The sequence below is a fragment of the Microtus oregoni genome, unplaced genomic scaffold (genome assembly GCF_018167655.1).
Source record: "Microtus oregoni isolate MIOR12 unplaced genomic scaffold, Mior012 000132F_ref0000261, whole genome shotgun sequence".
Classification (NCBI taxonomy): Eukaryota; Metazoa; Chordata; class Mammalia; order Rodentia; family Cricetidae; genus Microtus; species Microtus oregoni.
In genome coordinates, this window is record NW_024544775.1 from 1,777,045 (window position 1) to 1,849,133 (window position 72,089).

Below are 72,089 nucleotides of genomic sequence, written 5' to 3' on the forward strand. Positions count from 1 at the left end.
AGGATTTTAAAAACCTACTTGTGAAGTGTAATTAGCAAACTTAGAGAGGCTACAAAGACGTCTATAAATTCAGTTCAGAATCTGGAGAGAAAGATCAGATGAAAAAGCCAGCCAAATGAATAAAAATTCTAACCCATTATAAATTTTGTAAGTTACAGTGACTGGCCTGGCCGTATGTGCCAGATGGCACAGTACTGGCACTAATGTCTTAGAAGTAACCATCACTCGTCTGACTGGACTTAAGCACTGTTCAGTATGAAGGAACGTAAGCCTGGTACTGCACACCCAGTCAATAATGTGTGGCTGAAGAGGAAGCCTGCTCTACAGGATAAATATGACAATATATACACAAACATAAAGATGAAAACCAAACTCACTCATCTTCCCTTAGTTCTGAGGCACCCATGATGCGAGCCATTCCATGTGCTGCTGCTAAGAACTTGGAATGTAGTTAACGTGAACTAGGGACGATTCCGTGTATCACTCACCAAACAACACAGACTTAGTTTGAAAAAAAAAATAACAGAATGTAAACTAGTCTACAAATATTTTACAAATTGATGCCAGAGTGAAATAATGTTTTAATATGTTGGGTTAAAGATATTGACCTTATCCATTAAAGCAAATTTTACTTGTCTGTCAGTTTTTAATTGGAGACATTAGATAATTAAAAATTAGACATTGGAAAATTAGAAATTATATATGTAGCTTGTATCAGTTTTCTCCTGGACTGGATAGTGTTGATTTATAATGGCTCTGCACTATATACAATACATTATATATAATTCATCTTTCTTATGTATAGGAAGAGAACCTGCACATACAACTTTACGAAACCAGCAATCCCTAACTGTACCCTAAATGCTTACCCTTCTACCTGCAGCTGTGCATCGCTCACTCTGCAACAAAGACGCAGAAAAACACATCACCTCACCGCATCACAGAAAACCACAACCGGTCAAAATGAAGAGAACAGCTGATCACGGGGCACCCAGCCCCAAAGGATATGCCAACAACACATTGCAATTCCTGCACCCAAAGCTCCTTTCTTCCTTTTTTTTTTTTTTTTTTTTTTTTTCCCTTTAAGACAGAGTAGCCCTACCTCTCCTGGAATGCTCTCTGTAGACTGGATCAGACTGGCCTCGAACTCACAGAGACCCAGCCTGCCCTCTGCCTTCCCAGTGCTGGGATTAAAGGCTTGTGCCACCACCATCCAGCTGGTAGACTCGATTTTAAACAACTACCTTCCTCACTTCTTCTGTCATGACCATTCTTTAAAGTTTTTCCCCTCTGTACTCTCAAGCAAAAAACATCTTTAAAAGCCTCTTCCTTGTGCTAACCTGTAAAACGAACAGCGCTCCGCTGGAGCTCAGTTGCTGCTGGAGTTGTATTTACACCAGTGGGTTCACTGAAAAGCAGAACAAGCTGTTTCTGTCACAACAGACGCAGGCCGATCTGATAAACACACCTAACTGCTCTGCTGTTTCAGTGAATCTGAGTTATTCGGATGGACGTTTCTCACAGCTGCGAGTAGAAACAGCGACTCGGTTGGGTCTGGCTGTCTTGGCTGCTTCTCTGTTCTCTTTACTGGTTTGTTTAGGGTCAGGTTTACTCCTGGAGCATCGAGCACCGTGTGCCCCAGCTGGCACGTAGCAGGTGTTGGCCATGGTCCCGGCTGAACTCTGTCATTGGAGCACACGAAATGCAAGCACATATCATGGACTTGTACTCGCTGGTTTTGAATTCGCTTTGTCTGCCTTCATGAAGGTTCCTGCTTATTTGGAGAACCTGAAGTTGAAAATTGCCATTTTGAGATAGGGATGTGGGAAGAGGAACAGTTATTCCAAAAAACAATAGTGACCAGAGCAATTTCCAAAAGTAGCATCATGGTTTGTTTGTGCATATATAATCTTAATTGGTTTGTAATAAACACAATTTGGTTATGGGGATTTCTAATGATTTTGTTGTAACTACATGAGATGAGCAGGTATCTTAAAAATGCATTTAGGTATAATAAAGTTTGCAATAGTGAATTTTAGCAGGGAATTGAAAGGTTGACGTGAAGGATACACTCATCTGTTCAAACTACACACCCTGGCAAAATATCTAGCACACACAACAAAGTTGTCATGCGAGTTCCTTATTGTTGTATGTTTCTTTGCTGTTTTGTGACATCCTTCTTTTAAGTATGAATTATATACATGCAGCTATGGTTTTTTTTAAATTATGTATTTCCATCTCAAATACAAGCAGATAACAAAAATCAGAGAGAAAAAAATGTGTCTTGTTTTCTCTGATATCACCACAGGAAAAATAAGAAAATTAAATTTAATTTAAAATTTTTTGTAGTAAAAAGCAGAAAAATGGTAAAATCTAATTATCAAGGAGGGAAACCTTCTGTGTGTCAGTAAGAGTGTGATCACGTTGCTGGCTAAGTGTTGCGCAACTTTTAAAAATGTCAGAGTTGCTGATTTTTGTCTATTGCCCTTACTTGTTACTATTTTTTCAGTCAGCTGAACATTTCCCCCCCTGGAATTATAGACACTGAATACGGCTGGCTACAGGACTCAGTAATTTTAGTAAAAATCAGTGAATTCATCAATTGCTACATTCAATGTCATTGAGAATTTTCTGTAGTATATATCTGATAGGAACTGAGTAAAAACAGTGGAAAACTCTTTTTAAAAAAGATTTATTTATTTTTTTGCATATGGGTATTTTGCTGGCACACATCTCCCTATTACATATACTCCATAAACTTCACACATACACACACCAAACACACACACAAACATATATACACACAACCAAACACACACACACTGACACACACAGCCAAATGAAACACACACAAAACACACACACACACACACACACACACACACACACACACTCACTCATGTGTGTGCCTGGGAGGACAAAGGAAGATGTCAGATGCCTTAGAACTGGAAAGCTGGAATTACAGATGATTGCAAACCACCATGTGGGTGTTGGGACTAGAACCCAGCCAGATCCTGCAGAAGAAGAGGCAGGGCTCTTAACTATTGAGCTATCTCTTCGGCCCCAATAAAAATCAAAAGTGTTGTGTTAGCTGCGATGAATTTGCAGTCTGATCAGAAAAAGTATGGTCATTGAGATCATTGCAAATGATGTTACATTTGCTAGTTAAACACATCCATTAATGACAGTGAAAGCATCAAAGAAACATTTGTAATTACACAAAAAAGGCTGGAAAGATGAAGGCCCTCTTACAGTTGTTATGAAAATAGCTAATCTGGCAATGAATACTAGTTGTATCTATTTAATCGCTTATCTCATTAGTGCCTCTTGAGAGCTTGTTTGGAGATTCTAGCTGAGGAGGGTAGCTATCTGCATATCTTTGGACAAAGATCAGTGCTCCTGTCAGGCAGGGACACACATGGGATGGCTAGGAAGAAGGCACCTTCCAAGTCATCCAGGTCACTGAGTCAACCCCGGTAATCCATGTCATGGAAGCTATTTTAGCGAGATTGTCCTCATATGCTCTATACCGTCTCTTTACAGTTTTCTGGGGAGATATTTAACCTTAGTGATTTTGTTATTGTGGGAATTTTGAACTAGGATGTGACTACTGTGAATATTTGTGAAGATACACTGTGACCACATTAACTCATAACAGAAAAGTAGTTGGTGATCAGCATGGTGGGGAACATGGCGATACGTAGACATGGCACCGGAAATTAGCTAATAACTTATATCTGATCCATAAACAGGAGATGTGGGGGGAGAGGGAGAGGGAGAAGGCGAGGGAGGGGGAGAGAGGGGGGGAGAGGAAGGGAGGGAGGGAGGGAGGGAGAGAGAGAGAGAGAGAGGGAGAGAGAGAGAGAGAACATGAGATGGGGACTAGTCAAAAGGAAGAAGTTGAGAAAGAAAGCATGGAATTCCTAAGTAGGTTTTTACTACTTAAGTAAAATCTTCAGTTCCAGACCCTTCCCTACTCTAATATTTACATTTTACTAACGAGGAAACTGAGGAACGAAAACAATAAGAAACTTTGTGAGGTCATCAGTTGTGGCTGACATGCGAATTGAACCCAGCTCCCAGACCACAGACTTACAGTGACTTTCACAGAACAGCTTCAGGGATGGGCTGGTGGGTTGGTGTTGGTCTTCATTGCTGGCCTGTCTTTGTTGCAAGTCTTCCTCTTTGCTTTTCAATATTTTAAGTTTGTAGTTGTAATTCACTGCCTAGAGCTGCTTTGCTGTTTACTGAGAGAAGGCATAGATAGTTATGTGGCATTTTTCTGTAGGGTGAAATGTTTTTCAGAGGAGACAAGAAGATTTTGTAACTTATGCATATGTAGAAGGCAACATACTGTGGCTTGCACCCTCTCTCCAACGCTATCCCTGACACCCTCAGCTCTCTCCTGTCCTTCCATGGTTCCTGGTGTTCTTTACTTTGTTGTTGTTGTTTTTTCCTCCTCAAATAATTCTTTTAGCAGTTCTCCTACTTGCCTGTGTTTTCTTGACCAACACTGCTAGGAAAGCAACGTTTGAAAACTTCACTATGGTCTCCAACCTTCTGCCTTAGCTTTGATATTTTGCACACTGAGTTAAAATATTGCTACATTTGTGGCCTGGGATCTCTCTGCTAATTCCATATGAAGTCCCATTGCCAAAGAACTCTTCGAACTCCCCTAGTGAATTTTCTTGGTGAGCGGTTCTGGACTTGGCGTTTTAATCTCTCCATCAGGATCAATGTGATCCCATGCTAACGCCAAGGTCAAACGGGATAAACAGTTGAACTTTCTCCCTGGTTTTGCGTGGCGTTGAAACATGTAACCTTTCTAGGCTTGGTTTCTGCTTTGGAGAGGACTCTGAAGTCCAAGCAGATGTTTCTTTCTTTCTTTCTTTCTTTCTTTCTTTCTTTCTTTCTTCTTCTTCTTTTTTTAAAAAAACCTCTTTTTCATTTCACAAGGCAGAGTGTCAAAGAAGAACCTGGGGTAGATGAGGCAGGGGGCGGGGCAAAGATCACTGTCTTCTTCACTAACATTGCAAAACGAGAGCTTTTGTGTTTGTTTTATTCTTATTTTCTGCCAATTGGGCTGCTGAGAAGGAATCTAGAGATTTCCTTCAAGTATGTGCGTGTGTGTGTATATATGTATCTATCAGTGGCTATAGAATGAAGGTATTTAAAGAGCAGCCAGCACAGCAGCTGCCTAGATCCCTTTAGACTGGGGACAAATAAAACCTTTAAGCAGCCAGCTGCCACATTTTAGGGCTTTTCTATCTGATACTGTCGATGTGAATGGGCCCCTTCTTCCAAAAACTACTCAGTTTGGTTTTTGTTACTATAACTTATGAGTAAAACGGTAGCCAAGAGGCTGCTCTTCTAATGCTCTCCTGCTTCTTCTTAGATGAAAGATCATGCTCACATTATCTTTAACTATAGGTGACATTTATAGAAAACTTTATGGTTCTGTCATTTCACATGGCCCACTAACGAGCCCCCTAAAACACTTGATCTTTAGTAACCGCAACTGTTTTGGCCTTCAGCTTTCAAATGGCGTGTGGACAACCTGTCAGACAGCGAAGTTTGAGGGGAGAGTTCTCTGGGTTTTTCTGAATATGCTTGTCTCTGCCTGAAGATATACCTTAAAAAACAGCCACTTGTTCATGTTCTCTATAAACCTATGGGTAATAGTAAATAATTCTTTCTCAAATTGCTTGGGCATAAGCATAACCCTGAAAGCAAAGGGCACATTCACACACATTTCGTGTTTGGAAGGGGATCCTTGCTGTGACATTGCCAAGAGTTGTTGGCTATTATAGCCAAGATGCACCTGAAATGTCTACCGTGTGGTGCTAATGTGGAAAGAAAGACAAAACCCCAGGGACCTTCCATGCCTGTCAGAGTATCTGATAAGTCCCTCACTTATTATTATTACTTATTAATAAGTGATTATTTCCCCCACACCACCAAATTTGAGGGAAAACGTAAGTTTAAATTCTACCAATCACCTTTGTTTTGTCCTCCTCTGGCATCCAACATTAATTTTCCATTCTTTGGGCAGTAGGCGGGGAACATTTATGAATCCTTGACTTATCAGATGCTATGACAGGGACTGGCTGTCAGTGGGGTTTCACCTTTGTTTGCACAGTAGTATCACACTGTAGGCATTGAAAGTGTCCTGTTAGCAAGGCTCACAACTCCCAGGCTTCTTGCAGAATTTCTCTGAAAGACAAGCTGAGGGAATGACACTGGTTCCTTTTTAAAAAGAGCTCCAGGTGATTCTGAGGGAACAAGGTTGAGAACCACAGGAGCAGGATGCTTTAGGGGTTGCTGCCTCTGTTAGACATTTGGATGAGAATAGATAGAGCTCTCAGTTGCCCAAAGAATAGCAAAACAAAAGCTTAGTCATTCTCTTTTCAGTATGCTTTAAACTGTGTAGTTAGTAAGATGGGAGTTTTAAATGAAACTAAGATAGAAAGAAACCTATGCTTTATTCTTCATAAAAAATGAATAACCTTGCTCAACCTGGATGTAGGGGGGAGGGCCTTGGACTTCCCTCAGGGCAGGGTGCCTTGCCCCCTCTTAAGATTAGAGGGGGTAGGGTGAGGATGTGAGGAGGGAGTGGGAAGGAAGTGGGAGGAGATGAGGAAGTGGGAATTTTGATTGCTATTTTTTAAAAGTAATAAAATAATAATAATATAAAAAAGAAAAGGAAAAAGAGCAAACTATTAATAAAAGTCATATAGATGAAAAAATAGATATAGGTCATCATTTCTATTAAGTTTGGTGTTTGGCCAAGAGTGCAGTCTACAATGAATATAAGAATTGTTTTTGTAAATATAATCTGATGATTTCCTCCCTTAACCTGGGCTAGTTTTAGCTTCTATCATTTGCGTTGAACAGATTTCTGCTTAAATGCTAAATACCATAGTTTTTTTTAGACAAGAGGAATTGAGGTCAGTGATCAGAAATGCCTAAAGATTTAGTTCAGAGGTTGATCCCAGTGGAAGAATTTAGATTGAAGAGAGATAGAAGAGAATTTTGGTATAAGAAGTAATTCACTGATTTTTCTAGATATTTTCATAGAAAGTGAAGCAAAATTCTTATTATGAAAATCCACAAATTCCTTATCTAAGCTCTGTGTTAGGTAAAGCTATGATAACTAGTAACTATCCAATGTTACTATTTCTTAACAAGGATCTTAATCTGTTGATATGGAATCTACTTCTATTTTGATTATTTTTATACTTTTGACTGTTTATTTTTACATTGACAATATTAGTATTTTTTGGTGATAGCTTGAAATTGTGCTTTATTAACTTGAATTATAAACTTCTTGAAGGTGGTTTCATGTTTTGCAATTGTTCTTATTTTGCAATGTACTGGAACCATGGTAAAGTCTTCTCAAGTGACTTTTCAATGGAAGAAAGGAATGGAATAGTGGCTTTTTGCTCTTTGGAAAACTAGCTAAGCAGATATTAGTTGAACACAATTTTCTTTTTTTATTATTATTTATTTATTAAAGATTTCTGTCTCCTCCCCATCACCGCCTCCCATTTCCCCCATCCTCCCCTAATCAACTCCCCCTCTCTCATCAGCCTGAAGAGCAGTCAGGGTTCCCTGCCCTGTGGGGAGTCCAAGGACCTCCCACCTCCTTCCAGGTCTAGTAAGGTGAACATCCAAACAGCCTAGGCTCCCACAGAGTTAGTACATGCAGTAGGATCAAAACCCAGTGCCGCTGAACACAATTTTCACAAGGCCGAAGGTGAAATGCTGATTTGGTACCCTGTTGCTCTAAGTTCAGAAAGTCAAGATACAGAACGAGACCATGAGCAGAACAAGTAAGAGGTTTTGGTAGTCCCTGGGCTCGCTTTAAGTTCAAACTTCACAGTCTTTGTCTGAATATGCATTACAGTTATAGTCTGGTACCAAAACTTAAGGTCTAGACTCAAACATTCTCGGTTTAAATCCCACCTCAGCTATTGACGAGCATCATGGTCTTGAATGCGATCCCTGGTTTTCTTCCAGAACCCATTTTTTATGTGTACATGATGAGTTTCACTAAACAGATCTAGGCTTATGGAGAGATTTTTGAGAAGATACTACACAGTACATCTGTTAGGAAACTAATATTTTTTTACCTAGCCATTAGCATAGATTTCTGCAAAGTGTTTAATAGAGCTGTTGTTTATTCACGCTTTAGGGTACACTCAGTCTACATCTTCTTGGTCCACAACAAGTTATCAGAAGACTAAAAGACAAGATGCAAAGTGGGGACTATCTAAAGCTTCTTGGTTTGGTGAGAGATAACATGACATGGTCCAACGAGCGAGGGATTAGCATCCCGAGTTGGGGGTTTAAATTCTAGCCCAGACATGGATGGCCTCCTGTTTTTTAATCTGGCAAATGTGAATCCTAATTCTCTATTGGCTCACCTCTCCCAAACTTGCTGAAAAGTAACAGTGGTAGAAACCGTGAAAAAAGCAATTCCTAAATTGTAAAAGGCCGTCCCACATGACTATGAAAAATAGAGAGAATTGTTTTATTCATTTGCTAGGAATTTTTGGATCAGAGTGGTAGGGTTCTAATCATTCAGAAGCAGGCCAAGAGCAGCGAGTGTTCAGGTACTACCATGACAAGAAGGTCCCTTAGCAATAAACAGTCAGTTTTGAGAAAAAGATGACGCTCAGGAGCATTTTTGGATGGACAAAATGACGAAGGCCAAAAAGAATATCGTGAATTCATAAGTGACATCAGAGTTCTCATTTGAGAATCAGGAATTGAGCAAATTATTGCTGCTTTCTCTGAAGGTAGTTGCCTACCTTGGGGCTGGTGTGTTTATAAAGCAAACCCAGAGCATTTCGATTCTGTTTGCTTTTGTTTAGGTTTGTTTTTTCCGTTGTCTCGCCCTGGGTCTAAAGAGAGTCTGCACATAATAGGAATGGCATGGAGCTATTTAAAAAAAAAAAATGTGACCAGAGGAGGAGCTAGCATCGAAGAGCAGTCAGCACAGAAATAAACAGTATCTACTTTCATACTTGAGTTTAGTAACAGACAGATGCGTAGAAAGCTTCCCACCCATTGCTGCCCCCGGTCACCCCCAGACACTATGCATGCACACCTATCGACACATGTGTGTCCAGTGCCAGCAACGTTCGCTTTTCTCCCAGCGTGCAGGTTTGGATCCGCTTTCTTTCTGGAAATGCATCAAAGTCAGGCTCCAGCCTGTGGTCTACAGAGCAGGAGAGTTTAGTCATAGCTTGATCCAACTTCTGAACAACGGTATTAAGCTTATGATTTCTGAAATGTTTATGTTAGCTCTGGCCCCGCTGTTTACTGCGATTGTTGACACTAACACTGTGCCGTCCAGATGAGAGAACACGATCAGCAACCAAGATTGTTTTGTGTTGTAAGTTCTCCTTTGCAGATGTCCTTAAGCTAATGAAAGCCAGAGAGTGTATTTCTTTCTCTAATCACATGATCAGGGAGCCAAGGTTGTTAGGGACTTGCAGCAAAGCTTTATTTCCCAAGGTTAGCAAGTTAAGCGGAGAAAACAGTGTGCGGCATCCTTAGGCATTGCCTTAGTGAACGAATTATGCAGTAGCTTGCTTTCTTGAGTGTATTCCTAAGAGGCTCCTCAATGCGTGTATATAGGAAAACACTGCATTTTAGCAGCGTCTGCTTTGCTATTTCTTTTTAAACTCCGAGGATGATAATCGCTTTTGGTATGTGAAGCAAGTGCTGAATTCAAGTAGTTTTCAATCAGAGGGAGAACTGTTGCTTTATTTTCATACTTTGGGCTCTGGTAGACACGGTTTGGAGCATACATACTTTGGGCTCTGGTAGACATGGTTTGGAGCATACATACTTTGGGCTCTGGTAGACATGGTTTGGAGCATACATACTTTGGGCTCTGGTAGACATGGTTTGGAGCATACATACTTTTGGCTCTGGTAGACATGGTTTGGAGCATACATACTTTTGGCTCTGGTAGACATGGTTTGGAGCATACACTGCTGGTCTTAGAAACATGCATAGAAAGAACCTTGCTTCATTTCCCCTTTTGGCTTTCATTTGTTTAATATTCTACTAATGGACAAGTTGGGCCAACTAAAGAGACAAAAAAAGAGGCAAGTTAAGACAAGGGTGATTTTAATTAACTAACTCTTTTGAAAGCTGCTGAAATCGGCCCCTTGCATTGGCTCCACTTGCCATTAGAACCAGACAGGGCCTTACAAACCATGAACTTTCTTTTGACACAAGATTTCTGAAAGTGAGTTCTTAAGAGAAGAAACAATGTGTTTACAAGGCTATTGTTACTGCCCTTGAGAGATAGGTAGAGTGTTTCATCTTTCCTTGAAACCTTAAACCAGAGTGTCAGAGTACCACATGGGCCCTAGTCCCTGATGGAAGACAAGATTACAATGGGATCTTGCTACAGAAAACAAAAACAATTTTTCAATCTTCATTCCATGGAATTATTGCTTCATGCCAGGACGATAAGAACACACAGCAAGTTGAACTGCAGATTGAGCCCCACTATAAGGGGACTTGGAGCATGCAAAGTATGGGTTTTGCTTTAACCTTTGCTTGAATCCAAGACTACGGTGGATGTAGCCACACTGTTTGATTCTTCTTTGCATATTATTGTAAAAACATAGATAAGTCTTTTGTGTTGAACATACTTAATACATCTAGTTAAGTATTTTTTCCCTAAAACTTTTTGTGTTTTAATTTTTAAGATAAATAATTTTCTCCCTGGCATATAATATGATAAATTCTTTGAGAAATTGTATTTACTTGTCCTGTCAGTGGGGTCAGTGTCCTCCAGTGTAAGTGTCTTTATTGGTGAGATTCTTTTAAGGTGCTTACTTGTTACACGTGTGCTTCTTACATGACTGGAAGAGTGTAAGACTTTTTCACATCTGTGGCAAAGGACGAGTGATTTGCTCTTGTTCTCTTTCCTGTTCTTTTTAGCATCCCAAGTCCCTCCCTCCCTCCCTCCCTCCCTCCCTCCCTCTCTCCCTCCCTCCCTTCCTCCGTCTCTCCCTTCCTTTCTTCCTCCCTCCTTTTAGTATTTGAGATTAAATCTAGGGGTTTTCTACATGTTAAGTAAGCGCTCTGCCACTGGGCTATACCCCCAATGTTTCTTTGTGGTAGGTAAAATGTTTTTACGATGTCTATAGATGCAGAAACTGGCTCATAGGTTTGTGGTTTTTTTTTTTTTTCATTTAAAGTGGAACTTACTTGCTAAATAATGGAGCTGGGTCTTAATCCAAGTTCTATTTGTGGATGTCTCTTTCCCTTGTTCTAATTAGAAAGCAGTGATAAGACAGCTCTCATGTAAACTCCAAATGCTGTAGCTTGAACTGTGCAGATCAACTTTTTGGACTGAAAAAAGTGTTTCCATTCTAGATGCTCTGTCTCTAAATCCCCATATTTGCAAACTTTTGCTTTCAATTTGATGTTTTCAGTCAGCACACACACACACACACATATACATGTATATGTATACATATATATTTAATGAAATTTATCACTTGATATACATATTTAATATGAATATGTGAAATGTATAAGTATTCACAATAAATGTTATCATATATGCTGTTTTTTAACTTTAATTAATTAAACTCATTAAGAGTGACCACTTTTGTTACTGTTTAATTTTTATATAAGTTATTTTCCCTGAAATATTTTATGGTTTTAATCATGGGAAATCTTTACAGTCGTCTTGAATCTGATGAGTTCTGTATTTTTAGACCCCTGTGTCTCATTGTCATTCAGGAGGCTGTGGCTTCTTGCATCTATCAAGGGATAGCACTGTAACTGCATCATGATGTTTGCATCCTTGGAGGAGGTTTGAACTGTTGCCATAATATATGCACAATCAAGTTAATAGCCACAGAAAATGCATCACAGGACAATATGGTTTCAAAAGCAAAGTCTTGCACCCTTTTATTCTTTTTTTTTTTTTAAAAAGCAAAAATCAGAATCACTACCTGAATTCTTGGAAGTTAAGCAAGCACATACCCAAAGAGGAAAAATATACCAGAGAAACTCGAGCATCAGTTAGATAAAAACATAACGTTCTCAACATTCAAAACAAGTAGCACATTGCAGCAAGGCATCAAGGAAATGCCAACTCCATATAACAAAATGCTTCAGATTCCAGAGGAAATCCACTTTGGTTATTGTAATATAAAATCACATATTTATCTGCTGTTAATAACCAAGTCTTACATTCCATGCTAAGGAACAAAGCCCTTCATTTTCTTGTTGAAATGTTGAAATGATTTTTTTGGGGGGGCTACTTAAAATGAAAACAAAAAGTGCCTCTCAATAACACAATGATGAGCTGCTTTCACTCCCTGCAGGCTCCCTGTTAATGCTCAGTATTACCTGTTCCTCTGGACCTCATCGTTCTGGGAGGAGAGTCTGGCTCACAGGCCAAACTTCCTAGAGGAACACTAGGTCCTACTCTTTGCAAGTAGAGTTCCATTTAGTCCTGGCAGCACAAAGCTTTCTGGTTCAAAGAAAAGACTCTTCTAAGACTTCTTGGACACCGAGTAACTCTTACAAAACAACATTTTGATGAATTAAGTGTAAATGAATCAGAAACATATGGATTAAATTTCCTTTGAAATATGCATGTCTTTTCTGAATTAGGGGTAAAATGTTTGGCAAAATGTATTTTGCTAAACCCAAAATACTGTAAGAATGCTCGATATTTTCCTGGACCCTCAAATTATACTGGAGTCTATTTTCTTTAATAATTAATTCATGTTTAGACTTAATGCCATTAAAATAACAATAAAAGAAAATAACTTTAGTGTGATTTCTAGTTACTTCCCTGGATATGTGCTTTCTTGAGTAATTGATAAAACCCCTCAGAAGTCTGGGTCCAACTTTCTATTCATATTTCCTTCCGGTAGAAGAAACCCATTCTGTGTCTCTGTCACTAATTGTGCAATCTCAGTTTCACATCTTATTCAAACTTAAAAGTAAACTGTCTAGAAATTTCCCCCATACTGTGCTCATTTGGAAGTGCATAGATCAGACAGGCTTTGGAACACACGGAAGAGGGAGCCATCAGCTCCCAAGTTTGTCAAGATGACTTAGTGAGGCCCAGGGAGCAAGGGAGCTGTGTCGCTTGCACCCACTCTGGTTCAGTCAAGATGTCCGCTCCCATCTGCCCCCCACTGCCACACAGTAGAAGAGGAAGCCAACATAGCTGATCTGTAAGTTTCAAGATTCCCTTTCCACCTTTGACTTAATCTGTCTCTTTGCAGCAGTTTGTGCTGGGCGGGGACAGAAACACGGGGACTTAGTGCACTCGCTCTGTTGTGTGCACTACTAGGCCTCGTCCTAGATTGAAAGCACAGAATTCTAGATTAAGGTCACAAGACTCTCTGGCTTGCTTTGGTTATGCTTTTATCTTTTCTTTTGTAAGCCATAAGCAAACAGGTCTTCTTCATTTTCTCTTTTGAACCAATCCTCCCTCTCCAGGGCCTCTGTGCACACTGTTCTCTTAGCTTGGAATATTTGGTACCTACCACCTCCCAGACATCCCTGGCTAATCAAACTTTGCTTGCATGTCCCAGTGCAAATGTTACCACTCCAAAGAGGTCTTTCTTAAGTAGATGGGTTCCTCTTTTTTATGGTTGTTCATCTTAGTACTCAACAAGGGACCTGGAACACACAAGGCAATGAGTAAATATTTACTGAATAAATCAGCAAAACTGAGGCGTTGGGGGGTTTTATCCTCCTTTAGGGTTGTAGAAGAAGTAAATTCCATAAAAATAGGAAAAAAATATATATTTAGCTCCTTTGTTTTTAAATTTTTGATTTACTTTAAGAAATAAAGATTTGATCTTAGTATTTTCCCCAAATATTTAAAGATGCAAAAACTTGGAATTTAGTTATTTATGTATGTTTCTAATCCAGTTTCACAAGATGTTTTTATTTTATGTATCTGAATTTACAAGTCTGGGACCATATTATCTTGAATGCATGTGCTCTCACCTGAGAATGCTGAGCAGAATCAGGCTTGGTGAACACTTAGGAAGAAAATTTGAATTTGCTCAACAAGTTCTGGAGGTTGACCATTTTTATGAATGACTAACTTTAAGTTGGTAAACTGGCACTTGGTTGTATTTTCCATAGGAACTTACTCCCATGGGATGCTGTGAGTGCCGGGACAGCAAGAGATTCTCAATTAAATTATCTCAGAAAGCTCTGGAATAAACAATAATGAACATATTATTTTTCCTCCACAAATTTCTCAGCAGATAACTACACATTGATTTCCTTTGCAATTTAAAAATAGCATAGAGGATGCAACTTCTCGCATTTTTTGCTGGCATATCGAAGCATATTTGACTCTGTGTGTGTGTGTGTGTGTGTGTGTGTGTGTGTGTGTGAATGTGTGCATGCACACATATTCATCTCTGGATGTACTGTTGTGCATATCTTATTTAAGTTTATGTGTCTGTGGCCTACATGTGTTTACTTTTGTGTGTGTGTGTGTGTGTGTGTGTGTGTGTGTGTGCGTGTGTGTGTGTGTTTGTGTGTACCTGCATGTGGAAGCCAGAGGTTAACATTGGGTATCGTTTTCAAACTCTCACTACTCTATTTTTCAGGACAAGTTTCTTCACAAAACCTGGATCCCACCAATTCAGCTAGACTGGTTGGCCTGCAGGGTCAAGGGCTCCTCCTATCTTTACCTCACCAGTGCTGGGATTACAAATTCAGGTTGCCACATCTGGCTTCTATTCTGGTAATCTTTGCTCAGATTCTCCTGCTTGCACACTAAGCACTTTATTGACTGAGATATATCCACAGCCCCTTAGCACTTTCTTTTAATAGATTAAAATATAGAACATCAAGGTGGAGTCAGGACTGCAAGGACTAAGTGATCAATAGCACATAGGGAAGAAACAGAGAAAGTGGTCACTGGAATGCTCTAGAATGTGAAGCCTATCTAATGAAATCTCTGCCAGCTGTGATGAGAAGTCTAGGACAAAGCCTGCCCATTGGAGATGTCTTCAAGTATGCTGATGTGCTGGACCTTTGTCACCAATTAGCACAAGGTAGTTGGCTGGTATTACACTGAGAAGACTGTGACTTCAATTCAAAAATGAGTCAGATCAGAAGGCATTATCAGGTATCACGTTCTGGCTAGCCACATCCTTAGAGCCAGTGTGCATGTTCTTTCTTGCACTGCGGTCTTAGGGTCCACTTCATACTCATTTTGGCAATAGCTAATACAGGGTGGCATTTGACCTCTCTTCCCATTGATGAACTTGGAAGAGGAGACAAAGAAAGACAAACTGATACTACCATTGTTCATTATCTCTAACTGTGTTCTACCCTTTTCTTCTACCACTGTCTGTTCTGTATTTTCTTTGCCTGTATCCCTCATCCCTGATGATGCAGCTTGGTTGATGGTTCACTCCATCTCTTTCCACCCAGGATTGCTGCACTTGTCCTCAAAAGGCCACGACTGACCAAGGAATACTAAGTGCTCACCTAGATCATGAGAATTCCACAGGCCCTCTTCTCTGCACCTAGTGTGTAAGAGCAGTTTCCCTCTCTTGTTGATCAAAATTGACAAACGTGATTATTCTTGCATTAGATCTGTAGGCACAGTTGTGGCTTTTACTTCTCTGACAGTCATCTCTGTTGTGGCTAGAAGAAAACCCATTTTGAGCACCAAGAATTCTAAGGCTGCATAGTCCAGAGGTATAGGGCACAGAAAATGGCTCATTGAATGATGGTAAAGGGTCATTTCTACTTCTAACCCTTGGCATCCATACTCATGAATTCTTTCCAATGAGACACACTGTCTCTGATTTAACATATTTACTTTTCAGTGAGTGGTCTCATATGCTTACAGAAGATATCCAGCTACAATTTCAGCAGGTCTCTGTAGTGTTCTACAAGGTGCACTGCCACAGGATGGTTTGGGATATAAACAGAAGAAGTCATCAAGACGGTCCCATTTCTGCAATTCTTTTACTGTGAAGTGAGTTTCTTGCTCAGGTGTCATGTTTTACACTTGTACACCTATTAAACACATAATCCAAAATTCTCAGATAATAGCACTAGCTGAAGAAATGTGTTTAGGAGAGGCCCACAACCAAGATAGTCCCCTAGCTCAAAAGCCATAACCCTGGGTGGCTTTGAACTGGTGATTTCCTCCTGCCTCATCTCCAGCATTTGCCTCCTGGCACGTACTACCCCAACCATCCTCATATTTCTTCAGTACATTCAATAATAAATAATAGTAGCATTGATAGTTTTTGGACAAAATCAAGATATTCTTGATTTTATTTATTTTATTTGTTTTGATATTCTTATTACATATGAATATAATTTGCTCTGATATTCCTTCTTGGTTGGTCTACAACAAGATGTATTTACAAAGTCATCAGGTACATAAACTGCACCAGGGTTTGTGCTCTAGTGATAGAACACATAGTAACATATCACTACTATCCAGGGGTCAACAAGTTTCGGCAGGAACTGGAATAGAAGTCAAACACAAAAATGTTATGGACTTCTAATCTTTCTTTTTGGCCCTTAGTCTCCTTTCCATTTCCAGGATATTATTTTTTTTTTGCTTTTTTTTTTGCTTTTTTTTTTTTTTTTAGAAAATTGGACAAGTAGAATTTTTGCTTGGCTTTCTCAGTGAAGACAGAGTTTACCCAAATGCCAAAATCTTGTGTGAGAATTATTCCAACTAGTAAATAAATGACTTTCAATAGTTTATTCAGGAGCAAGGGAAAAGTCCAACAATTGTTTCAATTCAGTTCAATTCAGTGGATTCATTATTAGGACTACCTATTTATTATCTGTCTTGAATAAGTCCCATACTCTCACAGTGGGCCGGCAATGGTGCGCTGGTCTTAAGGATACAATGTTAACTCAAATCTTTTTTTATATTCAGTGCTTAAGTATTGTATCTGTCCTTATTGTACAGTCATCTTAGCCATAGGCCGTAGGTCCCTTTGGAAAAGAACCGGGACAATCACAATAGCACATTCTTTCTGTGGTGGTACTTTGTCTTATCTCTGAGAGACTCAACCACATATTCACGGGCAACTTTCATTTGTAGAAACTGACTCAGGTTTGGGAATTTATCAAGGAACCATGGCATTTGAATGGGCAACCATCCTTAGACTTATATTTGTTTATTCTTATGAACTTCCTTCGAATGACTATTCTTTTATGACAAAATTTACATGAACTACACTCCTATTTCAAATCTAAAATTGCCTACATTTTGATAGTATAATCACCACAATTGTAAGGAAAAATAATACACCCCAATCAAAAGGGAGGACACAAGACTTCCATGATACAAAGAACAAGTAAGCATAATTATCTCCTTATGTCTCAAAACACCTGGTAACCACATCTGTTACCATACTGTTGTCCGGCTTTTGAGAAGCAAAGCATCCAGTAGCCACACCTTTGGTCATATATCCTATTGTTGGTTCTTGAGAAACAAGAATAGGTTTGAACTCTCTGACCTTTATTCAGATGGAACAGATCCAAAACTGTGGGCGCTCACATATCTTCTGGCTGATGATAGGATCTCATCTCATTGAGTTTACAATGGAGATTAAATTTCACACACAATAATTTTGGAAAAGCACAAGATATTACTCCTTGTGATGACCAGTTTATTAATTCATTCTTTAATAATTCCTAGTTGCAACATAGGAGCCATTTGCTAAGGAGAAGGTCATAACATTTCTCCTTTACACTCTCTTATAGTATTATAGCTTCATCATTTGCCCTTATTATGGCCCATTCTGGAGTTAACTTTTATTTACAGTATGAGTAAAAGGTGGAGACTTCTTATTTTTATTTTGCAATTATATACTGAAAATGCCAACCCAATCTGTTGTGGAATGTCCCTTTGCACTGTGTAAGGATATGCCACCGTGAATGGTTTAGTAAAAAGCTAAGTATCCAATAGCTGGGCAGGATTTGGGGGGCAAAGAGAATTCTGGGAAGAAGAAGGCAGCGTTGCCAGACAGATGCAGAGGAAGCATAGCATGTTGTACATGAAATAACAAGCTGTGAGCCGCACGACAACACATAACTTAATAGAAAAGGGTTAATTTAAGTTGTAAGAGCTAGTTAGAAACAAGCCTAAGCTATCTGCTGAGCTTTCATAATTAATAAGAAGTCTCCATGTGGTTATTTGGGAGCTAGTAGGTGGGACAGGAAAATATGCCTTCAACAAACTGTAGAAATTTTATATTGATAGTTTTACGTCTATCTTATACATTTAGAGTCTATCCCTTGATGCGATGCATACAGTCTTGTTTTGTGAAAGTTAAGTACCTTCAACCGGCATTTCTTGCTTATAAAGGGTTCAATCATCTTTATTAGTACCACCCCCCCCCCCAAATTCTGTAATGTTATCTCTTCATCAAATCTGATCTACAAAGGAGAGCCAGTATGAAAATCTCAATGATTATGACCTTTCTATCAATTTATGTAAATGGATTTTGTTAGTAGTATATACCCTAGGCCTTCTTACAGTGCAGAACCCTTTGACTGATTCTTAGGTCTTACAGAATAAGGTATTCCAATATACCTTTTTCATGTAAGCTTTTAAATCCTTTTCTGTTCCACCAGCTATGGAAATCTAGACAATTCAGCTTTGATTAACATTATCATCCCTATTTCTGATCTTCTAGGAAAAACCATAGCTACGAATTGACTCTAACTCCTAGAACTTTTCCATAGCACTAAGTCCATATCCAGAGGCAGTGTTCCAAAGCCAATTAACACTCAATAAATTTAGTTTTATGATGCAGACTCTTTGATTCAGCATCCTTAGAATCCACACAATAGGTTCTTGGTTTATTTATTATCTATTTTTATCAACCCCCTCTACCTTTATTAGGCTAAGTTTGCCACACTGATGCTACCTGATACTACATGTTCATGACCTAGCTAGCATAAAGAAGATGAGAGATGTAGTTATTTCTTCAGACAGTGCCTTCTGCAAGTTGGTCTTTTATTGCTGAAGTCCTGAGTCTCAATAGGAAAAGAGAGGGAATGCTTACATGTTCTGAATTTAAGAGTCATATGGAGGAAACATATCTTCAGAAGCATCTACATAGATGTTCCCATTTCATACATCCAAATCTCAAGTATCCCCAAATCAGGAGTAGTTATTTTAGCATAGCAAACCTGTTTCTGCTAGACATTAAGTTTTCTTCAAAGTAAGAGATTTCATCACTGAATTCTGAGCCAGAGTATTAGCTTTTCTTGCTTTCTCATCACAGGAGAAAAGAAATAAGTACCATTTTACAAGATGCTAATGAGACCCTATAGATTCCATATTTAAATTCCATATTTAATTTTGTTAACTACTTTTCAATTTATTAAATCCTAATAGAGTCGATGGAATTTAACAACTGATAGTCAGTTCCACTAATTTTGCACATAATTTAGCACTCTAGAACACTACCCTCCACAGGTACAATTTTTGAAGATTTGGACATAGACACCTCAGCTAGGGGACATCTATATCATGTATATGACCAGGAATGGACCAGGACATCAGTGATCTAGTTCCCAAATTCCATTTTGCTGTTTGCTTTTTTGGACTACTGATTTTTTCCTCTTAGTTGAATTTTCTAGGAGCAGATGGTAATCCAAAATTAAGTAGAAAAAAATGAATTGGAGATTGCCACCTGTAAAAAAGTAGTAAGAAATAAAATTGGAGCCAGGAGGTGGCACACACCTTTAATCTCAGCACTTTGGAGGCAGGGGCAGGTGTATCTCAGTGAGTTCGAGGCCAGCCTGGTCTACAGAGTGAGTTCCAGGATAACTAGGGCTGATACACAAAGAAATCTATAGAGTCATTTTATTTGTATTTCAATAAATAAAACTTGTCTGAAGATCAAAGAGTAAAATAGCCCCACTGGCCAACCTTACAGACCAGGCAATGGTATCATATACTTTTAATCCCAGTAGCCATACTAGAAGCCATAGAAACCAGGCAGTGCTTGTATTCAATCCCAGTGGTGCACACCTTTAATCTCAGCTCTAAAGAGGATGATAAAACAGGAGGACAGAGATCTCAGGCTCAGTCTCATTCTGAGCTTCCTGGAGGCAAGACTGCCATTTTTAGACTGAGGTTGAGGCAAGAACCACTGGCTGGCTGTTTTGTTTTTGGTCTTTCAGGTTGAACCTCAATTTCTCTGTCAGAGTTTTTATTGATTGTGCTTCAAAACCCTGCCTCAAAAAACCAGCAAATAAATAAATTTGTGAAATTGGACAGCAGCATAAACCTGGAAAACTCTCTTAGTTCAATAAGGATTCTGACACTAAGGTTGTTCTATCAGAGGAGCATCCATATTAAATAAACCAGTCCTTTGTAACAGTTTTATTCATATGAGATGAGAACAGCCTTGGAGCAAATGCTCAGGTAAACACGCAGAAGTTGACAATGGTAGGTGTCTTAGTTAGGGTTTCTATTGCTGTGAGGAGACACCATGACCACAGCAACTCTTATAAAGGAAAACATTTAATTGTTGTGGTCCCTTACAGTTTAGAGGTTTAGTCCATTACCATCATGGCAGGAAGCATGGCACGCAGGCAGTCATGGTACTAGAAAAGGAGCTGAGAACTTTTTTTAAACAAAATATTTATTTATTTATTCATTTATTAAGTATACAGTATTCTGTCTGCTTGCATGCCTGCAGGCCAGAAGAGGGCACCAGATGGTTGTGAGCCACCATGTGGTTGCTGGGAGTTGAACTCAGGACCTTTGGAAGAGCAGGCAGTGCTCTTAACCTCTGAGCCATTTCTCCAGCCCTGAGCTGAGAACTCTTACATCTTGAATATCATGCGACAGGAAGTGATCTGAAACACTAGGCATGACTTGAGCATATATGAGACCTTAAAGCCTGCCTCCACAGTGATAACACTTCCTACAGTAAGACCACATTTACTGGAACAAGGCCACACCACCTAATAGCGTCATTCCCTTTGGAGGCCATTTTCTTTCAAACAGCCACAGTAGGCTTGTAACTAACTGTATTCCTTGGGTCCCAGCAAAGCATATTTTTCTTGAAATGGAATGTGAAGTCACATCTTGTGGTCTTCCATCCCTTGTGGTTTAATATCTATGGAATACACATATATCTTGCACTTAAGAAATTCCAGTTTCATTAGTTCTACTCTTTGGTGCAACAGAAAGACTGTTTAGCAGGTCCAACAATAACTATGATTATTATTAGCACAACCTAGAACAATTTATATAGTGGTACAGTTTTTAGGAATAATTAGATGCTTTATGCTTACAGCAAAGTTTTTTTTTCTATTCAAAATATAAATAAAGCTATTTCTTTTCCCTAGTTGAGAACATAATGTTGAGGGGCCTCTAGGTTTATTTATCACATTGTCTTTTAAGTCAGTTGTTCCCAGTAGGTTTCTTTTGCTCAGTTTTATTGCCTTGTCCCCTCAGTGCTGGATCAACTGTTCTTTTTTCTTCAATATTCTCTTCTTTTTTCTGACTTTGCAGAGAGAAATAACTATTGCCAGGTTGTGATTTGGGGGAGGGCTTAGAATATTCCACTTGGAAAACTGTTGAGACAAGGATAGAAAGCCCAACTCAATCAACTTTTTCTGGGAATCATCATAGAACTTCCTCCTGGCTAACTGAGCAGACATTCCTGAACATTTTGCTTCTCCTTCCTATTCTTGTGCTAATTAAGAACTTATTTAATTTGTTATATATATATATATATATATATATATTATTGGAATTTTGAGCTTCAAAAATACATTCTTATATCACTACTTTTGAGCCAGCTGTGATCCATTTCTGGAAAAAAATGAAAAGAACTTAATTAGCAATTTAATTCATGAATATCTTTTACCAAAACCTCTGATTTTTGAACCTTTACATCAGTGGAATTTTTTTTTGCATGTGAATAGAAAAGAGGTGCATAGGGAAATGGGGCACGATTTTGAATTTGGATAGTGGGGTAAGTGAGTATTATAATATTTTGTTTTTCTCTTTGTATATGGCTGTTTTCCAAGGCAATAAAAATAATGATTCCATAGCCAGGGGCAGAGTTTGACACCAAAACAAGCATCATAAATGCAGGCAGGAATTTTGAAATGGGAACTGAAAAAAATTAATTGCACTGAATTAGAAGATGCAGCGTGCAAGTGTGCATGGGTGTCATCAACTTCCAATCCCTGGTCTGCCTTTCAGAACGTCTCGTTAGAGAACAGGCATTCTAACAGCTTTAGGACATTGGGACCTCTGCATCCTTTTGTTTATTTTCAGTTAAAATTCATGTCAAAATAATTATTGTCTTGCCTTCAAATTGCTTCTAAAATAATTAGGAACATGAGTCATTATTTTTCATTCAATCCTGTAAGAAAAGACTGATATATTTTAGTCTTAAGCTCAATAACACAATGAAAACTTCAGGTCCATGCCAGAGGACTTGTAGGTGAATTTGATCAATAATATTAACTGCTATCTTTTCCTCCTTTCAAATCATCACAATAGTTTTTAGAACTCTGATTTTATTTTCATGACTTTTTTTCTAATTTTTGTTTAGCAGATGTGCTTTTAAGTTATTCAGTATAATTTTAGGCACAGGATGGGAGTTATTAACTAAGTAGCTTTGGTTAGCAAGAGAAATGTGGATTTAACTCATGTTTAAAAAGTCTTTATTTAGATCTTGTGCAAAAATATCACACACACACATACACACACTTCTTTAAACTCTAACATCACCATAAATATGATGTTTTTGAATATTTTCTTTTTTATCTTTCTTTCTTATTTTCTTTTTTTTGTTTGTTGTTTGTTTTTTAAGACAGGGTTTCTCTGTGCAACAATCTCTGCAGCAGATTTATGTCTGCAAGGCAAAGTAGACCTTTCGCTGTATAGAATTTTTTTCTATCTTTCTCATAAATAAAGAGAACAGCTTAAAACATAGGATTTTCATCTGTAGATTAGAGTTTCAAGACTTAAGAAACTTTCAGAGCTTTTGTTGCTGCTACAGTCTTGTAATTGTCTGGCAAATCTACCGTATTTATCTTAGTATCTGTACACTCTGTATAGCAGCTGTGGGAACTGCTGCTCTTCCCTCCAGCTCTTTAGATCCTGGGAAGCCTCCTCTTCTGTGAAGGAGGGGTGGATCTGGGGAGAGGAGGGAGGAGTGGTGGGGGTGACAGTGGGACTTGGAAGAGCAGAAGAAGGGAAACTGCTGTCTGGATGTAATATACGAGAGACGAGTAAACAAAAAACAAAAACAAAAACAAAAAAGTAAAGACAAACCAACCGGGCACCTCCATCACAAACGAAACGAAACAAAACAGAAACAAAAAACCCAAAGCCATCACCTCTGAGGATATGAAGTTATCTGAGTAAACATTTTTATCATCCAACCATGTTTTTACAAAGATAACATATGCTTTGCTAAATTCTGAGTTTTCTACAGAAAACCTTCAAATAGTATTTGATGAATTAATAATTTATTGATTACTAGCCTGTCTCTCCATATTTTTATATATTTGAAGAATAAAAAAGACTTTCCTAAAGGTAAAAGATGTGCTATTTCTTTTTTCATTTTTGTAAAATGTAAATTTGGGGAAAGGTACTATAACTTCCCCTTTTCGTACTTTCTCGTTCATTCTTTTCTTATAATAAAAATACTTGATTCTGTATAGCACTAGAGAGACAAAGGTTGGGCAGTGGGTAGAATACTGCCAGCGTATTTTGAAAAGTCTTTATTTTGTTTGTCCAGGATCTATGAGGTATTTTATGAGTTATTTTATCATTGAACAGAAGAGCAGAGGCACTTCACACATATTGCCTTGTTGAGTTACACAGTGCATAGCTTTTACCACTGGTGTTTGGGGGCTTATTGATTTCATATAAAGTAGTTGTAAATAAGAAGTATTGTTTTTAAGAAAATAAAATGAATATAGTAAAAAGAACGGAACTGCTCATTTAATTTCTATTTCTTTAAATATTTTTTTTAATTTAGAGATACAACCCACGTATGTACAAGTAAGCTATTTCCAATACACATTTCTTAACCTTTTTAAGGAATTATTGGTTAAGAATGCAAAATACTAACAGAAACATCACGTTTTTAATGCCTCCGCAATGACGTTAGTACAAAGAGGGGTTAAATGCCTGTCGCAAACATATGTTTTAGAAACCGTGGTATTGCAATGAAACATGAATATGTCTCCATGTTTTAGAGAAGCCCCACCTTATAGAACACAAATACATCTCGATAGAAATAGTAATACAGTGGACTGCACTCTCAGACATAAGAAAAAATTTAAAAACAGTGTTTCGGTTTCTCAGGAAATTCGGGATCAACTTACCCCTGGACCCAGCAATACCACTCTTGGGAATATACCCAAGAGATGCTCTATCAAATGACAAAAGCATTTGTTCAACTATGTTCATAGCAGTATTATTTGTAATAGCCAGAACCTGGAAACAACCTAGATGCCCTTCAATGGAAGAATGGATGAAGAAAGTATGGAATATATACACGCTAGAGTTCTACGCTGCGGTAAAAAACAATGACTTCTCGAATTTTGCATGCAAATGGATGGAAATAGAAAACACTATCCTGAGTGAGGTGTCCCAGACCCAAAAAGATGAATATGGGATGTACTCACTCATAATTGGTTTCTAGCCATAAATAAGGACCACGGAGTCTACAATAGGTGAACCTAAAGAAGCTAAGGAAGAAGGTGAACCCAAGGAAAAACATATAGTTGTCCTCTTGGCTAAGGGAAGTAGACCAAATTTCCGGGGAGAAAATGGGATCTTGGGGGGGGGTGGGATGGGGGTAAGGGGAGATGGGGAGAGAAAAGGTAGAAGGGAAGGAGGGGGGACCTGGGAAACAGGAGAATTGGGATAAAGGAAAGGTGGATAGGGGAGCACGGAACCACAATTCTTAGTTAAGGGAGCCACTTTAGGGTGGGCAAGCGACTTGACGCTAGAGGGGCTCCCTAGTGCCCAAGATGAGGTTCCCAGTTAGTTCCTTGGGCAGCTGAGGATTGGGAACCTGAAATGACCCTATCCTAGAGCAATACTGACGAATATCTTGCATATCATCATAGAATCTTCATCTGGTGATGGATAGAGACAGAGACCCACACAGGAGCACTGGACTGAGCTCCCAAGGTCCCAAGGAGGAGCAGAAGGAGGGAGAACATGAGCAAAGAAGTCGGGACCACGAGGCGTGCATCCACCCACTGAGACAGTGGAGCTGATCTACGGGGAGCTCACCAAGGCCAGCTGGACTGTGACCGAAAAAGCATGGGATAAAACCGGACTCTCTGAACATGGCGAACAATGAGGGCTGATGAGACACCAAGGACAATGGCAGGGGGTTTTGATCCTACTTAATGTGCTGGCTTTGTGGGAGCCTAGCCAGTTTGGATGTTCACCTTCCTAGATATGGACGGAAGGGGGAGGACCTAGGACTTACCACAGGGCAGGGAACCCGGACTGCTCTGTGGACTGGAGAGGGAGGGGGAGAGGAGTGGGGGGAGGGGGAGAAGGGTGGGAGGAGGGGGAGAAGGGTGGGAGGAGGGGGAGAAGGGTGGGAGGAGGGGAAGGGAAATGGGAGGCTGGGAGGAGGTGGAAACTTGTTTTTTTGTTTATGTTTTTTTTTCTTCTTTTCGCAATAAAAAAAAAATAAAAATAAAAATTAAGACCTTATGACTTTAACAGATAGAAATTAATGTTTAACAGTGGCTGACATGTTTAAATAAAAAATTCTAGATAAAAATTTATTCTTACTGGTTTCCTTGGTAACAACATCCAATACTACCACTTAATGGTGCTTACTCTTAGGTGCTGATACGCTCATTAAACTTAACTTGAATCATCCTAAGAAACCATATTAGATTTGTCCTCACTTTCCTTATCATTTCAAATGCCGACCCGTGAACTCGATTATGTTTTGTGACTTGTACGTTGTTTCTTCTTAGTATAAAATTGATTGTACAATCTAATTTATATGAAACCTTGCATTCATTTGAAAATATTTTCTAATCTCCTTTTCTGCTTAGTAAGATGTCTCTGTAAATATTTATGAGTTTGCCCTTTAAAACCAAACAAAGAAGAACTTTTAAAATTCAAAGCAAAACACAACAAAAGAAACAAATTAGGGAAGTATTTTTTTTTCTTGGCAAAAGGTTCCTTTGTGAATTTTTGGCTTAGAGTGCTATTGAAAATTGCAACATATTGTTCTGTTGGAGCAGTGCTTCCCTCTTCCTCTCTGCAATGTACTTCTGGGTGCTGGTTCTGATCTCTCTGATTATTTTTGTGCAATGATGACAGGATGTCTTTATGTTGATCAACTAATTAGTTCAAACAGCAACAATCAAAAACTGTTCCTACACAAGCCGTGGCAGTTTTGGGAACAGTTCTTTTTCAAGGCTATCAATCTAATTGACTTGTTTGATATTGCATCCAAATTTCTCATAGTTTTACTTTGTCTCATTTCCATTACTCCTGACAGTATTGGTTATTAACCTGTTCCAGGAAATGAAAGTTCATCAATGTTGGAAGCAGACAGAGTCTACTTCACGTATCATGCATTCACGTTCCTAGTGCTCTCTGAACTTGATATCCACAAATGCTCTTATACATGATGCTACAATATCCTACTAGCTTTTTGCAAAAGACACGTCTAATGACTGATTTTACTGAAGCAGTATGTTGTTTTTATATATCCATCACATTTAGAAACGGCTTGGACTTTTGCTGATATGTCATGCTTAGCTGTTCTGGTTGGAATGTATTCTGTAAAAGGCTACATGTTGCCAGTGTGGCTTTTGATGGGTAGAGTCTGATGGTGGGTGATTATGGCATGAGGGTAAATCTTGCTTTCACCAGGGTGTGAGTTCTCAGTGGAGGGGGTTAATAATCAGAAGAGCAATCTGACCCCCTTTGTCCCGTTCTTTCGTTCATGTTTTTACTTCTACTTTTCTGGTTCCCCTAGTAGCTAAATAGGCACTGTCCTGTTGAACTCCCTAGTTTTCAGAACCATGAGTCCAAATAAACTTCTTTTCTTTATAGATTATCACGGTATAGGTATTTTATTATGTAGCAGTTGTTTGGCCTGCTGAAGGTGTAGGTTGAAAGGGCATGCATGAGCTGGATGAGGGGAGTTATTACACAGGAAGGGTATGGAAGTCATCTTTAATGGGTTGTGTTTATATAGTTCAGCATGAATGATCAGGGGCCACAGTGATGCTGTTACTACAATACCCAAACTTTCATCATGGGAAACATGTTTTTATGTCTAAGGATCGATATACAGGCCTCTAATATTTTTGAGATTTTCTTACTCCATAAAGAAAATTCTGTGCAAATAAAATTACTGAGCATAAGACACTGTCTTAGTTAGGGTTTCTATTACTGTAAAGAGACACCATGACCACAGCAACTCTTATAAAGGAAAAAACATTTAATTGGGGTGGCTTTACAATTTCAGAAGCTCATTCCATTATTATTATTGTATGACATGGTGTTATGCAGGCGGCATGGTGTTGGAGCTGAGAGTCCCACATCTTGATAGGCAGGCAATAGAAAATGGTCTAAGACACTGAATGGCTTGTTGAGCACATATGAGACCTCAAAGCCCGCCTCCATGAGCACAATGGACACTGCCTCCAACAAGTCCACACATCCTAATGCGTCACTCTCTTTGGAGACCACCACGTTCTTTTTTTCTTTTTTTTTTTTTTTTTTTTTTTTTTGGTTTTTCGAAACAGGGTTTCCCTGTAGCTTTGGAGTCTGTCTTGGAACTAGCTGTTGTAGACCTGTAGACCAGGCTGGACTCGAACTCACAGAGATCCACCTGCCTCTGCCTCCTGAGTGCTGGGATTAAAGGCCACTACCACCCGGCATAGGGGACCATGTTCTTTTAAACAACCACAGATACCTTCAGAAAAATATTTTCTTTAAGAGACATTTTAGAATCTTCTTTCCTGAATTTCTTAGATGATGTATTAATATATAAATGATGTAAGAACAGAAGCTCTTTTAAGAGTTGAATTATGTTTTACTTATTACTAATAATATATAGAAATTAAGTAATATAATAATTTAATATTTAATATACTTAAAACAATTATGAATACTGCAATCATTTTGTATAGTTTTGTTCTGTTGGTATATAAACATAAGATATAGATACATACACACATATATGATGCATACGTACATAAATGCATTATATATATTTACATATATACTTAGATACACACAGACACCACACACACACACACACACACACACACACAAATGAAAATGAGGACATATCTTCTCCTTGGTATGGCTTATTGTGGATATGAGGCCGAGTTCATCCAGAGTTGTCTGGAAGGGTCTAGACTTAAGAGGGCCGGAAGAATAGACTGGGCCTTAAGGGGAGAAAGGTGACGGGGCGAGGGGAGTGAGAGGAAGAGAAGAGAGAGGAAAGTGGAGAGAGGGCAAATGAAGAGAGGAGCCAAGGACCAAGAGAGTAGGAGAGGAGAAGAACCAAGAGGTCAAAAGAGAGCATGCCTGAAATGGCTGGAATATATAGGAATCAGAAGCTGGGGGGGGGGGTGACACAGCCCCAGGGCTAGAGAGGTTTAGGGTAGAGGGTGGGTGAGAAGTGCTTGGAGGAGCCACAAGTACTGAGCCTTGGATATAGTGTATCACATATGCGCACACACACACACACACACACACACCACACACACACACACACACACCACACACACACACACACCACACACACACACACGCACACACCACACACACACACACACCACACACACACACACACACCACATACACACACACACACACACACCCCACACACACACACCACACACACACACACCACACACACACACACACACACACACACACACACACACACACACTTTTTTCCTATTCTCACTGCAGTCTTTTGAGTTCCCACTTTCTGTTATGCTTTGGGCTGCTTAGTGACACTCCTGTTTGATTTAATAAAATTTCGGGTTTGCTATCACTGCCTTATTTGCGTCGAAGCTTTAGTCTCTTTCCACACTCCCTCATACCCACAGTCAGCACAGTGGTTCGGGTATGTCTGCTGCCTCACAAAAGCCCCTGCCTCCTCCACTTGCTGTCCCATCTCTTCCTAGATCTGTCCATCTGTGTTAATGGAGTGGTTGGAGAGGGACCGTTTCTTCTTACAGGGTGTGCTTGTCAGTATCATTTTCCTTCCCCTGGTAGCTTGTGATTGCTTTTGACTCTTCTATCATGTGTATATGGCTGGATGCCAAGGGGGTAGTGATAACCCCACCTCCACTAAAGAGAAACTCAGTTATGTGAGCACTTTCTAATTTAGTCATACTTTTTTCCCACACTGTCCTTATAACTCAGGTACTTCTATTCTTACCAGTAGAGAAAGCTGACAAACTTCAGGACAATCGAACAGTCCTTCTGGGGCTTTCAGATGTAGATATACACCAGCCGCCTATACCTAGCAGCACTGGGAGATAGTAGCTTTCCCTAAGGATTATTATATCTGCTCTAATGTCTGCATTATTTGACTTGGGAGCAGATGTCAATCAACATTTTACCCCTGTGGAACCTTAAGAGAGATAAGCACCAGGGAAAGAAAATGATTTTTCTACTAGGAAGTCATCACTTAAGCAAAACACAGGAATGTATTTAAGTATTCAATCCACCGTATTCTATTACTGCCCTTTCTCTGCTTCCCACCCCGCCATCTCAGACATGATTATTTTTATTTCAAATTCAACTTCTCAGAACGCTCTAATTTTTGTCTCCAATCCCTGATGAATTCTGCTTTTGCCAGATTTCTGTAAGGCAGACAAGGATCAGTTCTAAATGAATAAGGTCTATAAAATTGATCTCGGACTTTTTTATTGCCTCTTTTAAGCCAAATTACTTGGAGTTGCAAAGACTTATTAAGATATGGAAAATATTACTAAATTTGTATGTCAGAGGCATCGCTGATGATGTAGGATTTACGAATGACACAAGTGTCTTCAACCATTTTTATGTTCTTTGCTTCCCCTGAGTAAAATCTTGAGAGAGGATAGAAAGGGAGAAATACACCAAAATATATGTAAACTTGATTCCAATGGTGAGAACTTGTTTTCACAAGCTAGAATCAAGTGGGATTTTCTTCATGGAGTTTCTAATTCTTTCTTTACTGTTTATCATGGCAGAAGAAACAAAATCTAGGTAACTTGAGGGGAGGATCACAAACCTAGCTGCAAATAAAGGTGTCCTGCAGAAGAATCAAACAGACCAGAGCACATTCGAGCAGTTAACTGAACAAGTCCACAGCTGCTGATACTCAAGAGCAGTAGAGCACTTTGGCACCAAAAGCCAGGACTAGCAGAAGGTGGAACAGGAAAGAATCGAGGGAGGTCTTAATCTGGAGGCAAGATGGAGGACGCTTTTTCTCCTCCTTGCTTTCAGTTTCACAGACTATAATTTCAAAGTGAGAGAGATCATCAGTGCCTGTAATTGACCAGTAACTAAGACTTCATTTGACTGTAGACTATTAGCTTGTGCTCACTTCCCTAGGAGTAAACAAAGCAGGAACTCTTGGGTGACTTCCCGGAAGTGTTGCGGGACAATGGAGAGGCAATTCTTGGAGATGACCAGTCTGATAGAAGGTCCGCTATAATAGTTAAACTGGAAAAACAGCTTTGTATATTCTTATTTGGTTGTTAATGGATTGGGGCGGGGAGGTACCAACTGTGCAAAATGTGTACTTGTTCAAGAACAATGTCTTTAGTTAGCACGTTGGCTTATTATTTCTAATTTTTATCTTTAGTTGGTAAATTATCATCTTTTTGTATGTTACAGCATTTTCCACAGCTTATCAGTATCTTTGTTTCTGTCTATCAGCAGCTCCTCGGCCACTGTGAACTTTCTGTCCCTTTCTCTGTTGTTAAAAAACTACTTAGGTGTGTCCATTTGAGTATGTCATTTTAGTATTAGTTTTGTTCATATGAATAAAATGATCAGAAAACTCAGGAGTTAAAGCTACTATAATATGTACAGTTTTTGTTAAAGAATATAGTTTTGATTTGAGTGTGAGATTATAACAACTTTTATGATTGTTCTGGTTGACCAGGTAAAGGGCTTTTGAATTTAGAACTAATGAAATGCTGAACAAATGTCTATCGGAAGTTCAAAGTGCTAACAGGTGCTTTGAAGACTGCTGGGACAGAAAGGTCATCAATATTCTCATTCAGCTGTTGCTCATGCATGCTTCAACACTCTCTTGGTACATCCAGTGGTGTCAGAGTGGCATGACTGTATTTGGTGTAACCAATGGCTTTGTGATTGGATTGGACACACCCCACTTCCAGGTGGAAGGGCTTACACTTTGGGCACCACAAACCTATTCAAAAGCTTTTAGTTGGGAAGGCTACGGGCCCAAGGAAAAACATTATCATTATTTAACTAAATGGACATGCTGTTTATTTCTTTCTCAATATCTCTATTTGTACTTATAGATAAGTGTTTTACTCAACCTAGTAGGAACTGAGAGTTTAATGATTCCTTCCGTTTCTAGTTTTCCTTCTTTGTTTTGTGCATTTGAAGATGTGAGCATTCAGCTTCTATTCCTATTGCCATTCTTACCTCTTGCTGCCATGATGGAGTCTTACCCCTCTGGCACCGTGAACCCAAATCAGTTCTTCCTTCTATAAAATGCCTTGGTCATGGTGTTTTACTGCAGCAACAGAAAATTAACTAACTCATCCTGGTTTATATTAGTATCCGTCAAATGATCCCAGCTTGACTTTCACTCTTGAAGTTGGTTTGGGAAGGAAGTTATGAAGAGAACTGAAGGAATGAAGAGAATGAAGTTATGAGGCGAATATGAAGAAAGCATCTGGCAAATGTTTGCCTTTCAGAGCTGTCCCTGTAAGCAGGGTGGTGGACTCAAAGTTAGATGATTTCCTTTTTTCTTTCTTTCTTGGAATTGACAAATGTACCCCATGGATTCCATGGTTAGTTAGTCATTCAAAGCCCTTAGATTCAACAACATTCTCAATCCAATGCTTTATGATATGCCTGATTTCATTTAGAAAAATGATTTTTACCAATGGGATCAATGATGGATTCAAAATATGAAAAAATTTCTTGGCTGTAGTTTGCATCTTGTGCTGGACTATCTGATTTGTTTCTGGGACGCTTACTAAGGAATACAAGCCATGTGAAACAGTAAGTAATTACTTCTTTATCTCACTATTTATTTTAAATTACTGAGTTATCATTAGGTCAATAAACCAATTCATTTGACTTAAAAATTGTAAGAACAATGAGTCAAGGTAACTTGATACAGAATCTCCCAGAACAGAAGTATTTTCTAGAACATTCCCTACTGAAAACAATGTAGCCAACATAGTCTATTGAATGCACACCATATGTCATGATTAAAGTAATTGTTTTGCAAACAATTATTTTATTTGATTCTTTTGATACTCCTATGAGTTAGTTACTATTAACACCACATTTTTGTTGTTTTGTTTTTTTCATAGCATTTTTCTTTTGTTTTCTTTTAATTGAAACGTCATGCAATATATTCTGATCATTGTTTTCTCTCCACCATCTCTTCCCAGATACTCTTCACCTCCCCACCCATTCAAGTCCAGACCTCTCCCTTAGAAAACAAATAGGCAAATAAAAATGCAAACCAACCAGAATTAAAAAAACAAACAGACACACAAACATGAACAGCACAATACAAACATGCACATACATATACAAAACAAAATCCACAAAAACACAAAATTGAAAACCATAGTAAATAAGTCAAATAACTAGTAAGGTGAGAAATGTCCACACAAAGTAATACGAGACAAATAATTCTACAAAGCAACCATTGAGTTTTTTCTGTGTTGGTCATCTAATTCCAGACATGGTGTTTACCCTTGAGTGTGGTTTATATATCCAATGGGACTCCATTGGAGAAAACCGATTTTTTCCTTTGCGAGCAATTTTGGTTAGGGATGCGAGATCATAATACCACATTTTACAGAAGAAACCGAGGCTTCATGTAACTGGCCTGTGCTGCCAATCTTTTTCTAATTTCTGGAACCTAAACTCTTAGAAAGCTACCCTATCCTTTCTACTCTTATTATTACTTTTAAAAGCTTTTTCTTCCTATCATTTGATTATTACAGCATGTATACTATTTTTCCATTGCTACTTTAGCAAATAACAACCAATTAGTGTCTTACCTAGCATCCATTTACCATTCGTGGGGGTCTGGTTTGGTCTTGCTGGGCTAACCTCATGGGGTCAGCACATCTTATTTCTCTACTGGAGGTTCTAGGAGAGAATCTGTTACCTTCCTTTGGCTAACTTCTAGAGGCCAGTCCCACTGAGGGTCATGACTCCATCTTCAAAGCCATAGTGTCTTGTTCCTCTGGCCAACCTTCACAAACTTTATCTTCCTCTGATCACAGCTTCCAAACGTTTAAGGACATTTGCAGTTAGGCTGTGGATAATCCCCCCAAAAACTCCTTAGGTCAAGGCTCTTAATTACATCTCTAACATCAATTTTGACATAAATGGAAATATAATATTGGTAGCTTCTGGAGCTGATTTAGGGTCTAGATCTCTGTAGGCCATCTTGGTGCCTGCTGTATTCTAAGGACCTATTTCTGTAAACAAAATTTCAACAAGCATTAAATTATACTGCAGCTAAAGTAAAAGAGCTAAGAAGGACTAGAGAACCCTCATTACTGCAATGTCCTCTGCAGGATTATTTATTCACAATTTTCTTAACACTGAACAGTGGACCTGTGTACATAGTTCACACCTCACCAAATTGTATGTTTCTGTTAATATTACCATCATTGCTTTAAAATCCAATCTGAAAGATAATTTGTACCTACTAATTAACCACTCATTTATGTATATATTTCAAAGAGTTTTATTGATCCTGATTTATTTTCATATTTAAACACTTAAAATATTTAATTAAAATACGGTATATGTAGAGAAGGAACTATGACTTAAGAGAGGAGTTTGAGGAATTTTCAAAGACTGAACTCATTGGTGTCATGATCATTCAGATATTTTCCTTCATTTTCAAAAGTTCCTTCGTGACCTGTTGTGGTCATTTCTCCATCTCCACCACTGGCCCCTGAAACCACTGACTGATTTTTATCAGCATACTTTTGCCTATTGAAAAATTTCAACTATAATTCAACTTTAGTCAGCTTTCATGCTCAGCTACTATCATTTGTATAATGCTTTTGAGATGTCTTCATTTTGCATTTTTCAGGTGTAGATAGATCATAATTTGGTTATTTGATTAGTTAAAAATGTTTGGAATCATTCTTTCCAATATAGTATCAGACTGTTGTGAACATTCTCATATAACTTGTCGTTAGTATCCAGTTTTCCACTTCTTTTCAGTAAATAAGTTAGTAGTGATGGAATTGTTCAGTCATGTGGTGAGCATATATTGGACTTGTGAGAAATGATTATTTCCCCGAAGTGTCTGCACTGTTTTGCACCATCCCTGATGTGTCTGAGTTCATGTTAGTTGTCATCATCACCACCAGCTGTCATCACCATCCTTGGCAGCATTCAGTACCATTGGTCCATCCCTGGAGTTTTCTCAGCAGCACTTAGCTGTAATTTTGATTTTTCATTTTGCTAATGAGTAATTATAACAGTTATTGCTTCATGCACTTACATATCTCTGATGAATCTTTAATATTGTACCCATTTTCATTTGTGTTCCTTCTTCAGTTGAAAGAATTCTCCAGATTCTCTAGATACAAGTCAACTGACAGGTAGATATGTTGCAAATATTTTTCCCTAGCGTGTGGCTTTCTTTTCACATTTGAATTATGTATTTGAAAATCAGATTTTAAAGTTTTGCTGTTCAGTTGATCCACTTTAATTTTTTTAGTCTGTATTGTATCTTAGTTAAGCATTTTCTGTCTAAACTAAGGTCATTAGGATTTCTTTCTATGCATTCTAAAAACTAATACTATTAAATCATATTTGCAGGTGTATAATACATTTCCAGGTTTCTTTCAAAAGAAATATTTTAAAAATTGTGTGCAGGTGTGTGCCTGTGTGTATGCATGCATGTGTGTGTGTGCAACAAGATCAATATGCACTATTAACTATTGAGCCATTTCTCCAGCAATGTTTTGAGTTATTTGTATGTCCTGATACAGGAGTTTTCTTTGCTTCTTTTCCCTGTACTTCTGTATCCTCTCTCTCTTTCTTATAGTTCTTCAATTATTTGAAAGAATTCTCTGAAGGAATCTTTTATAATTCTCATTGTGAAGTGGGATTCCCCTTTGTGTGCTGTGAATATGTTTTATTACCATTGGTTAATAAAGAAGCATCTTTGTCCTATGGCAGGGCAGAATAGAGCTATACACAAAAACTAAATTGAATACAAGGAGAAAGAGGTAGAGTTAGCGAGATACCAGGTGGCTGCTGGAAACTTCCTGGTAGGCCACAGACTCATGGTGATACATAGATGAATAGCAATGGGTTAATTTAAGATATAAAAGCTGGTTAGGTATATGCCTAAGCAATTGGATAAATAGCGTTGTAATTAATAAAGTTTTTGTGTGATTATTCAGGTCTGGAAGGCTGGAAACTAAAGTGCAGTCTCCAATTACAGAATTGCCTTGATTAGTTATATTTAAGATTCCTTTTCTCAGAGTGGTTTTCTAGTGGGTCTTGTTTTTGAATGCCCAGCATGGAAATGGTTCAGGTGAAATGTATGTTCTTGCCCTTTGGTCCTGCCTGTATGAGGAGAGAGGAAGGACATTGTTCCTTTTTCCTTTGTTTAGTTTTGGCACAATTAGTTTACTTATTTATTTTAGCCTCATTAATAACTAATTCATTTTGAGAACTTGTTCAATGATTTAAAAAATTCATCTTGAAGTATAGCCTGACTTCAAATAATATTTTGTGCAAGATATGAGAACCTAAACATACTACATACCCTATGATAAGTGCATTGTTGGAGGCTGGGTGACTATTTCTCTCTGTGTTTTGTGCCTTGTTCTAGGATGCCATTGGGTTACTAAGGATCATTTGTATTCTTTCAAGACATGTTTCAACATCTTCCAGAGTGTTTCTAAAATGCCTTTTAGTTTAGGGTTAATTTGTCTCCATAAGAAGATATTAATTATTTTTTGTATCATTTCATTTTCTCCATATACTTCTTTGGAGATATTTTCTGTGACTTTTTTTTCAGATTTACAAATCTCATCTTTGGCTATTTTGAATCTGCTAAATTTGAATAATGCATTCTTACCTTTAGATAAACAGATTTTCTTTTTCTAAAATCTCCAGTCTTTACTTTAAATATATACTTTTGAGTTACTATGACAGTTCCCTTTTTGGATCCATTTTGTCTGCTTCTTCTCTGTTGTACATTTATTTATCATAGTCATGGAGTGCTATCATTAACTATTACTTCAAACATTTCTGTTTCTGGTTTATTATATTATTTCATCAACCAATTGCTGAATTATTATTTATTATTCTTTTTTATTCTTAGTATGTTTTATATTTTTTGTTTGTTATTTTGAGACAAGGGTCTTAGTACTATAGGCTGGTCTTGAACTTTCTATGTAGTAAGTCTGTTCTTGAACTCCTGATACCCTTGCCTCTACTTCATAAATACTGGCATAACATGTACCTTCATGCATGTTTTTAATTGTGTAACTAATATTATATGTATGCTTTAGGTGTTCATCTTCTGAAGAAAGCTAAATTTTATTCCAGCAGGTACTAACATTTTTATTTTTAGATTGCCATTGACCTGCTAAGGTAGTTTAAAATTTTCTTAGGGAAAGTCACCTTATTTCAGAGTATATCTCTTATATCAAGATAGTTTGTTTGTGTGTGTATGTGTGTATGAACTGACCTTTCGCTGCTGACAATGTGCTCCTGTCTCTGGTTTTGAGTGCTAGGATTACATGCATATATCACTTCCCCTAGCTTGATAAAGGTATTTATTTCTCATTATTAGATGAAGCATTTCTGGAGTTCCAAATGTCTCAGATTCCATCTGAATTGTATGGCTTTGTAGATTTCTGTTCTGTTCTTCAGCATTTCAGTAACTTAGGTTTTCCTCCCAAAGCTTGTTCCTTCATACATTCAAACATGAGTCTTGGAAGTTAATTAACTCCCTCAAGGGGAAATTTCACATAGACTTGTAGGGCTCTCTTGTAATGTTTCCTTGCTGGGCTCTAACTACTCTAATTTGAGTTATCTTTGGCTACCCTACATTCTGAGCCCTATTTCTGCTGTCCAGTGAGATTCATTGTCTTTACTTAGACTCTACTTTCCTCAGCTGTGGTCTGGAAAATGCTCGCGGGGAGAAATCTTGGGTTTATGTGATGTTTATCTTGTTTGCCTATTTCTTTCTGAGGACCACAGCCCTGCATTGGCTGCTACCCAATGCCGACAAACAGTTGTTATGTATGTTTTGTCTAGATTTTATATTTGTTTATAGTGAACAGTTAAGTCCAAAAATCACCATTCTATGGAGGATGAAGCTGGAACATGCCCACACTATTTCCTTGAATTTTCTGTACCATCGCTGACTTTCAGAACACCTTTGTTATTATCATTTCTATAATCAAGACCTCATGAACTTTTTTCCCCCTCAGAATGCCCCTTAAATAGTAGCAACTGTTAAGGCTTTAGTTCACCAGGCTATAGTGTTTGGATGTAGGCAGTCTAATTCAGACCACCCAATGAAGACATTTTACTGCCTTACAATAGCATTTGTGTTCTGCTAAACTTTTGATCAATGCCAGCTTTGATTTCCTCTGTTTTCCAGTATTATTCCTTGCTAATCATGTTGTTTCTACCTGTTTTGATTTAGTCACTGACTTTTGAGTCCTGCTTGATTTCCTAGCTGTCACACCTTTTTTAAATTAAATACTGTGATGGTTTGAATGAGAAATGTCGCATATAGGCTCATGTATGAACAGGTGGTTCCCCTCTTAGAGGTGCTGTTTGGAAAGGTTATGGGATCTTGAAGAGGCAGAGCATTGATAAAGCAAGAATGTCACTGGGGTGGGTCTTGAAGGTCTATTTCTTTCTTCCCCTCCATCTGCTTCATGCATATGCATGAAAAATGTTATCAGCCATTTTTTTTTTGCTCCTGCCACCATGCCTTGCCTTTCCTGACATGATGCACTCTATCTTAATCATAAACCAAAGTATTATTTCCTGTGCTCATGGCATTTCATCGTAGCAACAGCAAAGCAGATAATATTGACTCCTGTCCAACCTTGTCTCATTTTAGACTACTGTTTTTATGGTCACATGCATTCTCGCTATTACTCTGACTCCAATAAGTGAATAAAGATTAGGTAGGAATTCATGTTACAAATTATACCCTTACTTAGAGTATCTGATGCTTTGTGACTGCTAATATCCAGGAGGATCTGTGATAGTGTAAATATTAAGAAAATCAAATAGTTTATTTTAAATAGCAAAATAGGCAAAGGGAGGATATACTCATTTATAATGTCACAGGAGGAACAGAACAAATAGATGTGCTAAGTCAGTTACAACCAGCTTAAAGGACAGATAGATTCCTACCAAGATTAAATCATAGGCCTGGGTCTGTTAAATTTCCCCATGGCACTAAATGACCCTTATTACATAAACTATAGCAAACTGGGGCTAAAGAGCAATTTTGGTTGGTGGAGTACTTTTCTGTCATGTACAAATCTCTGGGCCAATTCTCCAGAACATAGTAAAAGTGTGTATTTGAGTGCACATCTGCAATGCTAGCACCAAGGATAATACAGATGAAATGGGCTCAGAAATTCAAAGTTACCTTTACCTACATAGTATGAGTATGTTGACCTCAACAAAAGCAATAGGCAATTTCTCAATGAAAAGGATGACCAAATACTGGTGACATAGTTACTATTCAATAATGGCAGCCCAAGGGTATTGAACTTGAACTATCTAACTGGTGCAAAACAATGGCCCCCTAACACTTACCTTTCGAGCTTTGTCTGCAATCATGTTACCATCACTAGTGAAGACCAAGTCAACACAAATTTGGTTATGGTTACTTTGTTGTCTTAAAAACTACAAGTTTCTTAGTGGGATAATTTTTTGGCATTTTATTGATTAAATTCAGTAGGGTTGCAGAGATAATAATTTTTTGGAAAAAAGCAGACTTTATTTTCTGAACTGAACTTTCCTCACTTTATTTTATTCTGGATGTAGATCCTTGCTTTCTCATCAGCACTGAGACCATTTCTTTATATGATTATTTTCTTGTTTATTAAGATTTCTTCCAAATGTGCTGCCCTTGCACTCTTAGAAGTTTACTTTACATTATTATAAAATAAAGTCCTTTGGTTTGAGGCTAAGGCACTTCGTTTACTTATTTTTAGTATATTTTAAGTTGAGATTCAATCAAACAGATTTAATTGTCTGGTCAAGAAAATTTAACATATTTAAAATTAAAACCCTTCTCATTTTTAAATCTATCACAACCGCATCTCTTTGTTTTTGTCTAATTGATAATACTTTAAATAAAAAAACATAAGCATTTATTTTCTAGTGCCTCCAAAACAAACAGGAATGAAGCAATAAAGAAATGTGTTAGTTCTGAAGGTGTCAATACTAAGCTGAAGACATTGCTCAAGGTTGGTTCCTTCCCAGGGCAACTAGAGAGAGCTTATTCTTCATCTCTTTCCTGGTTTCTAGTTGTTCACTGACAAACAATCCTTGGTTTCGAGAAGAATTGCTCAATTCAACATCCTTGTCAAGTTAGGACCAACTTTGATGGGCCCTTTTAACTTGATGCATTGTACAGACCCTGTTTCTGAACCTGGTTACATTTTGCTGCATCAGGAGTTCAAACTTGACCATATCCAGCCTGTAACAGACAGAGTTCTAGCACATCATAAGAGTTTGGACATGTTGCTGAGTTGCTTTTATTTCGGAACCAGGAAACCCGTTTGTTAGTGGAAATAACTAGATGATGCACCATATTAGAGATCTGGTTGTCCTTCTAAAAGCTGTGTGTACCAGGCAGGAGTGACTTGTTTCTTCTCTGTTCTCATTCCAGGACCCAGCAACATCCTTATAAATCACAAAGAATTGTTTAGTAACTAAATTATTTTTCCCATACAGGGAAGTCTTGCAAAATGCAAACCATCCTAGAATGATTTCAATATCAGATTTTTCTATAGCCTAATTAAAACGATCCTACTTTGAAAGGCTTTTTGGTTGAATATCTAATATTTAACTGATATTAATGCTTTCTTTCTTTTTTTAAATTTTACTGTTTTATTTCATGTGTGGGGTAATTTGCCTGAATGTAAGTCTGTGTACCACGTGCATGGCAGAGGACAAAAAATGACACCAGATCATCTGGAGTGGGAATTGAAGGTAATTGTCACACCGTATGGGTGCTATGTCTTAAAACTGGGTCTTCTGGAAGATTAGCCAGTGCTCTTAACTACTGAGCCAACCGGATCGTCCTAATATTTATGTTTTAAAGAGAGAAACTTTATTCAGTGAGGCTCCAAATTCAACGAAATCTATTTTATACGGATTTCAAGGGAGAAGGAAAAAAAACAAACCAATGAGCTAGGATACATATGACTCATGACTCGGTAGTAGAGATCGTGCTGAGGGAGGCAGAGAGAGGAAGATGGACACTCAGAATTGGATGCATGCATGCACAGAAATTCACATGCTGTCAGGTTGCACTGAAGCTACTTGGACATATGGAGCCACTCAAAACTTTATGCTGCTCTAGTTAGAACTTTCCATTCAGAAAGCTGTTCAGAAATGTGTCCATCAATAGCTACTTTATCTGCTTTGTCTTTTGATTTATATTTTTGGGGTGTGGGTGGGAGTGAGGAGAACTCTATAATTCCAGATTGAAGGAGAGGGGTATTTGTAAGAGATTTCCGACCAGGCTCCAGATCATTGTAGTTTCCGTGGATGAAGCAGTAGTAATGGCCAGAGGAAGTTTATCAGTGCCTAAGAGAGATCTGACCACCACAACTGAGGCCTTAGTTAAGTGTGCGTGTGTGCATGTGTGTGTGCGTGTGTGTGCACCCACGCACACACGTGTGTACAGGCCTGACTCTTCAATGGGAGACAGAGCAGCTGTTGTCCTTGTTTGTACAAATGTATACACAATAGTCTCTGTATATAAGGCTTAGAATGTGCTTGTACAATGAGTTTTTAACATTATTAGTCTCATATGTGTCTGCTACAGAAACGAGACTTTATATTTTCTTGCTTTAAATGTATCTGACCTTTAAAAACTATTGGTTAAAAATAAAATCTGTAGGAAGGGAAACAGTAAAAGCCCATGGCGAGAAGAGGGTGGTCCCTGTGAGGATAATTCCTGTGTTAGAGTGCTATTAGGTGCTAGGCTGTGCTGTACCGTCTCTGCATACCTGGGCTGTGACTGTTCCTTTTATTCTGTGGTTCATGGGGAAAGCCTGATGAGAAGCGAGTGGTATGTCATAACGGCTGTTTTTTTCTGTTTCCCTTTACGGTAGCTGGGCTCTAGCCTACAGAAGGTGTGTGCGTGTGTAAAATCTGGGCACCATGGAGGATGCAGAAAGATCGATAGAGACACTCAGAACGTCTGCTCTGAAGCAGCATTTCCTGGTTTTATGTATATGTGAAAGAACGTATAGCGAGAAACTAATCTTTCTTTTAAGACTAATGTCTAGGTCTAAGGTGTGAGTAGACACCTCTTTTCCAGAACAATACTCTTTTGGAGTTTGGCTTTATGTTTTCCTGCAGATTTGTTGGAAATACTGTATTTCCATTATTCTGTATTCTCCATTATTCGCTTATATTTCTTGTCATTGTCGTATTCGAGGTCAGAATGACAGCAGAATGCCAAAGGTACCCGTCGTTAAATGCAAACACTTTGGTAAGAGGTCCATCATGACATCTGCCACATATCTAAAATAAAGCGGCAGCTCAGAAGGCGTGAGCAGAGTGGTTCTGACCAGGAAATCCCATGCTGTTTGGTTTGGCTGCTCTGATTAAAACCTTCTGTGAAGCAAGGGCTTTGCGTGATAGGCCCAGACACACACCAAGACGATGACAGTCTGTTGACCCACTAAACAAAAAGCTAGTGCTTCATAACTATGAGCAGATACAGTTTCTTCACTGCTTCCCTCAAACTGGGACCTCCGCCCCCACCACCAGGGGAAACAAAAGGCTTGCTTTAGCCCTTGCTTCTCTAGGGCTCGTGTGAGTTCCTCTATGGAAAGTTACAAAATCCCTGGAAATTCCACCTGTGAGTGATTGTAACGTTTAACCCCAGGGTTAGTTTCTTTAATGCTTACTCCATGGAAAGCTGCCTTCCTTCCCCATCTTTAGTGGTTAGTTTGTAAAAGACAAGCTCAAAACCATAAGCCTGAAAAACCACAATTCTCCCCCAAAGGCAGTATTGTCAGTGACATAGTGTGAAGGCGGCAGGGTTAGCAGGTTAGCCTCATAATTCAGAGAAAATGAAAGTGGCCTCTAAATCTGATGCTATAGGGCCCCGCTAACCTTGGGGTTCTTTGAATGAGTTTTGCATGTGACATATGCAACTAAATATATGACCAAAATCATTATTATTTCTCTAGTTGTGGAAGAGGTAGTCTATTCATGTTTATGTTTTGAAAGCCAAAATTTTGACTTTGCCCAACCATGAGGTTGGGTGAGTGGGCTGTGCAGAGGACACAGTGCCATCCTAAGGGTCACCTGCTTGGCGAGTTTGTTCAAGTCAGATGCAATGTTGTTTTCATTATCCTTATTTTTTTTTTAAACCATAGGATTGTACAACACTGTTTTAATCTGTTTTTAGGTGGTATAGTATTTACAACAGAAAGGTTGTATGTTGAGTGGATGACTTTTCACGCATTCAAACACCTAGTTAGCATAAATCTCCTAATAATATTTTTACTCCATTAACTCCTTCATTTCCAAGATTAAAAGAAAATTCTTTTGCAAGAAAGCTGGTGGGTGACTGGCCATAAAAATTTTAAATATTACATAGCCATGAAAATTAATAAATGCATTCAACATCAGCTAAAGAAGTGGTAGAGAATAAAATTAAGGTGCTTCTGGACTCCAGGTTATTAATCACATTGTCAAATTATATATTTAGCTGATGACTTCATTTCCCCATTCCTGAATTTCATATCCATGTTCACTAATGATTTCCACCTTGGAAATAATTTCTTGGATGGAAGAAAATACCCTTTCCCTTTACAAATAAAAATAAAAACATAAAAAATAAAAACAGAGACACAAGGAAGAGATATTCCTAGGGAAACAACTACGCACATTTTATTTTGTAACCAAAATATCAAACAAAAATGAGTTAGACTGGAATATGACTTTGTGCAGTATATTCTAACAGGCTACAATGTTTTAAAATATGTTAGTTGCATATTGATAATTGATTCAGCCTTGTAATGATAAATTCACTTTTGAGTGCTAATACTGAAATGAAAGTTGATAACATTCTGGCAAAGAACTTTAGCAGTAAAGAAATAAGAGTTTAGAAGTAATTTTAAGTAATTTCATTATTAGTTGCTTATAAAGAATACACACAATGCAGTATCGACAGACTGTGCTATAGTATGATCTTTAGTTCTACATATCCATTAATTAATTAGCTGGCGTCAAAATTTCTCACCTTCTCTTCTTTTATGCAGGTTCTTATTTAAGCCCAATACAGTCTCACCATGTAGAAGAGTACTCTGAATTCCTAATTCTCCACTCTTGAGTGCTAGGGTTAGTGGTCAGTAACACTCTAGGTGCTGGTAATTGAACCCAGGGCTTCTTCAGTCATGCTTGACAAGCACTATAAGCCCAGCTATCCTTCAACCCAAATTTCAGAGACTTTTAATTTCTGTACATATTTTTCAAAGAATTGTTAATTTTAAAATGGAATATTGAGAAATTCTTGGTTCACAGTATAGCCATGAGGGTGGTAACTATTGGTCAGAAGGTATATTGATTTTTTTTGTTATAATAAACATTCTTGGTCAAAGTGTGTAGCTTGTACTTAAATAGATGTTTATAGTTCATAAGATAGAGGGCATTCTCAGATTATAAGTCAATAGAACATTGCAGTACTCTTTGTATAGAGCATTCTTTTTAAATATTCATTTTTCTTTCTGTGATTGAATTAGAGGCTCCATGCTCCATGATATTAAAGCATAGAAGGTTAGAAACAATTCATATCAAGTGTCATTCTGATTTGTATCTTAGCTAGAGATATATCCTAGACTCAAATTTAACCCCTGCAAAATGAATATATCAGTTATTTTCATATGAGATAAATATATCAGTTATTTTCAGAAAAAAAGTTATTTCCTATGGATCCATATTCTACTTATGAGTCCAATTAATAAAACATAGTAATACACATCCACAGCATCCCTCGAGTTTTACTGTGCATTTTGCTATGTTACACACACCATTGTAGGGATTCCATAGTTGTATTGAGATGTATGGTAAGCCTACAGAGGGTGACATAAACAAAGGGGTTTGTGAAAATATTATATATTTAAAGGAAACAGGTATTCTAGTAAGGTAGAAATGCTACCTTACCACAAAGGCAGGATCCATTCATTCGCTATGTCTTCAACTTACTCTATGGAACAATGTTGGTACTGAGGGTTTACGCCTTTGTTGCTTGAAAATAGAAGGTTTAACAATAGCAAGAAAATCCTCATTGAGCTTACTTTTCATGTACTGTCACCTTGTCTCCAAATTTTCATTAACCTATTGAACATACACTGAATAGACTTCGAATGAGGCAATCTGAAATCATCAAGCTGGTTATTTTATCTTCCCAACCACTAAGAGCTCACTCGCTCTTCAAGGCTCTCTGTTAGATGTACATTTGCTACAAAACATTTTTGTGTTTTCCAAACACTTTACCCATAAAGTTTTGGCAAAATGTATTTACACATCTACTCATCTCAGAGAGGGATCTCACAGTAAACGAAAGTATGGATATCCCCAAAGTTCAACTTGGTGAACCAATGAATTGTATTGGGGTTACTTGAAGGAATATGAGTGAAGGATTCCTTATAGGAGCAGAAATGGTTCAAAGACAGCATATCACCAAAGCCAATCCAGTTGAATGATGTGGCAACATCTCATAAGTGGGTACATGCAACATATAAATCAGCTGTTCCTAGATCTTCTTGTTTGATGATTGGATGTTGCTTGTTATGCCTTATTTGACAGTCAGAATATTCAGAAAACACCGTGTGTCACACTCTGGTAGTTTTCTTCCAAAATCTCATCTATATTAACATGAATAGCATTTATTAGTCACATTGTGGTTTTAGCTATAGAATACATTTTCACCCTCTTTGGCAGATCATGTGGTCATTATGTGTGTGTTAATGCAGTGTGAGTGGAAGTACTGGTACATTTTCACTTTCTCAAAAATAAATCTTTTGTCCTAGACTTGGTTTTCTGGATACTTCTTTCTGAATGCTGGCCCTATGCATACAGAGGTAAACCAGTTTTGACTATGGCCATAAGCACTATATTTTGGAGGGTGTTAGAGGAACAAGTAATTGAGAACTTTCTAGAATAGAGATACCTTTTGGGTGAAGCACACTTCTAAATGCCTTTAGAAAAGGTCGGATAATTGTGAGAGAAGATGACTCATTAGCTTTGTGTTTCTCTGTTAGAATTTCTGGTATTTACTATATAGAATTATGCTATTTATTCTTTGCAACTGTATCACTTGACCACTTAGTACCTCATACTTTCACATCTATATTCACCAGAGTCCAAGAGTTAATCAGGAGGTGTTCACAAAAGCATACTTTTGTTTTTTTGCTTTTTTTTTTTTGACTGAAATAGCATTATCTAAAGACAGAATGTTTTTTTCTGAAACTCTAGAGTCATTGCTTCTTAGGGGTTTGGTTTTGCCAAGGGTGCCTTTCAACATCATATCATTAAATACTGAGCAGCATTTTATAAGGCATTCAGGATCATTATTTTATGTTAGAGACAGTAGCAATGGCTAAGCAGAAATAGGTTAATCTGAAAAAATTAGGGGACTCACAGAATCAGGGAGAGGCAGGGCAAACAGGCTTATAAAATGGAGAGGTGAGGCAACAGATATTAACTGATGTTATAATTTGAGGGGGTGATGATTATATTGATTATATCACCATTCTTTCCTTTCCTCTTGTTGGACCCTGTCTTTCATGGACATTTAACAGTACCTCTGCCACTGAGGCATTTACTGCAAGTCCCCCCCCCCAAAAAAAAACTGCCCGTGGCGGTTGTGCATATCATTTGGGCTTTACTACCTTAGTTTACCCAAACTGACTTCAAGGTCTCTTTGCCTGGAAGCTTTCTCTGAAACCTAAGCGTTGTTTTGTGGTATTAAAACGCCCCAGAATATTAGAACAAACCCAGCACATTTTGTATAGTGACCCACTGGTTTGTCTCTCTCCTCCATCATTTTTATTGCTCCTTTAAAGTTTATTTGACTCAAGACTCTATCAACATGGTGTGAATGGTTTGCAACTGTACTGTGCCCCTGCCAAAAAGGATGGCATCCTCTGTGCCCTGCAGTTTCCCTGTGCGCTCTGTTTTCAATTCACCTCTTCCACTTTGGTAAAACAGAAAAGGCTGCTCTGTCTAACTCCTTAAACTAACATTAGATTAAGATGGGCGAGTAGATGGCATTCCAGGGAGCAGATTTCACTAAACCTTGTTATTTGGACTCTGCCCCAAGAAAATTGCTTGTGGGAGGTCCTTCAATGTGTGGGAGCTTCTAGCACCTCAAAAATCACTTCCAGAACTGTATTCAGGCACCAGATTTCACCTGGTATTTATCTACAATTGTTCTCTACAGGAAAAGCAAGTCATTAAGGATAGGATGGGAATGGGAGGAAACATATGTGGGATGCATGTGTTTGGCACTTGCTTTAATCGAGGGGAGCCAGGGACTCTTAGTCTTTCTTTTATGTGTATGATAGTTTTGTGTCTATTGTGTTTAATACATTCATTCATTCACCCATCCATTTATCTAATCTATCTAATCATTCATTGTTTATTTATGTGTGCATTTGTGTGTGTTTATGTGTGTGTGCTCATGTTGATGTACACATGCCTAAGTGTGGATGTGTGTGTTAGTAGTTGACCCTGGATGCCTCCTTCAATTGCTCTCTAACTTACTATTTTACAAAGGTTCTCTCATTAAATTTAGAGCTCATAGAAACTGACAGATAATGCTGGCTGTCCTATTAGGTCCAGGACACTGCTTGTTTCTGTGTTCTCAGAACTAGGACTATAGAAGCATTTCATTATTGTTGGTGTTTTCGTAAGTGTCAGGTGTCCATATCCTTCACAGTAAGTCCTTTGTCAATGGCCCCATGTTTCTAGCTCCTTCATTTACTTTGTCTTTTGTTATGGAATATCTACTATGGATTAGCCATTTTCTATATAGCTTCAAAAAATAAAAAAAATTCTATCAGATACCTATTAGTTTGATAGGTACTTACCCATTAATGAATACTGCATGATCAGTTTTTCTTTCTCTCAGGCCTTCCAAAATAATGAACTCAAGGTCAGTGCCAGAGTTAATGAATGGATATTGTTGAATAAGGCTGAGGGGATACATACAAACCTATGCTTCTTGGTTGAGAGAAGTGGAAGGTTTCCATTTAGGTTCTGAAGATGCCTGTGCTCTCTTCAGTTAATGGCAAGTCTCTTTATCTGTATCTATTTATCCCTTTGAAATAGTCAAGTCCAGTTTGACCTTTGAGAACTCACAGAAAACAGACCACATGGAATACTTACTCTTGTGCTATTAGTACTGCCTCATGGTTCATGAGATTTGGGCAAGGTGGATTGTTTATGAAACCAGTGAAATGATGGTAGAGGCAAAGGCAAGAATCTTGCCATGGACTGAAGATTACTTCTGCTGCGCTGGATGCTAAGATAGCAAACAAATAGACAAGAAGGGATTTGTGGATCTGGGTTTCTGCGTAGCAAATTAAAAAAACCAAGCACAATTTATCTTGTTGTAGAAAAAGGTAAAATACTGTACTTCAAAATACAACCATTTGAAACAGGGCTCCCTCTGGTGCAAAATATTTGACTCTGTGGTACTACATTCTTGTGCTTGGCATAATATTCTGTTGCTATGTCTGGTTTCTTAGATACATAATAATACAAGATAAAAATTATCTCCTTCAATGTGATTCTAATGAATACAAGGGCACCTGCTTTGCACGTGTCCGACGGTGGGAAGGGATGGACACATATTCTTGACTATCTCTGCAGTTTCCAGTTACATCACAGTTAATAAATAAGAACAATGTGCATCACTGCATTTTCCTATTGCGTCTGTGAGGAGGCCCATTGATGTCACACATTCAAGTTTTACTGGCCACTTAAGTAGTTGCGTATTTTGAAGTGGAACGATGGTGAGGAGTTGTGAAAGCATTTTGAACTTGGATAAACTAAGGCTTGGTTATTCCTCTGAGCTTTTAGTTTTCAGGCCAGACAGTTGAATATTTTGATAAACTTTGAAAGCAGCTGTGACTTCTTTGGGCCAAGTACAAACACAGTTTTCTCAAATGTAATGTTATGGTCACCATTTTAGATTTTGTAATTGTCCTGTGCCTTTCCGCTTGTGATTTTTATTGCCCCTTTTAACAATTGCAAAAAATTTAAAAAGATTAATCTATCGTTGAAATCTATAATGTAGTATTAACCCAACTGTCATAAGAGAAACAAACCTCTTGTGATTATTTTCTTTGAGTTTCTGAACTACATTCTAAATGCTTTTCTTATACCCACAGATATGTGTAGCTCTCACCTCTCATCAAAAATCTCTTCACAGCGCGTGGAGACCATCCCAGAAAACCACCACTGAGCAAGATGTGGGGATCCCAAGCCAAATGAATGCAACTGCAGCACAGCTCTTGCATCCATGCCAGGGAACATTGTGAAAGAGGAGGCAGAAAGATCATAGGAACCTGAATCCCAGGAAGTCTGCTGTGAGCCAATTCATCCTAGTGATGGCTGCCTAAACAAGACCTGAACAACAACAGTACTGCAGACATATTAACTAGAAAGGAAGAAAATCTCACAGGGTCCCACTCCCGGTGAGCTACAGGGAGCTAATGACTGTGGAGAGAGGCAGAATTAGCCTCTTCCAGGGACAAAGCCCCAGAGTGGTTATCCTATACAAAGAGGTTAACACTTGAATCTATATACACATGAAAAACAATAATATATTACTAAATAACTATATATAATAATAGTAAAGAAATATAGGATGTCAATTTGAGAGTGGGATATAGCAGTGGCTAGAGAGAGGAAAGGGAAGAGGATAAATACTGCAATTATATTTTAATCTTAAAAGTATTAAAAATTAATAAATTGAAAAATATGAATCTTAATTTTTCCCTTACAAGTTGATTTGAACATTTAATGCAACGAGAAACATACAAGTAACATTATATAAAATGAGCAGATTATACTTCTGTATTTAGAAAAATACACACACACACACACACACACACACACCCCACACGGGTTTAACAATAATGAATGACAAAGAGGCCATGGATTTGAAAAAGAGAAAGGAGGGTATGGGAGAATTGTGTGGGAAGGAAGGAAAGAGGAGAATGATGTAATTACATTATAATCTCAAGAATCAATGAAATAATATTAAATAATACATTTTAAAGAAAAAGTATAAATGCTCTATTTATAAAATATATTGAAGTATATGTTTGACTGTATTATTCTTTTAATCTTGGACTTATCTAGCCAATATCAGCTAACTTTTTATTACTTTTTGAAGTTATATAATAGTTTTAGTGGGATTTGGATTTATAATTTGCTAAAATATTCAGGCTTACCTTTTCTAAGGAGCTCAACTCATCTCTCCAGGGAGATGGATGTACAATTAGTAATTTTTTTGTAAATAAGAAACAAATATTTAATGTCATGTTTAGAGAAGATTAAAACTACTTTCTATACATGCTATAATATTCATAGACTCAAATTTAAATGAGAAATAACAGTCATTTATGCTCAAGTCTGCTTCCTGAGCTCTTTACTCTCTTCAAATAAATATTGTGTTGAATTCCATAGAAATTCATGCATAGCAATTGTATGACTACCCAAACATGAATTTATATTTTTGATGCCAGACAACAGTATAATTGAATAGATTTGAATCGGAATGATTATTTTGTACAGCCTACTTTTATACATTTGAAATTAAAGTTATAGCATAAATATTGCTTATTTTTCCAAACACATGGCATGAGTAAGGTATTTAAGATGATTACAATTCTTTCTCCTTTTGATTATTTTTACATTTAACTTTGTGACTTGAAAGAAATTACGCAGTTAGGGACAGGAGGAAGTGACTGAAGATTTGGTTGGATGTATTGTACATTGGCTATGTGCTAGGGACTGGAAAAAGCTTTACGTTAAACTCATTTCTCAGTATATCAGTGAAAATGATGGTTACAAATGATGAAACTGAGGTCTTGTGAGGGGCACATTTCTCGGAGGACATGTTTTGCCCTATCCTGAGAGATAAGAAGAGAGAAGAGGTAGGGAAATCCCAGTGATAACCAAAAGGCCAGCTGTTCTCAAACATACCAGTATAAAGAAATGAGGACATGTGAGAGCAGATGCCACTGGAGATGTCAGCTTTCTCTTCTGCTTGGCTTCAGGCACCAGGTGAAACAGTTAGTGTTCTATTCCTCTTGATCCAGCGATGCCTTCTGGAGTTTAGAGCCAACTTGTGTTGAGCTGTCCTAGAATATTGGGCTACGATTCATAACACAGAATAGAGAAGTCCTAGAATATTGGGTTGGGGTGGGATTTATATCCTAAAAATAAAGGAGTCAGAGTCACTCTTCAAATTGTATGTGGGTATGTGCCCTGATCAGAATGGAGGCTAGAGTGAGACTCCCAGGACAGGTGACAACGTGGGATGGAACACTTAAAAAAAAAAAGAAAGGAAGGAAGGAAGAAAGAAAGAAAGAAAGAAAGAAAATGAACTGTCTTCTTTTATTGTATTCCCTCCCCTCCTCCCATTCCCTCCACTTATCCCCCAACCCCCATCCACTCCTCAGGGAGGGTAAGGCACATTGCTTTGGGAAGATCCAAGGCCCTCCCTACTATATCTAGGCTGAGCAAGGTATCCATCCAAAGAGAATAGGTTCCCAAAAGCCAGTACAAGCACTAGGGATAAATCCTGGTGCTACTGCCTGTGGCCCCTCATTCTTCCCCACCCCTATTTCAAATCTTGTCAGGTGATCTTGTCTATTTCGACTTTCCAGGTGGATCTATGTAAGTTTTTCTTAGGGTTCACTTAGCTTCTCTAAGATCATGAACTATAGGCTCAATACCCTTTGTTTATAGCTAGTATCCACTTAAGAATGGGTACATACCATATTCATCTTTTTGGGTCTGGGTTACCTCCCTCAGGATAGTGTTTTAAATCTCAAATGGGACATGTTTTTACTCCTTCTTTTTGAAAGAACTTCACCTTCCAAGCACCTGTGTAGTGACTGGGTCTTGACCTCCTAACTTACTGACTGTTGAGTCTCCGTTAGAAGTTCAGGTTTTTTTTTTCTTCTCCAATTCTAAAGAAAACTAAAATCAATTTCCTGGTTGGTGCTGCTGATAAAGAATTATTATTATTTCTTGGCATATTTCTGAGACAGTCTACACTACAGAAAGCATTCCTTTTCATATTGCCACACAAGGAGAAGTGCCTATGTTCTTTTCTTGCCAGAGGGGATAAAATCTTTACAATGGTCTGGGAGGAAATCTTTGAAATAGCTCAAAGGCAACATCAATCCTGTGAGTATCTGACTGAGGGCTCAGTGGTACACATCGTTCATTGACGTGCACAGCAAAGCAATGATTCTTTCTGGATTTTATTATTGGTTTTCACTAAGCGAGGCATAAGATATGAACTCACCAGGGAAAACTTGGCCTGGATTCCTGCCAATGCAGCGTGTATATTTTTTATTACATATATATGGCTTCTAAGTATAATATAAATTGCATCATCTCTGAGGAGAAAAGCCCTATATATGAGAAAAGTACTATGATTATACTAGGAAATGGGAGAAAAAAAATTCCCCTAGTTTCATTCTGTTGATCCAATGAAGACTTCCAGAATTTCTGGCCACAGTTCCTGAGGCTCTCATGCTAGGCTTTGATCCGGAATTCACAGAAAACATAATGGATAATGAAGCCTCTTGTCATAGTATTGTATAAAGTAGTGTGGATTGCTAGGCAACAGGAGTTTCATTTATGTGTAGAGATATGGATTCCCCTACTACACACTGTATTTAATGGGTGAAAACTTGAGTAACTTTTGTTTGAACGTATTGCAAACGGCCTTTATTTTTATTTGGTCAGAGAAGCTCTTAGTGGAGTGGGAGTGGGACTCTAGGTATTGACTCTTCAGTAATTCTCACCTTTGAAAGGGAGAGAGGGGAGATGGAAAAACACAGATTTCTTAACCCATTCCTGGAAGTCTTGGGTAGAGCTGGATAATTCATATTTTAAGCAAGTGCCTATTTACCTGTGAGGCCGTTGAGCACTGGATCACACTTTGAGACCCTCTGCCCTGTGAGAAACTAGTTTTAAATAAAATATTTCTCCCTATTGCCTTTCCTTCCTCTAACTTTACCCATTTCATTTCCACTCGTTACCTCTCAATTTTCTGGCCTTCTCTTCTTTAACTGTTATTTTTACATACATACCTACATACACACACACAAATAAGTATAGTATAAAAATGCAACCTGTTGACTCTATTCAGTATTGCTTGCATGTACATCATTTCAGTTCCGCGGTGACCACTTGGTGTTGGATAATGAGTTAGGAGGTTTCTCTCTGGAGAAAGATTACTTCTTCTATTCTAGCATCCCTTAGTCACCTCGAGTTCTTTGTCTAGGGTGGGGTCCTGTGAGGTTCCCTCAACAGTATTAGCATTTTGATTGGTGTTGTCGTTGTTAGGTCTTGTTTATGCAGTCATATTGGTAAAATATTTGTTTTTTTCTTATCTCCTCATAATAGGCAGAAACAGGAGTAGTTAATATATATTGGGTAAGATTGTTCCAGCCACAATCAGTTACTGCCTTGGTCTCAGTTAGGAGACAGAGTCGCCTTCCCTTGGAAGATAAAGAGCCCAAAGATCCACAAGAACAATAGTAATCTCTCTGCATATAAGGAGTTTATTTTCACTTATTTTGTATTTATTTGTACATGCCATAAACTTAAAATTGGTTCATCTATGCCCTCATTAAAATTAAACTTCTGAGGCCCCTAATAAATTACTAATAACAACATATTATTAATATAATGTATTAATGATATATCAATATTCTGATTTATAACATAATTGAATATTAATAACATATTGATACAATCATAACAATTATTATAATATAATAATAATAGTGTTAGTAGAATTTGCCATGTTTTCTTGTTGCTCCAAAGAAATAGCTAGTTATACTAGGAATATTTTAGTTTAATATTTCGAGCAATTTAGAGTATGTTTGTGATCCAAAGGAAATCTCATTTAGTTCAAACAGATGAGAATAGCAACGGGAAAGACACCTCTTCACATTGTAGAGGAGCAAACTGTGTTTTCTTGTACCTGGCATTTAATCCAACCATCAAACCCAATGGGCATGAGTTTCTTCAACTTGAGTGAAGTGATAACTAAACATTTCAACCCCAGACTTGAGTGTTTTGGTATAACATATAAAGTGCATTCAGCCGAGACTCTAATCTACAACATTCTTCTTTGCCCCCCTTGATTTATGTTTAGTTCTTTGTTAGAAGGTTCCTTTTTCATCCAATTCCACATGGATGCAATGATTCCTGTCCCACAGCCAAAGTCAACCTTTCCAGGACTGTGGGGGTGTTGCAGGCATATAAACTAACAATGTGGGGAGAATTCTGGAATTGAAGGCCATATGCATGGACGGCAGTAGCTCTAGAACCACACAGGTTGGTCAGGGTCCAGGAGGTCCTAGGAGGGGTACTCAGGGGACAATCTGGGAGACACAAGAGCTGCTAAGCATGTGGAAATAGCCATCTTTGCAGTGGAAGGAAAAAGAGACATCAGCGTAATCAGTGTAGGTTAAACAGACCTGGGATGTATTAGTCATGCATCCTTAACAACAACAACAACAGAAAAGGTGCTTACACAATGTGCAAAAGAGCTTTCTTCAACTCCATTTCTAAAGCTTGGCAGTCTGTGGAGGTAAGGGGGCTAACACAGAAGACCGGAATCTTATACAAGGTTTTGCAAAAAATATTACCCATGTTAACAGAGATTGAAATGTTGAATCAGTGCTATGGGAGAGAGCTGTATGTGAATTGGGTTCAATCAAGCGGCCTTTATAGTATTATGTAATTATTTCTTTTTTGTGGTTATGAAGATTATTGATAAAAAAAACCCTAACCTCTCAAAACCCTTCTGGCTTTTTGATTATATTCTTATTAGATTTTTTCAACATGTCCAAAAATTTCCAGAGTGTGCCGTGTGCAATAGTTTATAAACAAGGCCTGTTATTGTAGATTCAGAATGGGAGGCAGCAGATGCACTTGATAAACAATTATAACACTTTTGAGAAAGGAAAATCACTTTCTGCCACACAATAAAAAAAATCACAACAACCAAAGAAAAATATTCATGAAGTCAATGAAAGTTATGTATGATCCATAAATAATCCTTTTGAATTGTCCTCTAAAGACTCATTTAATTTAAAAAGAGAGGAAACGCCTTTTCTTAATGGGTGCCATTCTCCCTTCCCCGCCCTTATCAAGAATGTTGGGATCAAAAAGTAGAAAAAGGAAAGTTGGAATGTTTACTATAATATATCCAAGTGTTTGCAGAGTCTTACCGAAAGCAATGAAGCTGTCAACATGGCTCCTTATAAGTTCATTATGCGTCTGTGAGCTGGCACGTGTTGAGCATTTGTTGGGAGCTCTCATGTGTTCACTTCTGGAGTCCCTTTGCAGTAAACAACTTGGGAAAGTCAAAGCTCCATGAACTAAGACTAGATCTTTTATTGTTTGTGGTGTGCCTACTACTTAATCAAAACTGAATCTATCTGGATCTTCAACTAGTCAATGCTAGTGTTTCAAATTTTCCAGAACATTTCTTTCCAGATTTCTCTATTTCCTTGAAAAAATCTTAGACATTCCTTTTAAGACATCTCTGTGTAGATCTTCAAAATAAAGGTTGGAACACATATGACTTTATTCTCTAGGTGTCTCTGCAGTTCCTCTCATTCTCTGCTCCATTTATTTATTTCTCTGCATGAATAGTCATCACCCAGGGCCTTGGTCTTCTCCACAGAGACAGTGGTAACCATTTAATAAAGATTAAACATTTCTTAGTTTCAACATATTTTACCCTAAAAAAACCCTTGGAAGTAGAAGGCTTTTCTTATATTCAATTTTCTCTTTCTGCACTTAGAAACAGCCATGCTATGACATTATCTTGTTCTTCAGTCTTGTTCTGCTTCTACCCAAACCCTTTCTGCAATCATGCAGATCGCTAAAAAATTATTTACTCTTATACTGATATTCTAATGGCAGAATAATAGACACAAGTAAGGAACCTGGAGTCTTGAAAAAAAGTGTGTGTGTGTAAAAACAGTATAATTACATTGCAGTTAAAGAAATACTTGTTGGATTAAAATTCGCTTTTTTGTTGTTTTTTTTTTTTTTTTTTAAGACAAGATCTCTATTATAGTCCTGGCTTTCCTGGAACTTGCTTTGTAGACCAAGCTAGTCTTGAACTCACAGAGATTTACCAGTCTATGTCTTCTGAGTGCTGGGATTAAAGGCGTGTGCCAACATGTCTTACTTTTGTGTTCCACACAGGATATCACTGTATGCTGGCAGGGTTGGGGATGCCATGCTGGTGTGTTTTAGGTGGCCCAGCATCTTCCATCACACTGCTCAGTGTGTTAATATACCTTAGCTACCCTGCTGATGACTCCTAAGATGATGCCAATACAGAAACGATCTTTTGGATTAAAGCACACAGTCACTGAGCAAAAGTAACTATTATATAGCGCCATCGTATAGTACGTGCTAAATTCCACATCAGAAGAATAGGATCCTGAGTGAGTGAGAGCTAAAGAGAAGTAACATGTCTGTGGCACACAGAAAATGGCAGCACTGGAGTTTTAACTTAGATCTTCCTACTTCTGTTAAAGGCTTTCTCTGAGAGAATGTCTTATCATCAATGAAGGAAACATTCAAGAGTGAAATGGGGTGTACTCTGTGCACTAAAATATAACTATAAAATAGAACTTATATTTTATCATAATCCTGCCAAGTGGAAGATGTGAATGGTGTTCTGTGGAGATGGTTGTTTGATTGCTGAGTGGGAGATGGTTGACATTTCAATATTCTTCCTTTCAAGGGACCTGCCCTGTATAATACTATAAAGATTGTCAGTTGTTGGGTAACTTTCAAAGTTTCTTTTTGTATCCATTAATTTGGTAATCTCTATAATGTCTTTTGCTCATTGCTTCCTTTACTGTCAGGATGTACAATGTTTTCTCCAAGAAAAATAGAATTCAGTGACTTATTGTCCATTGCCATCATGTTTTCTGTTTCTATTATTAACGACACAGTGGTTTTATTTTGTCTTATACAAACTATAACAAGGGAGGTAATTATTTTGATCTACTTACCTTAAACATTTGCTAAACATGTGTGTTCTTTAGGGAGTACAGGGCCAATTGGGGTGGGTACAGATGACAATGACCAGGATGAGTAGAGTATAGAAAATCTTTTCTCTTGAGATCAGTTGGGTAAATTGATGGCTTTAGTTTAGAGAAGCAAAGCGTCATTTTCATCTCTTGGAACTGTTTTTATGCAAGTGACCTTGGATTCCCTTTGAAGGAGTAGCAAGTATAGAAATTTTGCTTTGGGCACATTTAAAGCACTGATTATCATGTGCTGATTTTGTTTGTTAAAGTATGGAAGCAATTATGTCGCGACCACATCGCCATGTTAGCAGTCACCTTCGCTCATATAGAGGCTCAAAAGCTGCCCAACCACTTGGCCAGATGATGTCAAATAAACTCACCTGGGGTTGGACTAGATTAGCTTGAAGGTTCTTGTGCAACTTTGAGGCTATGTGGGCTGATGCTTCCTTCTCAGCTGCCTTGAACAAGGTACTAAGAGATTTATGATCTTCACCCGTGAGTTCCTATAAAGATGATCACTCCTACGAAACAAATTGCTGGAAGAGAGGATCTCATGAGACTCCCTTAAGGAATATTCCCTATACAAAAATGATCTTTTGTGATCTATTTATGAAGTAAAACCATAATATTTTAGACAGTGCTTCTCATTAATCATCATGAACAACTTGCTTTCTGTCTAACGAAACTCACTCATTCCTACAATTATGTTTCTTATAGTGTGTCTGACACGATCATAAAATGAGCCCAAACATTTTAAGACACATCACACTGCAAATCCATCTGTTCCATTTTACTTAAACAACTGCGCTCCAGTGGCTTTCAGCTGTAGTCTTGATTCTGCACTCATTCCTGTTTTAGTTTCATCCCTGTGGCTGTGACAAATGCTCTGTCCAAAAGCAAGGAGGGAAAGAAAAGGATTATTTGACGTACAGTCTCAGGTTACAGTCCATCATTGTGGTGTAGTCAAGGCAGGAACTTAAAGCTTCATGTCCATAGTCAAGAACAGAGAAAGAATAGGTGCTCCAAATCCAAGATAGCATCGTTCCTCACTTGCCAGGTTGCTCTGCATCCTACATTGTTCTGAATTAGCCTAGTGGATGGCACTGCTCACAGTGGGCTGGACCTCTCGACATCAATTAATAGCAGAACAATCCTCCACAGGCAAGCTGGTCTAGATAATTTTGTAATATGACTCTTCGCAAATGGTTGTGCCAAGTTGCCAGTTAACGCTAATCAGCACAACTCCTAAAAGGATTTGGCTGGCTAAAATTTGTTAATATCCTTCTTGATAACCTATATATTGAGTTTTAGAATTATATATTTTCTATTTGATTTTTTTCTGATAGTTTTTTAAACTGATCACATAAACCAGCTATACTTTTACTTTAAATACATTTTAATTTCCAGACAAGTACATTTTTGTTTGTTTTTTATTAATGGTGATTTGCATTTATGTAATTGATATCGCACTGTATTCCTTATGAAACAAACCCAAACTTGCTTATAGTGACGCATTGGAAAGATTGCTGTTCTCTTTTTTGTTGTTTATTTTTCTATTTTTGAAAACTTTTAAAACTTATTTTGTATCATTTAATTTATGAAACTTTAGTTTATTATCTTAACATGTTATTTCTCATTTTCTATGTAGTCTTAATAGTAAATTCAGCTTTGATCTAACATTTTCTATCCATTCCTTATGGGAAAAGATACTTCAAATCTGACGGTTTTATAGTCTTAATTATTCTTTTTTGGTTGTAGATTTTTTTAAAGAATGAATATTAATATAGTGCATAAAGTAATGTGACTTAATATACAATACAAATATTTCTGTGTCCATTTTCATCCTAGAAGAAAACCTTTTTGTTCTTACTACTTACTTTTATACAATGTTCACTTGCAGGGCTGGGATGTAACTCAGTGGTAGAGTGCTTGTTTTGCATACACAAAGCCCATTGTTTGTCAGTACCACACACACATCCAAAATGATACATCACCTTTTCACTGGCTTCCTAGAGCATACCCAGGAGTAGGAGGACATAGCTCCATGCTCAGTAGAATATAGGATCTAATACTAGCTGGTTGCCAGAATGAAATTATTTATAAGTGTATGTTGCCTTTTTATTTCATAAGTGAAGCCATATGAGATAACAGAGTATGTTAAACCTCTTGGTAAGCTCATTGTCTTTCTGCCCTGTTTTATCTTCTGTGCCTGCATTTCTTAGTGCTCATTAATTTCCCATATTCCCCTTCACTGTTGCTCAGTGACCACTGATTTCTCTTTCTTTCTTCCTTCCTTCCTTCCTTCCTTCCTTCCTTCATTCCTTCCTTCCTTATTCCTTTCTTTCCTCTCTCCTCCCTCCCTTTCCCCTCTCTCTCCTTCCTTCTTTCCTTTCTTCCTTCCTCCTCCTTCTCTCTCTTAATAGTAAATTCAGCTTTGATCTAACATTTTCTATCCATTCCTTATGGGAAAAAATACTTCAAATCTGACAGTTTTATATTCTCAATTATTCTTTTTTGGTTGTACATTTTTTAAAGAATGAATATTTTATCTCTGTTCTCTCTCTCTCTCTCTCTCTCTCTCTCTCTCTCTCTCATTCCTTCCTTCCTTTCCTTCTGATTGACTGGGTATGGACATGAAGAAGGTCATGATTTGTATGGGGTCCAGAAATGTGTGACTTGTGGTCTCCAGAACTAAATCCTTTCCAAAGCTAGAAGAACCATAAAGCCTGTGAGGAGAGAGTGATATCCTTACACTCATTTGGTACATAGCATGTTGATGGAGCAGTTGGCAGATGGGGGCAGATTCAACAGTTAATGGATTATATACGAGGAACCATGTGATCCAGCACCCTAGAGAAACTGTGAAGCTCTGAACTCACTGAAATGTTGTCCTCTACTAGAGGGAAACATAATATCAATAACAAACAACAAACAAACAAAAGAGAGAAGGGAAATCAGCGCAGCAATACAACCACCATAACAAAGTTTGCAAAAGTACCCATTGAAAAATGAAGACTTTTTCTATTTTGATAGCTTTAAAAGTACAGCACCTTTCTCACGAAATTTGTTCTTGCTTCAAGAAGATATGTGCTTGATTTGCTTGTGAATACTTTGCGAAACCTGAATACAGGTGCCCAGAACCCAGATAAGAGGCTTAGTGATGTATATTTTTATTTATGTAAATTACTTCTTCCTTCTCAATTACATAAATAAAAACAATAATCCCAAGGATCTTTGTTTTTATACAACAGAGGTTTTGCTTTTGAAGTCACTAACATGATCACACTCCTTGCCATTAAATATAATTTGCTTAGCAGTGGCTTAAGAAGAAAACATTGACTTATATCATTCTCTGCAATGAGTTGCCATGGTAATGACTCTCTAGTGAGGGCAAGCTCATGGCATCCTGGTTTTTGTCATGAGAGACGTGGCGCCTTTTCTCCTGAAGCTAGGTTAGATGTTGTTGGCAAGTGTGCAGGTAGTTTTCAGCAGAACGGCTAATGCCTGTTGTACCGCCTCCCCCCACACCTGAAAGTCCATTTTAAGATCACAGATCAATTTTTTTTTTCTGTAAGAGATTCTTCATGAGTATTCAAAGTTAATCAGAACACTTGGGCCTCTTGCCCCTCTTCCAAATAATTCCTTCGTGGTTTAATCTTTCACCTCTCTAAATTAGGAGTGTATTAATGAGATACAACACATTTTCCTAATTTTCTGCAATACCTCATTGAACTCCCAAGGGAAATAGTTTGGTTAAAATTATACTAGATGAGAAAGGGAAAAAATATTCAACGTTTCAAATATATGGTTATTTAGTCTTCCGTATGCAAAGCCATTTTCTTCTCCTCTAATTTCCTTGTTAAGGATGTTATAAACTACGTAGCTTGTTGCTGCTTTCCTCTGAAATCCTGTCCATTTTTCTCAAGTTATGTAAGATTTTATAAATATTATGCTAAATAGCCAAATAATATTCTAATTTCCTCAATATACTTACCTCTGCTCAAACTACTTTTGTTATAGTATTTAGTATTTAGTATAGTATTTAGTAAGCTTTGATACAATAGCTTTGATCTTTTTTCCTTTCCTTAATGGCCTACATAAATTAATTGCCAGTTGTATCTGTGATCGATAATATTTTCTGAGGTGTAAATTTAGTTTGATAGGCACTTATGATGAACTATTTAAGTGACTAAGGAATATATACAACAACATATACATACTATTTAATCCAAATAATTTTCCTTTTTGTCCCATTGAGGAAGAAATGTTTGATTTGCTCCTTTTACACATTTTAGTGGTGCAGTTTCGTCTGAACTCCAGTTGACCTCATCTTACACGGAATGGACTATATAGGAAAGCAGCAAAATAATTTCAAATAAGTACAATTGTGTTTAGTTTCCTAGTTTTTAAACCATGTGTCTATATGTGTCTGTGTGTACGCGTGGGCACGGGTGACAACAGAGTCCAGAGGAGGGCATCTGATGGTCTAGAACTGAGTTGCAGGTGGTTATGAGCTCTCTGTGGTGCGGGATGGGAAGTGCAAGGACAATACATCTATTAAGTGTTGAGCCCTTTTCCCAAACCCAGAAATTATACCTTTGCATCATGCTGATTACTTGCCCCGACTATGTTAACATTGTTAACATTTTTGCCTGAGATCCTTTCTGGGATCTGTTACCTATGGGACAAGTGTTAAATGAAACTGTAGTTATTATGGATACACAGTGAACGCAATGGGCTAAGCTACTTAATATTAAAGAAAAAGTGAGGAAATATGATTTTATGAACTTCTTAGTCAAGACTCCACCTTAGAAGTACTTTGTGGTAAATAAGACCTCTTGGCAGAATTGATGTCCTTAAGAAACCTCCAACTTTTGTTATCTTTTATAAAGAACCTGACAACACATAAGATGCTGTGTAGCAATTATCAAAGCATTTTCAAGTTCAATTGTGCTGTTGGTGATTAAGATGTTTAAGCAGTTACAGGTGAAATAAAATTTAGACTATTTATGAAAAAATAGCTCTCATAATTTTCCTTTTTGTCCCATTGAGGAAGAAATGTTTGATTTGCTCCTTTTACACATTTTAGTGGTGCAGTTTCGTCTGAACTCCAGTTGACCTCATCTTACACGGAATGGACTATATAGGAAAGCAGCAAAATAATTTCAAATAAACATCTCCTAAAATGCATTTTAACCTTGGATCTGGAGATCTATAAAAGAATACTTTTTTCAGTACTTTGATAACATGGAGAGAATTCCTTACAGCTGAAAATTATGGTATTTAAAGGTTTCAAGATGTCTTTCCAGGTTTTGAGTTGGCAGTCAGCCAGTGCCTGAATGGCTGCACTTTAAAAGCCCATCTTGCTTCCACATCCTAGGGTTTTTTCCACTTTTTTTTTTTTTTACATTAGTGCTTGCTCCTAGAAAACAGTTAATATATTCTTTAAAGCCCATTCATTTTTCTATTGCTGTAGATACAAATTTTGCCTCAAAAACAAATTTGAAAACCAAAGTCAGTGGCATAACAAATCTCTAGGAACCTGACCATCTTTAAAAGTATAAGCATAAACATGTTGGCTTGATTCCTTATAAAACTTAAATAAATGTTTACATAAGAATCTTAGGATAGATCTTTATTTTCAGATCAACTTCTAAGCTGGTTTGGAACAAACACAGCTTTGTTTGTGTGTGCATGCATGTGTGTGGCTTGCTAAACAATCTCAGTGGTTGAAAGCATTTGAGCTAAATGAAATTTAAATACTTTTGAATTCTACCCCCATAACCATCGATTGACCACATAATGGGGAGCTTCCAAACCCCATTAGTTTGGACAGTGCTCTATGACCCATTGTGTGAAAAGAAATGTGGCTATACCCTATTCAGTATAGGATTCCACTGGGTAACCACAGGATAGATTCAATGGAAAAGGATATGAGAATTTTAGAGTGGAATGAAAGAAGAGGCATTTATTACAGTTTGAAAAAATGGAAGCATCAGAGATTTTTATTCTGCCAGAAGACTATGTGGTGGTTAAGCCAACCACTTTTCATTCTTTGACTGCCCCCAAGTTTTATTGACTGTGAACGATCTTGCTTTCTGTGTTCATGTGTAAGTGAAATCCAATGCAAAGGGTATGCACATGAACCTGTCTCTGAACTATTGATACAAACATATCAGTAATAATAGCAATAGTAGTAATAATTATAATAAACCAAGATGGTAGTAGTAGTAGTGTATGCATGCCAAACTTATATGAGTAACCGTGAAGAATCAGAGGTAACCGAGGTTTTCTCATTCAAAAGTGAAGAAAGATGAAATGTTAAGAATAGGTACTGTATCTGGTGCTTGGGAAAAACCAAGTGCCTTTCTAGGTAGGAAGTTGAGGTTGAGGATTAGAAATTTACTTTCAAAAAACCCAGTAACTATTGTGTGGGTTTTCACTTGCATTTGCAGATGGATACTTCTACCAGCTAGAATAGAGTCAGACCTACTTTTTGCATCTATTAGGTTTTACATGTCTTTCCTTGTGTAGAATTTCCTCTTTTCTTAATTGTAAAATCGGGCTCTGTGTCACTCTTAAACTCTCCTTAAGCTAACTTCTTCTGTAAGAGCACATGTTATATTAATGTGCCACACCTTTACCTTGGTTGACATGTCTCCCTTCCTTGTTATTGTATGCTTTTATCATTTATCCTGTAGCTCAGACTCATCGGGGAGCAAAATTCTCTGTTATTTTTCCCTTTTCCTTATTATTACCTCCTACACTAATTTCCCCGTAATTAGGAATATTTAACTATGGCATTGATTATGCTAAATAACTCAACCATGCACATTATTTCTCTGATACTATTTTGATGAGGCAGATTATTGTTGTATGAGACTCCTTTGGTTGCTTCTCCTGACCCACATTGCAATACTTTTAGCCTCCTTTTTCCAATACTGAGAGCATTGCCCTGTGAAGTCATTCAACAACCTAAGATATGATGGAAGAAAAAGTTTTCATGCCAGTAGAGATTCAGTTCCTTCCATAGTACATAATACAGCTTGGTATTATTATATTTCCTGCTTGCTTTATTTGTAGTTTTTGAACACAAATGAATCATTTGAGAGCACAGATACTGGTTCTTTGGATGTTATTCATTGAACATTGTAAAACTCTTATACAACACATGGTAGGCACTCAGTTAAGTTGGAATAAAAATATACCAACGTCATTTGAGTGATATTTGTATACTATTTAGGGCACTGAATAATTTAAGCAATAACTTGCTTGCTAGTCTATGGGTGGTATGAGTTTAAAAAAGGGAAAAGCATCTGGTTCAATGCACAGGTTAGTTTAGAACATGACTTATGTTAAATTTGATCTAAGTATAAAACCTGGGAAACTTATATATTCATTTGATGTTGATTTTTCTATTTATACAATGAAGGAATTAATAGCATTTGTATTTTACCTGTGATAGTAACTGGTAGGCCAAAAGTAAGAATAGCAAGATATCAGAAAGAGATCCATTAAGCACATAACAATGTCTTGATGGCAATTGTCACCTAACAAGGTTCAGTATGGCCCTCTTTTGCTTTTGAAACACAAGGTTAAATTCACATGACCTTCAGTGATACACTGGAGTACCTATGCCCAAAGCAAGATACCCAAAGCTTATGGAAGAGAGTCTGTGAGCAGAATGCTCATCGTCCTCCAGGTCCTACGCTAAGGTTAGCAATGCTGCCCATGTGTGACATGTGGCTCCTGGTTATTTTCTTTCTATGCAGCTGGCTTTTTGAGTCTCTAGAATGTCTGCCAAGGAGATAAATCAACAGAATCCTTGGTCTTTATCATGTTGGTCACTTTGGAACATAAGGAAGTGTGCTTTTTGGGCACTTTCTGGAGATTTATCCAAGTGTAGAACTTCCTGCTGGCCTTTCTGAAGCAGGTCCCAAAGCTAACCCAAGGCCAGAATTCATTCAAGATGCACTGGGCTCTCTCTGAGCATCAGTTTAATTCCCACCAGTTGTACAGATTCTGAGACTAGTAGCTACTCAAGTTTGCTGGGAACTCGGTGGTGTTATTTTCAGTGTTTTATTAGGCTTACTATTTTGCTGAAGGCTTAACAGGCTCATTTTCAGATTTTTAATCAAGAACAAGTTTAATGATTGAAGGTAATTATCTCCAGATTAGAAAGGCTTTTAAAATTTTATCAGCATTCCAAAATTTAACAAATAGCCCTCTGATAATCTAATTAAAATCCTACTTTCGCTGCCAGACTCGTTCAAGCCAGACACACATCCAGCCTCTTGGAGGAAATCATTATCCATTTAAGCCATTTCTGATATGTCAGGCATAAAAGTTGACTGGTGTTAATATTCTGATGGTCCTCTAGAGGTGGGTGAGGTGTGATGAGTGGAGCTACTTCTTCATTGATTTTTTTTTTTTTTTAAAGAGAGGTAAGTAGCCAATTGTCTGTGGAATATTTCTGTGTGCCGAGCACGTAGAATTATGTCAAGCAGCAAATCAGAATCAGCTGCTCGTTTCATAATGAAAGGCCATTCACTTTCCATTGGGTTTGCACCTCAGAGTGTAATTAAGCTTAAGGCCTGTATTGTAAAGGAATCCAGCCTAGTTTGAGCTATGGAACTTCGATGGATAATGAAACACAAACAGAAAATTAAACACTATTCCCGGAACTGTTTATATAAGCTAGCGGCAAAATTACTTTTTATAGCTCCGAACATAATTTGGACCTTTAAGTGAGCCTTTATTTACCCAAGGATGCGCCTTAACCTATTAGTAGCTAGCTGATGTCTGAGAAGAAACTTGAAATCTGTTTTTCAACAATGCGAGTGGAGTGCTCTCCAGTAGGTCTCAATCAAGATCAAGCGCAGACTCTGGGGGCATAGTTGGTCGGATGACCTGCAACATCATTTTTATTTCTGCTGTTATCCAGAAAGTTTTTGTCATTATTTCATTTTTGCCCTTCCTCTTTTCCCAAGGGGGTTTATTGTCAGAATTGAAAGTGGGTGAGGCTGAGAGACAACCAGCTTAAAGAGAGGCAGCAGTTTGAAATCTTGTTTGCATACTGATTTATGTGCTTCCAATTATCAATGTGTGGGAGTTTTGTCTAAAACGCTGGGCCTGAGGTTCCTTTTGTTCTCCAGTGTCTATTGTGGTTTATGCTTTAAATGGGATGCAAATGTGATTTATAGCGCATGGCTTGATGCACTTAGAGAAAATTGGGCTTTACAAGGAACAGCAAACGAGTAGGGAAGGGCCACGCGTGAGCAACATGTTCCTGTGGGTGAGAAAGAAATACCCCACTGTGGCTTATGGAGAGACTGAAGAGTAAACAACATGGGAAAGGTTGTTTCACTTGGAGAATGTGGCTTTCTTCCCTGTGGTCTGGAGAGTGGAACTAAGTCTCTTAAAACTGTTGAGAGAGCTGTTAAAATAGCATTTCCGTGCGGTTGAGAAAGGAACATACACAATAGCAATGTGTTTCCACTGGGCAAGACAGATCCTAGCAGACACCTAAATGTTTATTTATTATAGTTCTACATAGCCACACCAACAAAGTCTCTGCATTGGCATTTTCGATGCCATGTTCCTGAGGACTTTTCACTATCCAAATGACCATGACACATAAGCCACAATTGTGCAGGCAGAGTAGCCCGGAAAGTGCAGATTTCTCATGGAATCAACTTGGCCAAATCAAAATTCCTGAAGATAAGTAATGACAACAAATAAAATTAGTTGTATAATTCATTCAGCCACTCCACAAATCTTTCCTAAGCATTTTCCATGACCCATTTTCAAGTTAAAAAGCAGCATGGTTATGAGGAAAATAACTGAATTTTAGTTCTGTCGATAGTTGTATGAGTCTTATTATAACATCACAAACACGTTATAGTTTCTAGCATTTAAAACCTCTCTTGAACAGCTCTAAGAACAACACCTGAGGCTGACTTCTGGTTTTCATACACATGTGCACAAATATGCACTTACAGCCTCTTCCACACAACAATGAGCAGGCACACACACAGACAAATTAACTAACTAAAACCCATTTCAATAGTTGTAAATAACATATTTCTTTGAATATGTTTCTGTGAACTTCGAATATCCATTTTATCTAAGATGAGGTAATTGGGTTAGTATTGTCTAGCAGAGAAACTGTTGTGCTTCAGATGCCACTATTGCTATTTAATCTTTATGGACCCTCCCCCCCAAATTAGCATCTCTACCTTTGTTTTTCCCCTCTAAAGTTCACACCGAATCAGCAGAGTCATTGTAAGGGTGTGAGTTATTGCATCTAGGCCCTTTAAAAGAAGTGACAGCCGCAAAGATCATTCACAGTGGATGGATGAAGTTTTTGTAAATGTTCCTCATGGGGTAACTTTTCTAATTAAAAAGGGCACAGTGTACACAGTGGTGTGTATGCCTACTGAGGGCCTTTCTGCTGGGAATGCAGATCAGGTTCCTATAGAGACTCAGGGAGAGGAGGAACCCAGCTCCTCTCCTCTTTCCCGTGGATATTGCTAGGGACCCAGTAACTTACAGTTACAGTTCTCGATATTTAAATCATGGATATGAAATATTCAGATTGCAACTGAACTTCCTTTATTGTTTAAGGAATATGAGAATGCAATTTTTTTTAAATTTATTTATTTATTAAGGATTTCTGCCTCGTCCCCGCAACCGCTTCCCATTTCCCTCCCCCTCCCCCGATCAAGTCCCCCTCCCTCATCTGCTCAAAGAGCAATCAGGGTTCCCTGACCTGTGGGAAGCCCAAGGACTGCCCACCTCTATCCAGGTCTCCTAAGGTGAGCATCCAAACTGCCTAGGCTCCCACAAAGCCAGTACATGCAGTAGGATCAAAAACCCACTGCAATTGTTCTTGAATTCTCAGTATTCCTCATTGTCCGCTATGTTCAGCTAGTCCGGATTTATCCCATGCTTTTTCAGACCTAGGCCAGCTGGCCTTGGTGAGTTCCCAATAGAACATCCCCATTGTCTTAGTGTGTGGGTGCACAAATGGATGGAAATAGAAAACACTATCCTGAGTGAGGTAAGCCAGACCCAAAAAGAGGAACATGGGATGTACTCACTCATATTTGGTTTCTAGCCATAAATAAAGGACATTGAGCTTATAATTCATGTTCCTAGAGAAGCTAAATAAGAAGGTGAATCCAAAGACAAACACATAGGCATCCTCATGAATATTAACCTTCATCAGGCGATGAAAGGAGACAGAGACAGAGACCCACATGGGAGCACCGGACAGAAATCTCAAGGTCCAAATCAGGAACAGAATGAGAATGCAATTTTGAGCTCACTCTTCATCCAGGGGCACCGCTGCCAGGTATTTTGGACTCAGTGTGCGTCAAGAGATATTCCTACCTGGAAACTCCAAGTCATCCACAAGCAACTGGAACTGGCTTTCAAGAAAAAAGGAGGAGGAGGGTTTAGAAAGACGGGAGATGAAATTTTAGGGCAGCACAAAGTCTAACATAAAAGGTCATTTTGCAGACACCAGTGAGCCAAAGTGAAGTCACCTGATGGTTGTAAAGGGAAAAGTGGGCAAGAAAAGGAAAGAAATAATCACTTTGCTAAGAATGCTGGCTTTAGGAGGGAAGGAATCATGACAGTGATGTCATTGAAGCAGGTACAAGATGAGGGAGGCACCTGCAGGAGAATTTTTATCTCTTTCCAAAGTTCATTTCAGGCTTCTCCACGGAGACTTTAGCCAGCATGCTTGTGGTTTCACTTTTCTTTACTCTGTGAAGTGAGGAAAAGGAGGTCTTTCCTTAGCGACCTGGTCTTCATATTACTAAGGCAAACAAGGGGCTAGGGTGGATCGTACACTGTCGTGTGTTTGTATTTGTGGCTGGTTTGCTGGACACCACCCAGAAAGATCATGTCATGACTCAGGTGTGCTACATGCTTAGGGCAGATGGTGCTTTCACTCTGGCTTCTATACCTGGACCTTACATTGGTACAAAACCCAACCATTTCATCCAGTTCCAATGCAAAGGTTCATTTTCATAGCAAGGATTTTACTAATGTTTGGGATGAGAGGAGAGAGTATAAGAAATGGGGGAAAGTAAGCTGTCTCTGAGCCTAAATTACAGAAAAGGTTCACACCACCTACACTAATTCTATTCTCATGTATTTTCTTTCCTCCTCTTACATTTGAACTATATATCAGTCTGTTGGTATCCTATGGAAGTTTACCAGCTATATTTTGATGTATTACTGTGAAATTGTTTCATTTATTAATGAATAATCAGATTCATCCTCCTTTTTCTCCTCCTCCTCCCTTCTCCTTCTCCTTCTCCTTCTTCTTCTTCTTCTTCTTCTTCTTCTTCTTCTTCTTCTTCTTCTTCTTCTTCTTCTTCCTCTCTTCCCCTCCTTCACCCCTGTGGTATTCCCCTTTGTATACTATGAACATACTTTACTACCATTGGTTATTAAAGAAACTGTTTTGGCCAAAGGCTTAGTAGAGTAAAGCCAGGCAGGAAATCCAAAAAGGGATAGAGAGATAGTAGGCTGAGTCAGAGAGATGCCATGTAGCTGCCAAAGAGGAAAGACACCCACCCCAGAACCTTACTGGTAAACCACGAAACTCATGGTAAAATACAAAATAATAGGGATGGGTTTTAAGATGTAAGAGTTAGTTAATAAGAAGCCTGAGCTAATAGGCTGAGCAGTGTTTTAAGCAATACCGTTTCTGTGTGATTACTTTGCGTCTGTGTGACCGGGAAACAAATGAGCAGTCTCCATTTACATTCCCTCTCCTTCTTCTCTCCCTCTTCCACCTTCCTTCCCTCCTCCTCCCCATCCTTCTTCCTTTCTTTCCTTCTCTCTCCTTCTCCTGATCCTCCCCTCCTCCCTCCTCCTCCTCCTCCTCTTCCTCCTCCTTCTTTCTTCTTCTTTCTTCAGACAGATTCTCCATATGTAGCCATAGCTAGCCTGGAATTTTCTATCATGAACAATCTGCCCTCAAATTTAGATTTCTTTATCTCTGAAATTCAAGTAGTGGGATTATAGTTATGTACCACTATACCTGGAAATTGAATAAATATTTAACACTGTGAAAGGTAAACCTTTATTTATGTAAAACAAACAAACAACAAGCTTCTACCAAGTTATTCTAAAACAGACTGCAAGCTGGGGGAGATTGCTACAAAGCACTTTTCATGAGAGCACAAGGACCTGTGTTTGGACCTTCAGATTTCATGTTAGTGACTGGTGGGCATGGCAAGCTGCTTGTAATCCCAGCCTTGGGAAATGGCTATAGGGTCAAGTGAGAGACTCTGCCTTGTAAGTTGGAGAGAAACAGAGAAATACACCTACCAAATGTCTTGCTTCCACATATATGGTCACACATATCCATTTGTAACCACACATATGTGACCTTACATACATACATAATTATCTCTGTCTGTCTGTCTGTCTATCCACCTATCTGTCTGTCTATAAACTCATACAAAGAGAATGACAACATATTTTCTTTATACATACATACGACACAGATGAAATTCTTTATTTATGACTACTTGGGTAGCTCTCATCATAAACTAACATCAACTTTTGCAACATCTATAGTGAACATTTAGTGAATAGGAAAAATGTCACAAATACTGATCTCAGATGATAGCTTCTTTAAAATATTTTTAAAATAAATTCTTGTATAAAGAAATATGCTTGAAAAAAGAAAGGTAATTAGCTATTCACTTTTTGCCTATTGATCACTGTGATGACTCTTTTTCTGTTTTTTTGACACAGGGATTCTTTGTTGTTTTTTTATATTGGGCTAGAACTTATTTTTGATGAAACAGGATTTGAAACTAGAATGAAAAAAAAACCAAAAACTCTTAGGCTATGATACCAAAGTCATAGGAACATCACTAAAAAGAAAAATTATTACCATAGACCGTAGCATTGAAGTGTTTCTAGAGTGGAAGCTGATGACTGTGGGTCAACTCACAAGAACACCGCTCAATTTTCTTTGTTTTTGTTGAGCTGTTTTTATTTTTCCTGTTTTGTATCTTTTCTTCTTATAAAATAAGATCATCTTCTGGTCATCAAAGGCCACTCTAATTGCATTACTTTGAGAAAACTTAGAAGATTTAAAAGGAAAGATCAAAGTTGAAAATCATCTTTTTGTTGATATCACTATTTTACAAACCAAACTCCAAAAGCAGTGTCAGAAAGAAATATTCCAAAAGCACCAATCAAATAAGCAAAAAGATGAGACATTAGATCTAGCTGTAATTCTTCAGGTCAACGGGCAGGTTCGTGCTGATAATCTGAATTGGGCAGCTTAGGGGGCAGCACAAAGATGGCTGAGTGCTGCTTCATATGAATTCCTGCTTCCTGAAGACTGTCGGAGGCTTCTCTCTGTGGTGGTCTCAGGTCTCTCTCATCTCAGAAAGTATGAGAAGGGCAGACTTTCCCATATGAGCATTTATTCAGCTGTTGCCTGCTTCACATTGACCAAGCTTATTCTCACATTTAGGTTGAAAGCTAAAGGAGAGGATCCAACTCAAGGGAAACCGAAGGAAAAGGCATTTATTGTAAAATTTGCAAACACTGTGTGAAAATAAATTTAGTTTTTTAAAGACCTTAAGGTAATAAGAAATGATTTTGAAATAATTAAAGAAAAACATAGGATGAACATTCAAAGTCTTTGCTTAAACATTAACTTTTTGATATCAAGTAGCTGAGGAATAAGAAAAATGAGGTCACGTGAAAAAGAAAAGATTATTCACAGCAAAAGAAACAGTCAACAAAGTAAAGAGACAGGCTCTGGAATGGGAATAACTTTTATAAATATTTACCTGACAGAGAGATTATATCGTAGTAGGGTACTCACCAGAAACTCACACATGAGTTTAAGACAATGGAAAATCTTTATTAACTTGTGACTACCTGTGTGCTCAGGATCCCAGTTTAGCACTGAAGACCGTTCTGAAGTTGAGCCTTTTAGCTCAAAACCATGTTTTTGGTTGACATACTTCAGTGAACAAGAACAGTTAGCCAAAAGAAGAACTATAAAAGCCAAAAAAAAAAAACCTAGATTAAAACACATGAAGACTTTTTCAGAATTATGGACTTTGATGGATTCTGTCATTGTTTTAAATACTGGCAGGTGGTGTTGTCTACATGCTAAGTTTTACAGCCTGAATGGCACTGCCATCATGGAGTCAGGTGTGCTAAGGTTTTGGGTCCTAATAAGGTCTGGGTCTCTC